The following is a 72089-nucleotide window of genomic DNA, read 5'->3' as shown; positions in this document are numbered from 1 at the left end:
CCCCCTTTGCCCGGGAGGGAGGTTTTGAGCCACGGAACAGCTGGTGCCTGCTGTTCTCTGCGGTTCTAACGCTTTCCCAGGAGGACGGCTACAAAGTAGCCGCCATCACCGACGCTAAACCACCGGAAGTCCGAACAAGAGACATTATTGTTAATGGCACACTGGATGACTGAGAAAGCCAAATAATTCCAAAAAGAAATCAGTATGTCTTCATCATAGAAAGGTCTTCAGTAGTGTAGTTTATATTGGACTTCTGGTTTTGCATAGTGGCTAGACGGACACAGGAAGGCTCCGCCTTCCACACCGATTTTGCCTTGCTGGGGGCCCTGAAAAGGGCCTAAAGCCTCCCCAAGAGGCGATAAAGAAGGAGGGGTGCCTTGTTGATCACTGAGAGATGGCAGTCTTTCTGTTTGATCCAAGGAAAGGCCTTTAAATCAACAGGGGAAAGACCGGCCACACCTTTGCAGCCAGCCATTAGCTGCTGACAATCAAAGAACAAAAGCTTCAATTAGCATATCGTAAACAGCATGTTTGGAACTGGGTGAGAATATTGATCCTTTCTTTACTATTTTACAACTGAATTTCCTGGGAAAGGCTCCCAAGAAGCTAAAAATCTCCAAATGTGATCAGAAGGGGTATTTTAATTTTTTTTATGTGGGACAGAAATACACAGTACTGAAATACTGAAGTGAAAGTTATACAAAGCTACAGTTTTGATAAATTTGAGAACTGAGATAATTGTTAAGATTTTCTCTTTGGAAAAACCCACTGAGGTGAAATATAAGAAATCAACCCTTTAAGAGTGGAAAATGGACTTTGAATGACATCTAGTGGTAGATTTGAGTATAGCAATATAACTAGCCCCTTGGCTGCTTGGTGACTTTCAGCTGAAGGGAGAACAGCTGGCAATAAAGGAAAATATTTTGGCATATTTATCATCCTGACCTTCTTGGACTATAAATACCTACTGAGCTTCAACTTTTAATCTCATGAGCTAGTGGGAGAGAAATAAAAATTTGACTTTTGAATTCATCTGGCTTCAGAAAGGTTGAACATTTTGAGCACTTGGAACATTGTGGATTACAACATTGCCTGACTGATAATTTTCAAGATACTTAAGACAAAGGATTACTATAAAATACTGCCGTTAGGACTGGATTATAAAGGCTACATATAAAGACTAGAAAACTAGAGGAAACTTTGTTCCATTCTTACTGAGACTGGTGACACTAGAGGATTTCTAGGAATGATGCCTCAAGAAATAACAAATACCTTTCAGAAGGAAATATTCTCTATGCTATAGCTAATTCATCAAACAATTGCTGCACACAAAGAGGACATAAAAAGAAACCATAATGAGACTAAAAATAACCTAGATGGTATAAATGACCAAATCTCCAAATTGAAGCTACAGCTGGAAAGTTCCCAGATAATGACTACAAAGTATGAACAAATAAACCAGAAACCAGAGGATGAAGCAGAAGAGATGGATCTAAAGATGGAGGAGATAGGAGATGGGAAATATGGACTGCCATATACAAATAAAATACTGCAAGACCTACCTATAACAATGAAATTACAAAAGACCCCTTACTGCTTTCTCCAAAATACACCTGATGACAAGGAAGAAGATTCTAGAAAATGGAACATAGAGCGGGCAGGGGAAATGTTTAGGGAATGTGGATGGGTAGAGTTTCCCCTCTGAAAATACTCTACCTAAATTGTCTTCCTCATGCCAAGCAGCTTTCACAAAAATAGAAAGAGAATTTTTGGACAATTTAATTGTCTTGGACTGGAAAGCTACTTGCAAAGAAAGAAAGAAAGAGTTTGATTTAAAACACAGAGGATTTGATCTATCAGAGGAGACTCTATCTGTTTAATATACCTGTTTGAATATGATTAAAAGAATGGATGACCTTAGATATAACTAGATTTTTATAATGGAAGATATGATTTAGAATTAAAATAGCATTTTTTGGTTCTACTTTTGATATGGGAAATTTGAAAATAAGAGAAGGATTGGTATGAATAATTTTTTTAGCTATATAAATGTAAATAATATTGAGAAAATCATAAATGATAAAAATACTTTAAATATTGATGGGAAATCAAACTTTAATAAGAGCACGAAAAACAGATTATTGACTTTTGAATTGATATTATTGCTATTTGTATAATATTAGTAAAATATTATGATGTCTATATCTAATTTTGTATACATCAATAGTACCAAGAATCGTAATTGTCTAATGAGGGTAAAATGGAAAAAATATGGGGAAGAAAGGAGGATCAAGGAAAAAATACTGGATTGTGCTGTACTGAATAAATTAATATTATATATTTATAATGACACATTTTTCTTTCTTCTTCTATCAGTTGAAGAACTGAATCAAAGCTTTCCATAGTCCAAGCATATGTTCTAGCTCAGGGGTAGGCAACCTTGGCTCTTTTATGACTCATGGACTTCAACTCCCAGAATTCCTGAGCCAGCATGGCTGAGCTTGGAAACCTCTCCCTTTCCCCTCAGCATGGCTGGCTCAGGAATTCTGGGAGTTGAAGTCCACGAGTCATAAAAGAGCCAAGATTGCCTACCCCTGCTCTAGCCTTTAATTTAACCGTTGCAATTACTTTATTAAACAAAGAACTAACATCCATGAAGACAAGTTTTAGTGATTTGCCACTACTTTTTGTAAAAGATTGGAGATTAGAATTGTGCATGTTTCAGAAATGATTTGGAAGAGGATGTATGGAAGCATCAGGCTAGCATCTTTCTGAAGCAGCTGTGTCTCACAGAATGAGTCAACTTCTTTAAGCCTTCTGTTTCAGGCTTAGCTTAAAATAAAGATGTAGATACTTTAAAGAGATGATGTGTTAATGCAGTTATATATTCCAAAATTCTTATTCCAATATTTTTAATGTATGGCTAGCTCTCTAAAATTTCTTAAAATATCTGGAGGCTAGAATACGTAGATCATATTTAAATTGTTTAAATACTATCTGTGGCTAGTGACTAGGTTTGACTTTAGGGCATAAAAGTAAATGCAGTATTGTTCCCTGTCATATACCGTAAATGCCGGCGTATAAGGTGACTTCCGCGAGCGCTGAAATGGGTGCCAAAGACGGGGGTCGTCTTATACGCCGAGTCGTCTTATACGCCGGAAATACTGGTAGTTTCCGGCGTATAAGACGACATTCTAGGAATGCGGCCCGGCTATAAAGACGGGGGTTGTCTTATACGCCGGGTCGCCTTGTACACCGGCATTTACGGTAGCTTAAATTAAATCTAGGATACTTGGGGTCAAGTCCCATGTGATAAGGTGACCAACCATTCTCCTTTAGGGAGGACTGTCCTCCTTTTGTAAGTTCTGTCCTCCCTTAAAAAGTGTCCTTCTTCATGTCCTCCTTTTCGATATTTGAAGACTAATTTTCAGGGCTTTTTTTCCCCTCATAGAACGCTCAGAACGGTGTTCTGGCACCTTTTTTTGATGTTTTTTTTTTCAACTTTTGCATGAACTGTGCTACTCCCACTATTGGCTTTTGAAAGCCAATAGGAATTGCTGCTGAGCGTGCCAAAACACACGGCTGGCAAACTTTGCACATGCAAGTTGTCTGTATTATTGTTGCAATGAATAAAATGTTTCTTTTATTTACGATATTTTTTTCTTCAATTTATTTGTGTCTTCCTTTTCATTGTAAAAAAGTTGGTCACCTTACATGTGATCAAATAATTCTTGGTTTTTCTTTTTTAAAGAAGATTGGTTTCTAATTTATTATTGGGGCAAGAGCAATCAAAAAGCCACACCATGCTTTTCCAAGCTTTAAAAACACATGTTCTGCCTATATTAATCTATAGCAGTGCAATTAATTATGACAATTATATAATCCAACATAGCTATTCTATAAAAAGACATACATTGCTGATAGAATATAATCAGGCTTTGTGAAATGATCCTTTGAATGCTTGTATTTGAGCTACTTAAATAAGAGTCACAAATTACAATTCCTATTTAGTAAAAAATGCAAACTTTATTCTAAGAACAATTCAGGGGTCTTGGAGCCCTGACAAATCTTCAGCTCTTAGAATATAAACAAGAAGCAAACAATCCATTGTCCTTCAATGTGACAGATAGAATATTTATCAAACAGTTTAATAGGAGATAGAGACCACTTGACAAATGAATCAATATATTTGCCTGGGTTTCATATCCAGAGCAAAGCATGTTGAAGCACTGTCTGGAGGTTCAATTAGAGTTTTCTACCCTGCTGTTATTTTCTCTTGGTTAAATCTGTTTGCTTTTCTAATTGAATGTATGTGTAATAGAAGATTGTCTTTATATTAGAGAAAAGTGCTGGTGCTTTGCTGAGCACTTAGAATTGGAATACTGTTATTAATTATCCCCATCCATAGTTCTTGCAAAACAATTGCTTTGCAATGATGGAGAAACTGGAGGTAACATATGAAAGATGTAGGAAGACTTTTCAACATCTTTACATAGAAACTTTGGGAAATTATGAGTGCCTTAGTTATAAAGATGCATTCACCCAGAAGCTGGATATTATTTTATTTTATTTTATTATTTTATTTTATTTTATTTTATTTGGATGCACAGTCCTTTGGATACAGAGGTAAAAAAGTGCTTTGGAGAGTATGGGAGCCCTCACATAGCCTCTGCTTGTAACTTCTTAAAAAGTTGTGACTTTCCCTGGAATCACATGGCTACCTTCTGCAGCTGCAGCTGAATTCTGAGAAAAAATGCATTTCATTCAACAAATTGCAGACATATGCCCTATTGTATTGTAACCCAAACCCTAACCCTCTTTTTGCTTCTGAATCTACTATGCAGCCCAGTCCTATTATTTAAAAAGTATTTTTTTTAAAAAAACCCTAGAATTTATTCAAAATTTATAATTTCTTTTATTATTTATTTATAGCCTGCTTTTTCTCTGTAACAATAATATTATTGGCTAATATTTTTAAAAAGTTTTATAATACAACATATTTTAAAACGAATCATATACCTATATACCAAGAAAGGTATAAAGGTATAAAGAGCAGAAAGTAAAAAAAAAATCAGTTCTTTGAGCTTTATTTCAAATTGTACAAGTCACTCACTTTACAAATTTCATATTTACTATATGTAAAGTGGGTGATAGAAATCCAACTAGACCTATGTTGCTTTCTGTGCTGCAAATGGTCATGTTGTGGCAGCAGTATCAACATTTTTAGAAGGGTTTTTTTTGGCCCTTGTTTGCATGAAGTGTTTTGATCAGAAATGGGTGAGAACAAGCGATTAATGTCTGTGTACAGATCCCTTGCAATTGTTTTCACTTCATTTGCAACTGATGGCAAGAACAAGGAGTGAGAAAAAGTTCACTATTTGCTTTTTCAACTGTTTTCTGCTTTGTTGCCACAGGTAGTTCTATGGTGTGCCATTCCTGCAAATTGACTGACTGACTGCTCTGTTCTGTGCCCCAGGGCTCTGTTCTGGGCCCAGTGCTCTTCAACATCTTTATCAACGATTTGGACGAGGGGATAGAAGGGGAACTCATCAAATTTGCAGACGACACCAAGCTGGCAGGAATAGCCAACACTCCAGAAGACAGGCTTTAAGATACAGAAGGATCTGGACAGACTTGAACACTGGGTGCTATCTAACACAATGAAATTCAATGGTGAAAAAAGCAGGGTTCTACATTTAGGGAAGAAAAACCAAATGCACAGATATAGTATAGGGGGTACCTTGCTTAATAGTAGTAACTGTGAGAGGGACCTTGGAGTTCTAGTGGACAATCACCTAAATATGAGCCAGCAGTGTGCTGCAACTGCCAAAAAGGCCAATACAGTGCTAGACTGCATTAACAGAGGAATAGAATCAAGATCACGTGAAGTGTTAATACTACTTTACAATGCCTTGGTAAGACCACACTTGGAATACTGCATCCAGTTTTGGTCACCGCGATGTAAAAAAGATGTTGAGACTCTAGAAAGAGTACAGAGAAGAGCAACAAAGATGATTAGGGGATTGGAGGCTAAAGCATATAAGGAACGGCTGCTGGAATTGGTTATGTCTAGTTTAATGAAGAGAAGGACAAGGGGGGACATGATAGCAGTGTTCCAATATCTTAGGAGCTGCCACAAAGAAGAGGGTGTCAAGCTATTTTCCAAGGTGCCTGAAGGCAGGACAAGAAGCAACGGGTGGAAACTAAGCAAGGAGAGAAGCAACCTAGAACTAAGGAGAAACTTCCTGACAGTTAGAACAATTAACCAGTGGAACAACCTGCCTCCAGAAGCAGTGAATGCTCCAACACTGGAGGTTTTTAAGAATAGACTGGACAGCCATTTGTCTGAAATGGTATAGGGTTTCCTGCCTGAGCAAGGGGTTGGACTAGATGACCTCCAAGGTCCCTTCCAACTTTACTATTATTATTATTATTATTATTATTTATTGATTGCCCTTTTATTGCTAGACTTTCCCCTTATTGCGTGATCTTGCATTACTTTCTTCCAAAATTACATTTCTCTCATTTTGCATCTCTCCCTATCTTCTCTTCCATATAGTGAAGGTCTAAGTCTTCTTTTAAGGGATGGTGGGCTTTCCAGATGGGAGGAGGGAAGAGAGGGAAGAAGTAAGTAAGTAAGTCTGTTTTTTTTCCCCACTGATGAATCTGCCTAGGGTTCCCAGGGGGGATTCATAGTCCTGAGCTGGGACTGAGCCTGTGCAAATCTCCCCTAGAGAATGGACTATTTTCACAGTCCTGGAACTTGTCCACATAGTGTTAATAGCAATTCTGAAGTCATTCAATGAATTTGAATAGAAATTTAAGACAGACAAAAAGAAATATTTCTCCACAGTGCAATTAATTCACTTGCAGAAATTACTACTACTAAGTATACTTTTGGTAAGGGCTTTGAAGTGGCTTTTAGGACTCAGCCCAAGTGAATACAAAATAATAAAGAGATGTCACCAAGAGGGGATTTCTTGAAAATAATTTTACTGCTGTAGAAAAAAAATACTGGTTTACTTGAATATTTTGTCTGATTCAGTAAAGCTTTTTCTAATTTCTGATGGTATTACAAGTTTGTTTGTTTGTTTTTATGAAAAATCAATTGAAAGATGCCATAATATTAGACTTTCAGTTCTCTGTTGAATCTTAAGCTACAAAATCTGTACTATTTGTCTCTGTATGGATATATGTATGTGAATATGTTCATACCCAGAGATAAATAATGGCATAAAGTATGTGTGTGTTGTAATGCAGCCCTGACATGTAAAAGATGTGAGACAATTTAAACTTAAGATTAATAAAGGACCTCTATGAGCAACATGTTCCACAAATATTGCAGTAGATCCTTTCCCAGAACAGAAACATTAACATGTCTTTTTTATGCAATACAGGTTTACCGTGAAGCCCAGTTGGGTATAGCAGTTAAAGGTACGGGGCTAAAAACCAGAAGAGTGTGAGTTTGGGGGGGGGGGCAATTATTTTCTCTCTGCCTTAGGAAGGAGGCAATGGCAAACCACTTCCAAAAAACCTTTTCAAAAAAACTTCAGGGATTTGTTGCATGGGGTCAAGACTAACTTGAAGGCACCTCTCCCCCCAAAATTCTACATCCTTCCACCTCTCTGTTTCTGAGAAAAAGTGAACTTTTCACATACCTTACAAGACTTTCTCAGGTTCAATTTTTCTAATTCTCTTTTTTAAAATCACTCTTTCTAAAAATCCTCCTCCCTTTTTAAAATCACAGACAAAGTAGTTGAAATGCAGAGAAACAGGAAGGCAGAATTTATTTTCTACTCATATTCCCCATCTTCTCCCTGACCATGTGCTCCCATTCAGCATATAAGCCATTGTTTGCACAAGGGCATAAGATGGCTGGTTGCTGAGCTGGTGTACGTTGACCAATGTGTACACTCTCTGGTTACAAAGGTCAGAAGTGCAGAAAATGCCAAGCCTGAAGGGACAGCTTATAAAGAAAGGAAAGCATGTCTGATGAAACAGCTTCTGCCACTGACACCTCAGGGGTTGTGTCAGCTGTGCTGAAAGAGACATGGATCAGGGGCAATCTGATGGGGGGGGGGAGAAGGGGCAGGGAGATAGTAGCAGTGGGAAATTGCCTGAAGCTTGTTGTTCCTAAAACAGGGTGCAAGGGCGGGCGAGCACGTTGAAGCTTTGTGCTGTTCCACATCATTGTCTGGTGACATATTCCAGGGTCCCAGGTGGATGTAACAGAAGCAGATGGAGAAAGGCAGGTCCTCACATTGTTCGGTTTTATAGTGAACAGCCTTGGGCCAAAACAGGATCCAAATTAAATGGAAAGGGAGTATATTGTCATTAGCAGAAAAAAGCCAAAGAGGCCTTTCTTAGCTTGATCTGCTGACTTTCATCAGCATCCAATTACAGACTTCATTTCAGGTAATTTTATTGAGCAAATGATGCAGCTTTAAACAAGCTATACAAATTCTACCCCCCTCCTTTAGCATTTACTGAAAGAACCTGCTACCAGTTCCTTACTGCTCCAGGAAGTCCTGGTGCTCTGAAGGTTTTAGAAATTATATTCTCTTCAATATGTTTCTAATGATGAAACTACTGCCGTACATTTGTTAAACGTTACCCAAGGGTGACAGTCTCCCCATAGTGGCAAAAATCAGCTTGGTGAATATGACTCAGCGGATTGGGCCTGTGACTGGCATTTAAGCATCAGTAAAATCTTTTTTAAAAATATACATTTGTGCACAGTTTATTTCTTTTCTACTGTGAGAAGCAGCAAGGGAGTTGAAGAACACTTTCCTATAGCTCAACTCAGGAGAGAAGAAGAGAGGTATAGCATAAGTATTAGGAAGATTCCAGAAATAAGAGACTATTCTGCATGTGGTATAAGGAAGATCTGCAATCTCTCTTCTCTCATACTCCTTTCCTGGGATGGAGCCGGTCCTGGATTTGTGTTAGAGGACTGAAAAGTACAGTTTGATATTTGGGGGCTGAAACAATTGGGAAAAGGGGTTTCCGTCTGGTGCTGAATATTTTTTGCCCTTGTATGGAAGTTAAAAAAATGAATTTCCTGAATTTTCAAGACAACTGGATCACCTTGGTTTTTCATGTTATAATTTGCTTGAGTCATACCTCAGTGATTGGAAGTGGCCATTTTCATAGCAGCCAGCAAATGAGAGGTAGAAGTATAGCCTTCAGATGGTGACTGTAAACTGATAAGATCAGGAAAAGTCTCTCAACTAGCTGGAATGGTGAACACCATATGAGAAGCCAGGGCTTGGTTCTCTAATTGAGATATAAGCCTCAAGTAGAAGGGAGTTTCTATCAGCTCTTCAGGGTAAGAAAGCTCAGGGGTTTGAGAAATAGTATCTACTGTTATAGGGCAGGGAAGCGTCATGACAAAATCGCGCCCACCCCATTGCCGGCAGTGGAAAAAAGGTCACAATACGTCACGACACGTCACGTGACATTGCAAGTTTGACACCCCTGTTATAGGGTATAATAACAGAAAGTTGAAACGGAGTCAGAGATTCTCTGTGCTACATCTTATAACAAATTAAACCAAAGCAGATTATTTTAAGTGTCTTGTTTTCCATCTCAAGATGAAATATCTTTTCTGAACCTCCTTCTCTCTTAATGTTTTATTCATCCTCACAAGATTTCCAGGACTAGATTTACATTCCAACATGGCTCCCAAAGAAAGAAAGAAAGAAAGAAAGAAAGAAAGAAAGAAAGAAAGAAAGAAAGAAAGAAAGAAAGAAAAAGAAAGAAAGAAAGAAGGGAGCCAACTTGCTAATATAGGTAGATTATTCTAAGATAAAGTAACCCCTAACAGAAATGAAATAGAAAGCCCTGTTTTAATTGACTATTTACATGCTGAAGAACTATATATATGATTTAAAGTTCAAAGAATGTATTACAGCTACCATTTCTTCACTTGCTCTTTTCTGGCCAACTGTCAGCATAGTCATTTCTACAGGCAATCAGTAGGCATTTTATGTCACGGAAGCAGATGTGTGACAGGGCTCCAAATTACAGGGCCCAACTAACAAGAACACATTTCTGGAAAGCCATAATTGGCATGATGATGTTGAGCCATTAAAGGGCTTGGTGACTAATGCCAATTAAAAAAAGAGCAGAAGAAGAAGAGAGAAGGGGAAAGACAAACACTGGGTCTTTGATCAAAAAATGACTAAAACCTTTGCAAAAATCTATTGGCAGGGAGGAAATTATGGACATTGTTTTCCTCTGTTGATATTTTCTATTTGCATCAATATTGTCATTTAGCTTTAGAAACTCAATCTGCACTTTGTAGAAAATGTACATCAGAAATGGAGGCTAACATTTCTGTGTATCTGTGTTTACATTGTATTGTTCTTTGGGACTGTGTTTTAGAACTGTGCATATTTTGAAAATATGCCCGCTTGAAGAGCTGACTCATTAAAGTTACTTTGACTCTTAAATTAATTACTGCTTTTTTAGTCTCACACAGAAACCTGAAAAAAGTTGGACTACTTTAATTAATAAGGGAGACACTCATACTTGTGAGAGTTCTTCCGAAACATTTCTTCTGATTTTTTTTGTTTTGCTTTTCTAATATTATTTTAATTGAAACTTTTAAAAAGGTTATATACAAATATAAACTAATACCAAGTAAAGAAGAAAAAAGAAAAATAAATCAAAGATAAATCAAAAAGTGCAAAGAAAAGCAAAAAAGTTAAAAATAGAAAAGATAAAAATAAAATACAAAAAAGGACCTCCAATATTTTTCATAGCATATTTATATTCTAACCCCTCACTCCAAAGTTATAATACTCTTCTTTTTATAATTTATCCTGTCTAACCATCAATCACAACTTCATTTTTTTCATTTTGCACAAAAAAATCCATAATAGGTTTCCAGTCACCAATAAATGCAGGTGGTGTACTTTCAAAGAAATTAATTTATCCATCTCAATAAGACTTGTCAATTTCACCAATCTTTCCTTCACAGTAAGGAGTAAAATCTTTCCATCTTAATGCATATTACCACAGTGATCATATATTGAAACAACCTTCCATAACTTTTTTTCTAACTGTTTAAAAAGAAGCATTCACTGCTACTTGGATCCAGTTAAGTGTCATATCCCAGGAGCCCTTCACCAACCCGGAAGAATACATACATGAAAGGACCCCAGGGATCCTATCCACTTCCTCCAGATTAACAGGTTCAAACTGTCTCCAGATAAGATAAGCAAGACTAAGCCTCGGTCAATTACATAGCACCTATACAGCTAGAATCCAACCCCAGATTGATTTGAGAGAGGTTTTGGGTGTTACATGGTTGATAGCATTGAAAGAAAAATCAGGTCCAATTCCAATCTGGGAGTAAATAAAATGGGGAGGCTAAGACGCTAGAAATAAAATGGAAGCTAGCTGCTTAGGAAAGAAGGTTTAATAAGGAGCAGAACCAGCAACAGCATGCAGTTCTGGGACAGCTGAGAAAATGAAGTTGAGAGTGGATGGGTTTTTATACCTTTCGGCTTTGCATTTGAGATGCCTGTTGTGAAATGTACTTTGATCTGTGCTTGAGTGTGCTCTTTTGGTATTTTAAATATTGTTGCCTGACTCCCATTGTGGCTTTGGAGGTCATGTCCTGTCCTTGGTGCTGGGTGGGGAATGTAGATTTTAGGAATCTTTGTTTTTCTAATCTCATCAGCTCCAGTCTTCTGTGAGAGCTGTAGCTGAAAGCATTTTGCTTATGAATAGTGTGGCCCTAGCCTTTCTGAATGGATTTAAAAAATCTCCATATCTAAAGATTGGCCTCCTCAGGTTTCCTGTAGCAGAAAGACTGGGACAGCTTTCTGTCTTTGTTAAGATTTTTCTCCATTTCTCTTTTAGGGAAAATATTCTATCCTGCCTTTTTAAATATTTCCCTAAATATTTCATTCTCAAGGAGGGAGGGGTGCTGATTTTCTACAACAGTAAAATATCAGGAGCAAATGAACCATCCCATCATGAACTGATCTCTTTTCATTTTATTTATCTGTCCACATCTCTGGAGGTATATTTTTGCCCTTTCATCTGACACTGAGATTTTAGCAACTAGCTGAAGTCATGCTGCTGTAGTTCCAGTGGTCGGATTCAGCCGGTTCGCACCAGTTCGGCAGAACCAGTAGCTAATTTTTTGTTGCCCAGGCCCAGAATGGACTTTCAGAAGTGGCATCTACATAGAGAACCAGTTGTTCACATATCTGAATCCTACCACTGTGTAGTTCCTTTTATTTTCTAGAGAGTTTCCCTAAGGAGTTGTGGCAACTCCTTTTGCCTATTCCCTAACTACTAAGAAATCAGATACACTCTAAAGGGGGAAAATTTTCTTAATGCCATCTTATAAAACAGGAGTAGAAAAACAAAGGTTTGGATAAGACCAAATGATTCCACCATAATTGTGAAACATTGAAGCATAGTTCATATAATGTCTCCTGCCTTGAGCAGAAGGTTGGACTAGAGGACCTTGGAGGTCCATTCCAGCCCTATGATTCTATGTTCTATGCTCATTTTGGTGGTGTGTATTTTATTTCTGCCAATGATTCAGTCCAAATTTGTACTGAATAAATAGGGATAGGGACTCAGTGTGCTTGCTGTAAGCAGGAATTGCGTCACCGGTGGAGGAATCAGCAGGAAGGCCTTTTTGCATTTCCCTGATCCTGTTTAACAAATATGCCTGCTCAAGTTTTTTTTCATTGAAAGTGATGTTTGTTTAGACTGAATGTGGCAATGTGATAGGAGCTATGATGAGATACGTTATGCTTTCTTCCACTTTTATATATGATGTGACGTAAGTGCTTGGGCCCTCTAGTACTCATTGTTTTATTTATTTATTTGATGTATTTGACTTAATGCAGCCTCTGCCAGCCTGATTTTGTATTGAAATTTATTTTTCATTAGATATATTACATTAAGGCTGCAATCTGCAGGCTGTTTTTATTTCTGAATTTCTCTTTCTCCTTTAGGTTCATTCTTCAGAAGTTTATCTTATGGAAAAGAAATGGGCTGAGAAACGAATTCACCCCATCTCTGTGAATCTACAACTACATTTCTCACTTGGTGGCATAGTCCAGGGAACATAAAGGATCCAAATGATCTTGAATTTCAACATAATTCATCATTATCATTATGGAAAAATAAATGGCCAGGTACCAAGGGCCATTAATATCATAGTCTATGGATGTGTATAAACTTTCTTTAATTTACTTTGATAAGAAAGCATGATAATTTGGGACAGAAACAGCATTGGCACTCTAAAGGTGACTTTCTTTAGGATCTAGACAGAACAGAACAGAACAGAACAGAATAGAATAGAGTAGAGCTGGAGGGCTTCTAGTCCAGCCCTCTGCTCAAGCAGGAGAACCTATACAAGTGACTGTCCAGTCTCTTCTTAAAAACCTCCAGTGATGGAGCACCCACAATTTCTGAGGGCAACTATTCCACTGGTTGATTGTCCTCATTGTTAGGAACTTTCTATTTAGTTCCAGGTTGCTTCTCTCTTTGATCAGTTTCCAACCATTGTTTCTTGTCCTGCCCTCTGGTGCTTTGGAGAATAATTTGACCCCCTCTTTGTGGCAGCCTCTCAAATACTGGAATACTGTTATCATGTCACCCCTATTTCTTCTTTTCTTTAGACTAGCCAAACCCAAGTCCTGCAGTCATTCTTCATATGTTTTAGTCTCCAGGCCTTGGATCATCTTAGTTGCTCTTCTCTGAACTTTTTCCAAGGTCTCAACATCTTTTTTGTAGTATAATGACCAAAATTGGTTGCAGTATTCCAGGTGTGGTCTCACTAGGGTTTTATAAAGTGGTACTAATACTTCACGTGATCTTGATTCTATGCCTCTGTTTATGCAACCCAGGATTATATAGCTTTTTTGGCTGCTGCTGCACATTGCTGGCTCATAGTCAAGTGATCATCCACTAGGACTCCAAGGTCTCTCTGACAGTTACGGTTTTTGAGCCAGGTCTCACCTAATCTGTACTTATATCTTTGATTTTTCCTGCCTAAATGTAAAACTTTGCTTTTATCCACATTAAAACTAATTTTGTTGGATAGGGTCCATTGTTCAAGTTTGTCGAGATCTTTCTGAATCAGGAGCTTGTCTTCTGGGGTGTTGGATATTCCTGCCAGTTTAGTGTCATCTGCAAATCTGATGAGTTCCCCTTCTATTCCCTCATCTAAGTCATTGATGAAGATATTGAAGAATACTGAGCCTAAGATGGACCTTGAGGTACCCACTGCTTACTTCTCTCCATGTGGAAGTAGTACCACTGAGGACTACTGGTTGAGTACGGTTTGTCAGCCAGCTACAAATCCATCTAGTGGTGATATTGTCTATTCCACCTTTTTCTAGCTTACCCTGCAGTAGATTGTGGTCTACTTTGTTGAATGCCTTACTGAAATCTAAGTATACTATGTCCACAGCGTTTTGCTGGTCTACTAATTTAGTGACTTTATCAAAGAATGAAATAAGACTGGTTTGGCGTGATCTGTTTTTAACAAACCTGTGCTCGCTACCAATTATTACTTTGCTTGCTTCTAGTTGTTCGCAGATCTGTTTTTTGATTATCTTTTCCAAGATCTTCCTAGGTATTGATGTTAGACTGATTGGTCTGTAGTTTCCTGGGTATGTTTTTTTTCCCTTTCTTGAAAATGGGAACCACATCAGCCCTTTTCCAATCTTGAGGTACTTCCCCAGTGCTCCGGGATTTTTGAAAGACATGGTGCAATGGTTCTGAGATAACATCTGCCAGCTCTTTCAGAACTCTGAGATGTAATCTGTTGGGTCCTAGTGATTTATATTCATCAAGATCGGATAGGTGGTCTCTTACCATTTTCTTGCTTATTTTAATTTTTGTCTCTAGTTTGTCTTTTGCGATATTTTTTTGGTATGTTGTACTATAATTTTTTTGTGTGTGACGACTGATGCAAAGAAGGAGTTAAGCAGCTCTGCTTTCTCCCTATTGGTTGTAACTTCCTTGCCATCTTCTCTCTTTAGTGGACTTACAGTTTCCTTGACTTTTTTCTTGTTATTAATATGTTGAAAAAAAACTTTTATTATCCTTGATTTCTGTTGCAAGTCTTTTTCATTCTGAGCTTTTGCTTTCCTGACTTCGTCTTTGCATGTTCTGGCTGTCTGCTAATAATCACGCTTAGTTATGTGTCCCTCTTCCCATAAAATTTGGGAAGTCCAGTATAGTTTTTATGCTGAATCAGAGATGTCTAGATCTGATGAAAGAAAATATTTTAGGATTGAATTTTCATGGACAAAACTTAACTAATATTTAAAATTCAGCCCTTCACTCACTATCTGTTCTCCCTCCACATCTTTTTCATGATACCACTATTGATATGCTTTTTCTTCAGGGATCGTCCTCCCTGAATCTCTGTGACAGAAATTGGAGAATTTCCTTTGTGCATACCTATCTCTTAATTTTCTTTTGAAATCAAAAACTGGAGACACTTATACTGGAACAATTACACCTAACACATACTATCATTTTACATTTCAGTAGATGCTACAATATTATTTCTTTGATCATTTCAGAAATAGATCTTTCATAAGTAACCACTACTAATGATTGTTTTCAATGCATAGGAAGAACTCTATACTGAGCACTTTGTAATTTTACATTGTGAGGCAGAAATGGCTACTTTTGCATCATTATTTTTGCTGCCTTCCAAACTTGCTGTAATTTCCTTATCAGAATATGTGTTTAGCCATTTGGTCGCCAACTGTTAAGAACATTTGCCTTTATTCAAGTCTATTTATCTTCCCTGAACATTTCATTAATTCAATACTATTTATTTTTATATTTGTTCATACAATCAAATCATAGGCTGTTCATTAAAGGAAAATTTCTCTAAATCTCTTCCAGATCAAGATGAGATATCAGATAGATTCAGATATCCATGCTTCAAAAAGTCAGATTATGCATCGTATGTTAAGTTGTTCATTTGATCAGGACTATTTGTAAAGATATGGATCCAAACAAGCCAGATGGCATTTATGGCCTCATAATCCTGATCCCTCCCCTTGTAAGTTGTTGCAGATACAAAAAAGAGCACCTTCGATTGCAAATCTTGCCTATTTTGATCAAATCCACCTCTGAGATGGCTTGGTATTTAGCCATATTATGATAGATGTACAATGAAGGCTAAAAGAATATTAACCCTACCATTCTGGCCATTGTACCTAAAAATGTTTCACATATATTTAAGCAAATAAAATAAATATTCCATTATATAAAAAGTTAACATTTTAGGAACCAGGTTTATAAATAAATGTATAAATAAGTCATTGCCAAGAGAGATTTAGCTAAATAACCCAGAGATGTCCTGCTGAATCCTTACAACACAACAGAGAGCAATTCTGCTACAAATAAGCTAAAATGAACACTGTATGTGATCTGCAAAGACAAAGGCCACCTGCCACTGGACATCAGCTGTTGGGAAATAGGAGTGGGGATAGGGCTTATTTTTCTCTTACCTGACTGGTGAACTCCCAAAGAGGTATTTACTTGGCCACCAAGGAAGACAGGTCCACACACTGTCTGGTCCTCTGATCTGATCTAAAGATTCTTCTTATGTTCTTAAACACTTGATACCAAAAACTTATATTATTATATCTTATGTATGTTCCAAAACATATATTCAAACATGCTATTATTTAATATATGATTACATAAATACATCTAGAGAACTAATGGAAGATCTTATCATGTATTTTTGTTCTGCCAGAGAATCCAAATATAATCAACACTGAGGTTTAACCTCATGAGTCACTCAGATCTTTCTTAAGTTGTCTCTCTCTCTGTGTGTGTTTCCTTTTTTCCACTTTCAATTTATATTAGTTTTAGTGATATTTAGGATCTGGCTGAAGTGACATTTGCCATGTTTCTACAAAAAGTATGAAACAATAATATTCTACTAAACCTTTTGCTAGCCTCATCTAATCCTCATGCTTTGCTAGTTCTCTCAAGGATTAAAAAAAATCATTTTATGTTTAAGATAAGTCCATTGTCCTTTTTATAAAAATGATAAAAGCCAACCCTATAGGCATTCAGTTCAGTTTCTCACCTAGACTAGACAAACATTTAAAGATATCATGCAACTCATTGTGCCAGGTAAAAATATATTCCCTCTATGGAGTTGTGGATTAGCTTGCTCTCTGATGCCATTGCTTTTTTATTTTTCAATTCTAAGCAAAGAGTATTTTTAGACTATTTTTTTTCAAGAGCTCTAAATTGTCAAAGATATTTAACACTGCTTTTCATAAAATTCAGAGAGCCATTTTGCTCCTGAAAAAGAGAGGAAATTATTCACAAAAGGGTGAGATCCGTAAAAAACAATAACACCTGGATACCTCATTCTGGAATTCCAGTGTTTGAAAAATAATACCATATTATAACATATAATAGCATTACAACAATATTTTCAAGTTACAGTATGATTTAAAGCTGTCTTCTCAATTACCATATTTACAATTGTTCCCAAATTATAATTCTATAATATCTGAGACACAGTATTAGCATCAGTTATACTCCAAGCTTGGTCTTTCTCTAAGAATTTCATATTTTGATTATTGGAGGCTAACAGTCTAGAAGTACAAGATTTTAGTGGGAAATCTCTCTTCAGACGTGTACTTTAGAATGTCAGAAGGGGGGGGGGCATAAGAGCCAGCTTTCCCAGAAATCCTCCTGATCATTAAGAGAATCAATCCTTTATTATAAATCTTTTGCATTGAATCTCTCATGCATTGGCTCAAGAATGCTGCCAGAACACCAAGTCTCGTCAAGAAATGGAAGCCACTCTGCATATTTCTGCAGACCTTTTATTTGCTAAAAGAATAATTTAAATTAGTTCAACATTTCACCTATTGCTAACATGCACCAGGCAGATGATGAAATGAGCCTCTGAAGATAAATTCTATAATCTGGGTCCCAAGAACATGTTTGGTGTATCTGCTAACCACACTTTCAACTCTAACAGAAATTTGTGCAGGAAAACAAGTACCTTGGGAATATACTCTGGAGAATCCAAACCTAATTAAGAAATAAACTAACTAAAGTGGTAAGAAGACAAATATGCTTATTTTCCTCTCTACAGCATGGGTGTCAAACTCACCGTGTCATGTGATGTGTTGTGACATATTGTGACTTTTTTTGCATTGCCGGAGCTGGGGTGGGCGTGGCCTCCGCATAATGCAACTAGCCTGCGGGTCAGCAGTTTGATACCCCTGCCTTACAGAATGGTCTGTATTTAGTGGCAACACATAAAAATAGGAATGGGAGTAAACATGCTTAACTTGAGTTAAATCTTTGTATATAAAAACAGGTTATCTACTTCTAAATAAATACACTAAATCCCATCTTAGCCATGAAAGCCAGCTGGGCCAGTCACTCTTTCTCAGCCCAACACATCTCATAGGGTTAGTATTGTGGGAAAAATAGGTGGAGGAAAGTGTGTTGGATATTTATGTCCACCTTGAGTTATTTGTAAAAAATAATAAAGGTGAGACACAAACCAACAAACAAATAAGATGTAATATTTACTTACCATGAATTCCAGGTAGGATATAAATTTGTGATCAAATTCTGTGTCTGACTGTAATTTGGAAGGTTAAGATTAGATGGCAGCAACTCATCTGATCTTCATTTAGGCAAACATCTCCTGAGCATGTTGACTCGATGCACCAAATGCTCTGCAGCAGAGGTGGGGAACGATGGCCCTTTTATGACTTGTGACTTCAACTCCCAGAATTCCTGAGCCAGTCATAAAAGGGTTTTAGTTACCCACCTCTGCTCTACAGGAAGTCAACTGCTGGTGGCTTTATTGGGGCAGTATGAATAAGTCTTTGAGGTGGGATGGCTTTGGCCACGTGATGCTAAGTGATTGGAGATTAGATATTTGGCAGGGATTGGGTCACATAAGTGTCCAAAATCAATGGCAAGAGCATAGGAAAGCGTTAAAAGAACTTTCCCTTAGTCCCCGTTCCTATCTAAAGAAAAAAGATAACAAACAAGGTAATCCTTCTTTAAATATCAAAATCAGCAGCTGAGTCAGTGGGAGCCTGAGACTGGAAATGTCACAGAGGAATTTAGATTCTCTGAGAGATTGCGAGTCTGAAATTATTGTTAAATCACTTGTGTGGACCCTTTTGACCTTCTTTGCTCAGAACATGCATCCCTAGGTGGTGGAGAGAGAAAGCAAAGGCAAGTGAAACAAAATGAAAAAGCTGGTGAAAGAAGTCCTATGGGAGCTGTCTAAAGGATGAAATGGCAATTCCCCTCAGGCAAAGGAGAACTGCAGGAGAACAGAATCTAGTCAGGTAAGTATGAGATTATCAAGAGGAATCGAAGGGGATAGGAAGAATCCCAAGTACTACAGATGTCCAGGCATGCAGCCTGGGGCCGATGGAAACTGGAATCAAACAAATCTGGATAGAATGATATTGGTGAGGCTGAAATAAGAATTATAATGATGCCATTTGCATATGGACTGGAAAATAAATCCCCATATTTCAAGAATGAACAATGGATCAGGAATTATACTTTATAACATGTAGTAGTTACATTTGTGCTAACTTTAAATTAAACCATCTTATCCATCTCATGAAGTATCCCTAGATGTATCTCACCATCCTCCGCTTGCAATAATAAGATGGAAGCACCAGTGGCAGAAGGCTAATAAAAGAATGACTGAAGCAAAAACAGCTACACTAGGAAGACTTCTCCAATAACTTTCTCAAAGAAAGTAAGACCAGACTGTGGTGAGTCCTGTACACTGCCTTCATTTATACAAAATCCCAAGTTCCTGAAATGTTTGGGATTTCCTATTTCAAGCTTTCCCAATCTGGGTCCTTCCAGATATTTTAAAGAGTTTCTTCTATGTAGTTGATAATTTTTCATGGAGGTTGGAACCACATTAGGTTAGAAAATCTTCAGAAGTTGGGTTGATTCTCCCATATGTTCCAGGGAGCATGGATATTATTGAGGGCTTACAGGAAATGCGGTTCATCTACTCAAAATTATATTAGTCTGTCTTTTTTTTCTGGACTTCTTATCTAGCTACTAATTTAACTATTACAGTTCTCCTTTTTTCTGAAGAAAGTGTTATGGCCAAGGTAAGGCTAGCAGGGCAGGGGCGGGCGCAGGGAGGGTTGCTGGTGCACATGGGGCCCAGTGGGTGGCTTACCTCCCTTGGGCTGGGCCAGCTGGTGGCCCAGCCAGTGGTCAGCCTGTGCCGTCACTGCCGCTTGCCAGCTACGCCTCAGCCGGCATGGGGCAGCACCACGCATGCGCGGCACTCCCGGGCCGAGGCGGTTGCTGGGCGACGGCCCACGTGCAGCTGCAGGAGAGGAGGTGGAGCGTGTGCGCCTCCTCCTGCCCCGCCCACAGGGAAATACAGATAGTTCTCAACTTACGACCACATGGTTGGGGTCGCGGCATTGGGAAGGTTGAGAACCACTGGTTTAAAGGGTGGTATCTGGTCCCCTTATTATAAATTCTTGGGATATGACAGGTGTTCTCCAGACTTATTTCAATCACTGAATCCCTTGTTTCCATATAGCAAATGTCATTTGACTAGCTAGCAAGAAGGGAGCACACTGAGTTCAGTAAGACCTTTATGGAATGAAGTAATGAATATAGAAGATCGGGTAGATGTGTGCTTATTATATTATTAGAAATCAGATGATCACCTATACTGCTTAACACAGCATTTGCTGTAACCTATAGTATTATTTAAAAGAAATCTGGAAATTATAACCTTAAAAAATGCAAGGGTTTTTTTAAGACCAGTCTGCTCAGTCAAAAATTAGAAGGCAGCAAAAGCAATTAAAAGAGGAAGTAGGATGGAACAAGAGAAAAGAGAGAATGAACATGCCAGCTATAATCACCCATGCTTCCTTGTCACAATACAGCTGCTAATAGGCTTGCTTGATAAATTAGTCTGTAACAAAGTTGGAACATTATTTAATGTCGGACACATTGCTGATTTGTTCAGAAGTGGTCATTTTGTGTGTACCCTGGAGCAGAGAAAATAAATTCTGTATAGAATTTTACCAATTGAAAAATTGTGTAACTCCTCTGCAAAATAACTTATCTACTTGAATCTTGGAAATATCTGATTTCCAAAAGATTACATAATCAGTTCATCATATATAAGCAATTGGTTATAAGGTGTTGGATATAATTCAGCTATTTGGCTTGGGGATGTAATTTTGAGTGTGCAAGTGCATACATTGTAGAAGTTTGAAACTATAGTTTGTAAGTTACTAGAATTCCATATAGGACCCATTCTCTAGTTCTGGAGACCATATTAGCATCAGAATCCTGAATATCCCCAGAACAAATATGTTTGTTATGCTAATGAATGAACCTTAAACTTCTTAGAAAATGAACAATATCCGTAGGAGCATCACACCAAACCCTGCTGCTCTGAAGCAGTCACAAACTGTCTTGAAAAGAAAGGAATAGACTTTAAAATAGTTGGGTACAGCAGTAAACAGTAGCCTTTTAATCTTGGATTTCCAGATTAGACTACAAAGTTCTATTCTTCAAGCCAGTGTCGACACAATTTTATTTTCTATCTCAGTTGCAGAATTACTGCCTTTAGTCTAGTCCTAGGTTTATTTATTTATTTATTTATTTAATTTATTTATATGCTGCCCAATCCCAAAGGACTCAGGGCGGCGTACAAAATTAAATAATTTAATCTTTTTCAAGGCACCAAAGGTCTGTTTTGGCCACTGCAGCAATTTAGCAATGGTGATTCTAATAGAGCACAGTGTACATGTTGAAGAAGCACCGCATATAATGCTAAAAATTGGATGCTGCTCTTTCAAAAGGGTTTTATGACTTCCCAATCTGATTTGGGATTACAATATATAGGAAGAGATTTGATCTCTCCTTTCTCGTTTATAGTCCTGAAAAAAAGTCATGCACATTTTATGGAGCATATCTGTAAGAGAGAGAAAAGAATTATTGGTGCTGAAGTAAATTTGTTTGTATTCAAGTTCCTTGTTATACTTGACAAGGGAGTGTCCTTAAGTGCTATCAAAACCAAGGAATGACTCTAGGACAGTGGTTTTCAACCTGTGGGTCGGGACCCCATTTGGGGTCAAACAACCATTTCACGGGGGTCGCCAAACAACACAGTCCACCATTTTTCCCCCTTTTCCTTAGCTGTGCTACTCCCTTTTATTCTATTGGCTTTTGAAAGCCAATAGAATAGACTCTCTTGAATAGAGTCTAATTCTATTGGCTTTCCAAAGCCAATAGGAATTGTCCAGGCTGTCTCTGCCCTGCTGAGCCCGCCAAAAGTCCCATTCTGCAAACGGTGCTGCACCCGTTGAGTAGTCCTCGACTTACGACCGGTTGAGTAGTCCTTGACTTATGACCGGTTGGGGGGTCACGGCATTAAAAAGGTTGAGAACCACTGCTCTAGGATTACAAGCCCATTACTCTTGAAACTTCATCAAATTTGGGGATACAAGATTTGGGGATACAACAGAAGATTCATAGGACAAAAGCAGAGAAATGATCCTGGGAGTTTCAATGGATAAAAGAGAAATAATACCTTAAATAGTTGGTGAATTTTATTATAGAAAGTCTGTAAAGAGCAAAGGGAATGTAGCAGGAGGACAGGAGGAAGAGCTGCTACTATAAAAATAATGTGAGAAAATGGTCACAAGAAGCATTTTCCCTAGTTCACGCAAAGACAAAATAAGGAAAGGGGAAGTACATTCCCAGTTGCAAGATTCTGTTATTGTATATTAAAAATAGTCCTGATTGTATAATATTTTAAATTTTATATTTCATATTTTACATTTTTATCTCATGTATTTTTTTATGGAAATGTGATGTGAATGTGCCATACAATAAATAACATAAATAAATACTGGTTTCTACTGTACCTTGTTGGATTGATAAAATCCAAGAAAGTTCAGTTTGAACCCAAGACATATAGAGCCTCATAGCCACTACTGAGTAAGTATAGACCATGGAAAGGTAGCTATCACATCCCACAGGCTCATCACATCTCTGGGGCAGATGGCTCAACTTTGGAGCTGATTAAGTTTATACAATGATTGATTATCCATCTATTTTGAAAATACATAGTGTTAGTTCCAAATATAGCCAAGAAGAGTTTTTACATCATTACTTTATTATAACTACTGTCCTACTTTCTTGCTGTCAGTGTTTTAAATGTCTGTTTTATTCTTAAAGGTTTCTGTATTGATTGAAGACAACTGCTGTATTTAGCTCCATTGTTGAGTCATTAATATCCTTTTTTCAATGTTTTGTTTACTTCCTGCTTTTTTTCTGGGCCTTGTCAATTTTAATTGTTACAACAGCATTTCCATGTAAAAAGTAAGATATGCTTTCTTTCTTATTTTGGAACTAAGTAACAACAACAACAAAATCACTTCCCAATAATCTAACAACGCCAAAACATTGTCTGCATTTTTTTAAAAAAGGAAATGCCACCCAGCACTTCCCATCAGTAGACATCACATTTTCAGGAAACTAAGAATAGTTTGAAATAAAAAACTCTTAATAACATTCAATCATATAATATTTGGGGGGGAAAACAACTGTCACATGTTCCGACTAAAGAAGCACTTCAAAGAGCTTTCAGGCATGTTTCCTAAAGTCTTTATTTGCAGAGCTACAATTTATGCCGGTCACCATAGGACTAGTTAATGCCAGAATCTGAACTTCCGGTCGCTGGCATCAAGCTTTCCTTGCTCAACCCCTCCCTTCTCATGCAGTCACAGGTCACATTATCCAATTAGTGAGAAGGTCAAAAGTTTACTTCCTCTTTCTTTCCCGGGCTTTTCCCCCCCTCCCAGTCTAAGCTAAGTATTTACCCAATAAATGCCAAACAGTTTTGCATATTGTCAAAGCAAGAATATACAGTATTTGCAGCATTGACAACAACATTCAGTGCTCTTATTAGAATGTTTATATTTTTTTTCATTCAGTTTTATATTAATATTATGTACCTGCCTGAAGAATCCTCATAATGTATTTACCTTTATAAAACATAATTTTGTGTGTGAAAAAGAGGCAGAAGATTACGCTTGGTAGAGACATTTTTTATGTCTCTGTGTAAAAGGTGGTGGCTGATTCCAGGTGAAATTATCAACAAAAGACCTTCAGAACAGAGGGAGACTCTTGTAAGAGTAAAAAAAAAGTGTCACATTGAACAATTTGGATTTTAATGAATAAAATATGGAAATTTTAATGAAATTTACCATATTTTACCATTAAATGCTCTTTTCTGTGTTCATATCTGGGTATAGAATATGCAGTGGTACCTTGGTACTTGATTGCTTCAAAACATGTTGAATTTGGTACTGGATGCATTTTGACATGAAAATGTCCCAAGATTCGTTGTCTGCTTAGTACTCGACACACTGTGATAGGAAAAGGGGATGGCTGTGGAGAATGCGCAGGAAGTCAGCCATGCTGGGAAGGTCACTGCAAAAAGAAGAGGGAAACATCCACAGAGGACAAACAGGAAGTTGGCCAGGCTGGGAAGGTTGCTGACATAGGAAAAAGGACAGACAGAAAGTCCTTCCTGGCCAAAACAAAGGGTCATATGGCTTGTTTGACATTAGTTGTTTTCAGTACTCATTGTGCCTCCCAGAACCAATTAACCAATTAACGATGAATACTGAGGTATCACTGTTTAGGAAATGGGCTTCTGGTAAGCTTGAAACATGAACTTATGACTTTAAGATGAGTGTGTATGGTGGTTTTCTACTTGGCTAGAAGCCTTCTGCATTAGAAGGACTGAAGGCAGAAAACTTGCTTGAAGCCATAACATTTCTCTTCTCTTCTTTGTTTTGTTTTGGATTCTCTCAGAGGAATTATGTTTGGGGATAGATATGCTGGTTAACCCCCACTTTTCTTACATTCTGTGACTCCATATTACACAGGTCACTAATGTTTTTCTCATGGTTGGACAGTAGAAAGGGCACACTATCCTCTATGATGTTAGATACTTTCAAAATTAATGTTCGAGTCCATAGTTTAGAAATGTCCATAAAAACCACTGTTAAAGTGTTTGGTTCCATTCTGTAGTAACATAATAATAATAATAATAATAATAATAATAATAATAATAATAATAATAATAATAATAATAATAATAATAATAATAATAATAGTAAAGTTGGAAGGGACCTTGGAGGTCATCTAGTCCAACCCCCTGCTCGGGCAGGAAACCCTACACCATTTCGGACAAATGGCTGTCCAGTCTCTTCTTAAAAACTTCCAGTGTTGGAGCATTTACTGCTTCTGGAGGCAAGCTGTTCCACTGATTAATTGTTCTCACTGTCAGGAAGTTTCTCCTTAGTTCTAGGTTGCTTCTCTCCTTGATTAGTTTCCACCCGTTGCTTCTTGTCCTGCCTTCAGGTGCTTTGGAAAATAGCTTAATTCCCTCTTCTTTATGGCAGCCCCTGAGATATTGGAATACTGCTATCATGTCGCCCCTTGTCCTTCTCTTCGTTAAACTAGACATACCCAATTCTCGCAACCGTTCCTTATATGTTTTAGCCTCCAGTCCCTAATCATCTTTGTTGCTCTTCTCTGTACTCTTTCTAGAGTCTCAACATCTTTTTTACATCGTGGTGACCAAAACTGGATGCAGTATTCCAAGTGTGGCCTTACCAAGGCATTGAAGAGTGGTATTAATACTTCGCGTGATCTTGATTCTATCCCTCTGTTAATGCAGCCTAGCACTGTGTTGGCCTTTTTGGCAGCTGCCGCACACTGCTGGCTCATATTTAAGTGATTGTCTACTAGGACTCCGAGGTCCCTCTCACAGTTACTACTATTGAGCATGGTGCCACCTATGCTGTACTTGTGCATTTGGTTTTTCTTGCCTAAATGTAGAACCTTGCTTTTTTCACCATTGAATTTCATTTTGTTAGTTAGTGCCCAGTGTTCAAGTCTGTCAGATCCTTCTGTACCTGAAGCCTGTCTTCTGGAGTGTTGGCTATTCCTGCCAGCTTGGTGTCGTCTGCAAATTTGATGAGTTCCCCATCTATCCCTTCATCCAAATCGTTGATGAAGATGTTGAAGAGTACTGGGCCCAGAACAGAGCCCTGGGGCACCCCACTACACACTTCCCTCCATATAGATGCAGTTCCATTGAGGACCACTCGCTGAGTACGGCCGGTCAGCCAGCTACGGATCCATCTGGTGGTGGTTCTGTCTACCCCACATTTTTCTATCTTGTCAAGTAGTAGGTTGTGATCTACTTTATCAAATGCCTTACTGAAGTCCAAGTAAATTATGTCCACAGCATTCCTCTGATCCACTAATTTTGTCACTTGGTCAAAGAATGCAATAAGATTTGTCTGGCATGATCTATTTTTGACAAACCCATGTTGGCTTTTAGTAATGACTTTGTTTGCCTCTAGGTGTTCGTTGATTCGTTGTTTGATTATCTTTTCCAGGATCTTCCCAGGTATTGAGGTCAGGCTGATAGGTCTGTAATTTCCTGGATCCATTTTTTTTTCCTTTTTTGAGGATGGGAACTACATCAGCTCTTTTCCAGTCCTCTGGTAGTTCCCCTGTGTTCCAGGATCTTTGAAAAATATAGTTCAGTGGACTCCGATATCACATCTGCCAGTTCCTTGAGAACTCTGGGGTGTAATCCATCTGGTCCTGGCGATTTGAACTCATCTAGGCTGGACAGGTGCTCACTAACCATTTTCTTGCCTATCTTAACTTGTGTTTCTGTTTTGTTTTTTATGGCACTATTTTTGATAGGTTGGTCTGTTTTTTCCCTTTGTGTAAAGACAGATGCAAAAAATGAGTTAAATAGTTCTGCTTTCTCCCTGTTGCTTGTCACCTTCTTGCCACTTCCACCCACTAATGGACCAATCATTTCCTTCACTTTTTTCTTGTTTTTTACATGTTGAAAGAAGCTTTTTTTGTTATTTTTGACTTTGGTCGCAAGCCTTAGTTCATTTTGAGCCTTGGCTTTCTTCACTTCATCTTTGCAGGCTCGGGCTATTTGCTGATATTCTGACTTAGTTATGTTCCCCTCTTTCCACTTTCTATACTTGTCCTTTTTATCTTTCAATTTGTCAGAGAGTTCTTTATGCAGCCATGCTGGTTTCTTTTGAGAGCTGTTATTTTTCCTCTTTGTTGGTATTGTGCTAGACTGTGCTTTTATTATCTCATTTTTCAAAATTTCCCAAGCTTCTTGAGTTGTTTTCCCCTTGAGGATTCTCATCCATAGAATCCTTCCCAAGCCCTCTCTAAGTTTATTGAAATTAGCTCTCTTGAAGTCCAAGACTCTAGTTTGACTGTGTTCTATTGGTTGTGCTTCTATAATGTTGAATTCTAATATTGCATGATCACTTCCTCCCAGGGTCAAATTAGAGTATACTTGTCAAATTAGAGTATACTTCTCCTTTATTTGTAATCTTTAGTTTCTTTTGGTTCCCTTTATTGTCCACAATTCAAAGACTCATCATGTTTTTCCCAAAACAATAAAACTAGCTATAGTTTCTCATAGGAAGGATTCTTATAATTAAAATCAAATTCTTAATTCAAATCCATCTAGACTCTTAGTTTGGTTTTAGCTTTCCAAAATCAATATTCTAAATACCCTTTTGCTATTTCTTGCAAAAATTTAATATTTTTAATTTTTAAATTCATGTTTAAAACTTCTTTTGTGAAGGAAATTTACTTAGTGTATGCAATACTAACTTCCAAAGTTCTAAATATTGTTCCAGAGGTTTTTAAAAAGCTGTAAAAATTAATTCCAAAGGTGATTAATAAATGAGGCTCCATTGAGCTTTTTGATCACAAAGGTTGCAACATAGAGTTTAATCCCTCAATTTACAGCCACTCAACTCATAAACTGACCACAAAACATCAGTTTCTACGGTCTAATCACAATGAATGGCTATCTGGGGAGCACGTGGGCAATCTCATATGCTCTCCTTTTTCCAGAGAAATTTTGCTGGATAGGATTCCACATCCAGCCATCAATCTTGACTGTATGGCTGTCCTGCTTTGGCAGGATAACTAGCTTGCTATGGTCTCACCAGAAATCCCTAACAGAATTTGTCCTGACTAGTATTGAATCACTTCCATAAGTCACAGCAATGTTACTTTACCTGGAGTGACTGAAACTTTTTGTCTTGTTTTCATTTTGCTGTGTTTTTTTTAAAATCACCCTTAATAAAAGTTTTGCTCCTTCTTGTTTTTTTCCCCCTTATAGGAATTTCTGAATTACTGATTATGCAATGCGATATATATATATATATATATATATATATATATATATATATATATATATATATATATTTTCTGAGGTTTTCGCGGGTGTTTGTATGTAGGTCTTTGGTTGTTCGGGTTTTTTCCCGCGTAAAATTGGAAGTGTCTTGGCGACGTTTCGACGAAGTCCCATTCGTCATCTTCAGGCTGGTGTTTTCAGCTTCATGCTTCGAGGAGCAATGTGTGGTCTTAGCTGTTTCTTCCTTTTAACTGCCAGTGGGGGTATGAACTGATTGGGTGGGAGCTTGGCTGTGTTCTGATTGGGTGGAGGTGTGTTCTGATTGGTTAGGGGCTTGGCTGTGCTCTGATTGGCTGGGGGATTGGCTGTGCTCTGATTGGCTGGGGGAGTGTTCTGTTTGGTTGTGCTCAGGTTAGTCTGAGTTGCAGGGGGGTTTAAGATTTTGGGCTGCCTTGCTATTTTTTGGCTTCGCGTTCGTGGTCGTGCCTCATCTTCACGGAGGGTGTCAGTTTGCTTCATGTATGGATTGGAGGGGTTTAAAGTGGCTAATGATGCAGCTGTGGTCTACCACAAACCAGAAGCCACACACACACATATACATACACACATACGCAATTAAAAACAACAAGGTTTAATTAGCAGGCAACCAGAATCCTACAGTCAACCTCCTCTCAATATTTGAAAATATCATGTTTTTAGAATGTTGCAAAATGTCAGAAGGGTTAGGGGCAATTGTATATTGGAGACTCTTTGCAAAAGGCAGGTGCTTCTGCTCTACCATTGAATTCTGTTCCTGTGTTTGTAAATCTCCTCTAACAAATGGAGGAAAAAACAACTCCAAGGAGTTGTATGATAGAGAGGTATGAGTAGAACCTTCTTGAAAGGGAAACAACTAAAGAAGAGTCTGATTATTTCTCCATTCATTTCAATCGACGGGCTCTTAATTCTGTTTTTGGTTTTGAAGCACTTTTTAAAATCAAAGCAGCCTATATTTATTTGCAGGGGAAAACAGATACCAAAGGGGCCTGTTTTTAGAGCCCTCCTTCTGGAGTGGGACCATTCATTTTATTGGGATAGCACAAAGAATTTGCCATTTTCAGACTGCAATCAGCAGCCGAGTTGCTATATAATGAAGGGGTCTGAAGTTCATGTAACCATGCAGGATTTTAATTCTATTTTCCTGTTGTCTCTCAAGTCCGAGAAAGGTTGCTGCTGGTGGTGCTAAACCATGAAGAATCATTATGGGTTATTAAACTCTATTGCTTTTGCTTTTCTTGATTGGAGCTGTAAAGGGAAAATGGCAGAGTTTTCAGTGAATGCCAAACTGTGCTGTAATTGCCTCAAGTGACAGACTGTAATTATTCAAGATTATAGGAGAGAGGGTGGGGGGTAGAGATGCATATTGGGCTTCACAAATAAATCTGTATGAACTTTTCTGTTAGTTGTTTCCTCTCTCCATCATCTCTAAGTAATTGTCCTCTATGCATTTTTTTTTTGCAGAAGATATATTAAACATTTTAAAGAATGTACATATACACAGGATGGGACAATCCTGACTCTTCATATTATGCCACCTGACTCTCAAAATGGAAAATACAATTCAGCCTCTCTACTCTGTGTCAAGCAACTTTGGCCAGAAATATTTTGCTGCTTGGACCAAAGCTGTCAATCAAAGAAATTTTCTTCTCTAAAGGCTTTTGTTCTCCAAAGCACCAGAAGGCAGGACAAGAAACAATGGTTGGAAACTGATCAAAGAGAGAAGCAACCTGGAACTAAGGAGAAATTTCCTAACAGTGAGGACAATTAACCAGTGGAACAGCTTGCCCTCAGAAATTGTGGGTGCTCCATCACTGGAGGTTTTTAAGAAGAGACTGGACAGTCACATGTCTGAGATGGTATAGGTTCTCCTGCTTGAGCAGGGGGTTGGACTAGAAGACCTCCAAGATTCTACTCTACTCTACTCTACTCTACTCTACTCTACTCTACTCTACTCTACTCTACTCTACTCTACTCTACTCTACTCTATTCTATTCTATTCTATTCTATTCTATTCTATTCTATTCTATTCTATTCTTTGCAATAGGCAGTTTCCTCTGTTGCACTTGACGGTGAAGGAGATACCATCCAATATACAGCATATTTTGCAACCCAGCATCTAATATCAAGGCAGCTGTTTCATTACATTAAATGACAAGCTTCTTTCCTGAGCCAATGGATAAGACCATCCCTGTCCACATGTTGTTACTGAAATGAAAAACAACTTCATGGTTGCATAAGGAATAGTCTCTCTTTTCTATATAAGGTTCTAATAGGATCAGAGCTAGCAGTGACTGATGGGGAAAGTGATCTTAGAAGAACGATAAACAGTTCATGAAGGTGTGAATGCAGTATACATCTACTGTAAAAAAAAAAAAAACCCAACAGCATGTTATGGATAATAAGAAGTGGTATTTAAAATAGAGATACCAATATGGTAATGCCCTTATATGTAAATCAATGGTCTGATAGCATCTGCAATATTTAGGTCCACTGCACCTAGAAAGGATACAGGAGATCTACAGAAGATTCAGAGGAGGGCATTTAAGATGATCAGAGGAGTGGAGCAGCTTTGCTGAGAGGAAAGTTGTGACATTTGGCACTTTTTAGTCTTCAAAGAAGATAAATGAGACAGGGCAGGACTGAAGTGTACCAGGTTATGCAGAGTGTGGATAAAGTGGATGAGAAGAAACCATTTCCTCCTTTCCCAAATGCTAGAACTAAAGATCCCCAGGGAAACTGAATCTTGGAAAAATCAGGGCAAATTTAAAATGCAGTCTGAGAAAGGAAAAGCCATTTTATACAAGAATGCATGGCAAAAAATCAAGGAAATAATATATGCCTCTTTGCCATTGCATTTGTCTTCCACAATAATCCAACACTTGTGGGACAATCAATCAATCAATCAATCAATCAATCAGAATAGAGCTGGATGGGACCTTGGAGGTCTTCTAGTCCAGTGTTTCCCAAACTTGACAATTTTAAGGCATGAGGACTTCAACTCCCAGAATTCCACAGCCAGCAACGCTGGCTGTGGAATTCTGGGAGTTGAAGTCCACATGCCTTAAAATTGTCAAGTTTGGGAAACACTGTTCTAGTCCAACTCTCTGCTCAAGGTGGAGACCCCATACCATGCTAGAACTCCTTAGAAGAACATCTGCAAAAAGATAATGATGGCAGTGCCTGAACTAGGCAGGCAGCTCTTATTACATTCTTGGAAAATAATTATTCACTTTCCAAGAATGTATACAAAACCCAAAGGAAAGGATTTGAGTGACGGGCACATTTCATACAGAACATTAAGGTTATAATGTTCATATGCCTGGAAGGTATATTTTCCCTTCTTTATATCTCCAAAACAATGCTCAGAAGTCAAAGCAAGCATCCCAGGGATTCACATTGTTGCCCTTGATCATGCCATTTCTTTCATCTCCTTTGGAGATGAACAGCCTGAACTGTTTCTCTCCCATTTGATTGGTTCCACTAAGCCAACCCCCAGGGCAGTTTTTCATTTTTCTGCTTGTTATACTTAGGAACCACATCACACAACTTCCTTGATGCATTGTACTCTAATCATCTTTTCAGATAGAATCAGTTGTGAGAGCAAAGTGACATTCATAACTCTCTTCAGGTTCTCTCTGTCAACTTGCCTCTCAACTATTATCACATTTGACTACAAAGTCCCAAATGCCAAGATAGGCATAGATACCCATTAGTATTATGTGACACAAAAGCAAAGAAATTAATAGCTACATTGAGGGAGGATTGTAAATATCAGCTGGACATTATCCTATTTTAGTAAAGCAATTCTTGACCCCAAAATGCTGAAGATTATGTAATAGGAAAGATGAGGAGGCCAGATTGGTAGTTCACTTCAATTATGCTTTCTTCTAAGAAACTGCTACTATATATCCATTTCTGTTGCCATTCCAAAGAAGATATAGATCAGCCTCTCTAGCAATTTCACCCAATCTGCTAGTTTTTTCTACCTTATGGAAACAAAACAATTAAGTTTCACTCTACAAAACTTTTCCTGCCCATGAAGAGGCACTGGAAAAGAGAAAGAACGAAGGAAGAAAAGGAAAATTGATAAACCTGGCCAATAGATTCTAATTCAACCAATTGACCAATCAGTGAATCCGAGAAGTTTGCTAAATCTTCTGTCTCTGAACAGTAAACTATCATCCTACTGCTGGGTAAAAACTAACTGGTAGAATCTTCATGCCAGTCTTTCCTTCATAATAATCAGACTTTAAAGTATTTAGGTCAGTGTTTCTCAACCTTAGCAACTTTAGGAAGTGTGTGGACTTCAACTCCCAGAATTCCCCAGCCAGGTGTTGAAATCCACATATCTTCAAATTGCTAATGTTGGGAAACACTGATCGAGATTCACTGTCAATTTGTCCACCCTTGACTTAGACTTGACAAAAAACTTCTTCCCACTTATTTGCTATGCCTCTGGCCCTTCTTGTTCTCTGAGCTGAGATGAGAGAAAAACCAGCACATTGGATCACAGTGACAGCCACCCATTTTATCTCTATTTTACTGCCTAGAAAAGGTGCAATCCATCTGGTTATTGCTGAGGGGCCTTTGTAGGATTTTTTTTTTCAGTCTCAAACATTGGACAGAAATGTTAACCTTCAGAGAAAATTCACTTAGTTCACATGTTAATGTGAGTTTATTTAATTTTCACGTCTCAAAGCTTTGCACAAACTAGAACATAATTAAACAGTGATATCTGCAGCTTTTCATTTTTTTTACAATATAACCTATCAAGAATACCTAAGAAAATGTGTATATTGGAATAGAAATATATACAGAAATATGGGGGGGGGAATGAACATTAGAAACAGCTGCTTGTCATATTAGAAATGCACAAAACATTGGTTAGCAGTGCCCACTAAAATGAGTGTTGGGCTTTATAGGAAGGTTTATATTGGTCTTGAAAGAAAAAAAGTCAACTTCACTTAAAAAGGTAACAATACCAACATAATACTGGAAAAATGTGAAACCAGATAGAATCAAACTTGACAAATTTGGCTATCTATTATTAATGTGATTTTTAGCCGTTACTTTATGAAAGAATATAGATAATAATAACTTTATTCTTGGTCCAGTAACTGTGATTACACAATAAAAAAGCCAACAATAGCATCAAAGGGGTCCGCATATATTTATTTTTTCTGTGTATGAAATATACCATATTTTTCCATCTATAAGATGCACCCTTGTATAAGATGCCCCCCAATTACTGGTATTTCTCGGCACCATCAAACAAGGGACGCAACTTCCTCCAATCAGATGATGCTCTGTGGGCTTAGTCCCACCCACCCCCTCGGTCGTCAATCATTGTACTGAGGTGGCTTCCTGGGGCCTCTTGTGGCTTCAGCCCAAGCTGTGCTGGTGAAAAATGGGTCATAGAAGGCAGCTTCAGTGGGACCGGCAGCATCTTTGGGGCAGGGCGATCCTCCAGCACCAAGTGGCATCTTGGAGGCTTTCTCCCCACCCAGGCAGCAACTCAGGCCAGCGATATCCTCCTGCACCAGGCGGCATGGCAGCGGCATGTAAAGAACCCACACAGGCATGCCCTGGGCTGCTGAGGTTACCATTATTTTTTTGTGTATAAGATGCTGCATTTGTATAAGATGCACCTGATTTTTGAACAGGGTGTTTGCAGGAAAAAATAGCATGGAAAAATATGGTATGTAGATTTGCCTTCTATAGGATTGAGCAACAGGCAGTAGATCAACCAGAGAATGAACACAGCATTTCTAAGCACAACTCAATATACAGCTTATGATGATCTAATTCTGAATTCTAGAATTCTCTCCACCTCATGAAGTTGTCTCTCCCTCTCCTTCTCTCTCTCCCTTTTCCTTGTTTTTGGATTACTGCTAGTAGAGAAAGTCATTGATTCAACAAACAAGCAACATGTCTAATGAGGGAAAGGGACTAGAAAGAAAGGCAAAAAGACTGCTTCCTCCCCATCACATTTTTTAAAAGTATACAGTTTATGTCAGGGAGTGAGAACACTCAGTATTCCTGGCTGTTAATCATGTTCATAGTAGTTGCTGGGAGTTATCTCCTATTCTTGATCTAAAGCAGATGCGGCCCGCGAAGTGGTTTCATGTGGCCCAGGAAGCCCAGGAAGCCATCCTGGAAACAGTGAGGGAATGGCCCCCGCTGCCTTGGCCCTGGCCCAGGCCGGCTGGGAGCCAATGTACAATTTTGTGGTGGCCATCTATGCTGAAATGCATTCAGTCTTAGGTCCACAAGACCATCTGGAAACAGCGAGGAACCAGCCCCTGCCGCATCAGCCCTGCCCCCTGGGTGCATGCTGGGGAGGTGTCACCCCTTGTGAAGAATGAAGAAATGCACTATTGCCTGCAAGTGGCCAGCAAATGGCCCTCACCTACTTTACATGTCCGGTTCGATGGGCTCCAGGAGAGGGCTTTCGGCAGGCAGCGAGGCACTCTCCTAACAGCGCCAAGAGCTGAGCCAGGTGGTGTGAAACTGATGAGAAGTGCAATGCTGCCTAGCCCCCAGCCTGCCCAGTTTCAGCAGGCAGCAAGGTGCAAAGGAGAGGAGAGCGCCCCACTGCTTGCCGAAACTGGGCAGGCTGGGGGCTGGGTGGCATCACGCTTCTTTTTGGATTCGTGCTACCTGGTTCAGCCTCTTGGCGCTGTGAGGAGAGCGCCCCGCTGCCTGCCGAGACTGGCCAGAATAGGGACTGGGTGACATCGTGCTTCTTTTCGGATTTGCGCCACCTGACTCAGCCTCTCGGCACTGTGAGGAGAGTGCCTCGCTGCCTGCTGAAACTGGGCAGGCTGGGGGCTGGGCGGCATTGCACAGGTAACATTGATTGTCACACTGCTCATGGCATCCCCTCTCCCAGAGCCCACCAAGCCGGATATGTGAAGTAGGTGAGGGCCATGTGCTGGCCATTTCCATGTGATGGTGCATTTCTTCATTCCTCACTAAGGGTGACACTTCCCCAGCTGCATTTCTTGCCTGTTTTTCTCCCTCCCTCATCTCAAATATTTTCCCATTACTCTGTACTTAGGAAGGAAAAAAGGAAAGAAGGAAAGAAGGAGAGGGAGGGTCTGAGAAAAGTCTTGCCTTTGTCCTGCACTGCTGCCCTTTTACCATCCCCTTGCCCCCTCCTCCTGGCCTATCCTGGGGGTCTCCCATCCTATTGCTAAGGAAGCTTTGGATACAAAGTCGGGTCTCCTCCCATGGAGAGAGGATGGGCCTCCCTCTAACTTTGCCCTCGTACCCATCATGAACAACCTGGCTAAGGAAAGCAAGCACAGCAGCAGCAGCCTTGAGGAGGAGGTAAGTGCAGCTGGGCACCCCTTTGGGGGAGTGGGACTGGGCTTGGTGCTGCGGGTGCTCAAGGGCCAGGCTGGGCATTTGACCTCTGCTGCCCAGGGCTCCGGGCAGCCCATACCACCATCCAGCCCCCCCCACATGACCTGAGAGGAACAGTCAGGCTCCTCCAGTGGACAATGCCTTGGCATTTGCCTTGGTCCCACCCCTTTCTGGCAGAGACCCTCAGATCTGTCCCACTCCTGCCCAGGCCCCCACAGGCACTCTTGATACGAATAATGTAGAGCTGGCCATGCCCACCCAATAGGCCACACCTATTCCATTCATGCCCACCCAGTAGGCCACACCCACCTTGCCCCCCCCGAGGGCAACCGCACTGCTGATGTGATCCTCAGTGAAATTGTAGTTTGACACCCCTGATCTAAAGTATATAGAACATTTTGTACTAGGTTACATTCTAGGAACCATTAAAAATTTCTGGGTTTCCAGAAATATTTGAATACATTAAGAATCATTAGGAAACTAAAGCAGAGGTGAACATTTTATTAATTTATTCTGGAGAATTTTAAGACTGCTTTGAAATGGTTGATCAGGAATGAATATAAATTACAAAACCAGACAGGCTTTTTGGGATGTAAAAGATCTATAAACACAGCTCCCAGTTAACCCTGCTGAGGATGTTGAGGATGGAAAGTAGTTTTATTAATGTTTGTTAACCTTGAAATTTAAGTCAAGCCTCGTTATTCTGATAGAACCTCACCCTCTGTATTTACATGATGCTTGAGTATCATGTAGGTGGGAGAGCAGAAGAACAGTTACAGAATAAAGCCATTATTTCTGTATTAGGTATAGGTTTAGGTAAGTCCCAAGTGTGTATCCCCAAAGGCTTGCCTTTTGTGGCTGTCTAGCATTTGCTGTTTGTAGCTGTTTAGCATTTGCTGTGGAAGATCAGAAACCTTTTGCTCCTTGTGTTTTAGACAAATGTTCCATTCTTCTGGACCTGACAATTTTCCCCCAAAGTTCTCCATCAAACTCTTAATAATAATTTCAGACCCAGGTCCCAAATCCTCTTTCTATCCTCTTTAACCACATGACTCAACTCACACAACCACCACATGTTGCTCTTATTTATTTTCACCTCTTTACATATACTGCTTGGCAAGGCTAATACAATCGTATTTATCAAAGGCAGATTGCAGACAATTGACTGAGAATGGTCAGCATGCATATGACTAGAGGAAGGGGGTAAACCGAGGGTAAATAACTGAGCAAATACTTTGGGTGCCAGGGAGCCTACTGTGAGTTTGCAGGAGCTGGGTGTTTTCTTCCTCTGCATCTCTTCCCTCCTCCTCTTTTCTCTCCCTGAGGCTGAAGGGAGGGAGGTGGACAGACGGGGGATCAGAGAGGGTCTTTGACGTCAGACATGCCCTATAAAAACCCAGAATAAGAAGGGGAAACAGTGCTGGAAGCTAAGCCAGTTCATCAGCAAGGATGCCAACTCCAAACGCCTCCAGTGCTTCAGCCAAAGGCTTCCGGCGGGCAGTGTCAGAGCTGGACTCTAAACAAGCTGAGGCCATCATGGTAAGCAAGGATGCTCTCAGCCATCCCTCGGATGAGATGTTGATTTGCAGAGAGAGACAGATGTAGGGAAGGAAGAGAAACCAACTTCGTATCATGAGCATCAACCTATTGTGGGAGAATGCCAAAGCTAGGCAGATCAGTCCTTAGAAATGTTGGCGCTAATGATTACTACCAAAGAGTAATGCAGTTGCCCAGAAATATGCCATTTATAGAAGAATAAGTGAAGAAATAGAAAAAAATATATTATAAAATGGCAAAAATGTGGAATCACATAAGAGCTAGGCTAAAACTAGAAAAATGACAACGAGCTTTCTTCTATTACTATATTGCTTGAATTGCTTTGCATGTCTTATTGTTGCCAAGCACTGGAATTTTACACTATTTTACTTTAGTAGAAATTTGGTGTGGTTATATACCTGGCTTTATTTGCTGCTTTTTGCCTGAGAGAATAATGATTCATATCCAATGGCAAATTGCTAATACCTTCTTTGTAACACTTGGACCTCACTTCAGTTCGGCATTTTTCCTTGCTGCAGTATCTGAGTTAAGTCTGCACTTTGCTGCTAGTAGATATGCACAGAGGGAAGGTTATAACTCCCCACAAGACTTGATGTAACTGTATCAGACTGTATTAATGTTTTATAGATATTGCTAACTGTAACTTTATGTATGTGGCCATTGCACTTCTAGCACCAAAGGTAATTTTCTTTACCTTTTTAATTTACTTATATTTTTGACTGCCTGTCATCAAGTACATTGGAATCAAATACTGCATGTATGTGTGTTAACCAACCTTCTGAGTATTCTAGTTCATTAACCTGGAATATTTATGAAGATGTCAGATAAACTATTCCAGCATAGCAGCTTGAGCATAAAACACCATTGATTACATTTCTCTTGCTTTCTTACATTTCCAGTGAGCGCATCAATCTATAGCAGAATATGCTTTGTTCCTATATTGCAGACCCATCTTCCAAGAAATTGCATTTCACCACAGGAAAGTATCTGTGTTTGATGCCAACAAAATCTTGCACTGTGCAGCAAATTACTGTGAGGATTATTTGTGTAGGAAGAAAGGATTAAGGCTCCGCCCTTCATGGTCCTGAAACAAAGTACTTATCATGGTTATTCTTTAGAAACAACCACAAAATATAATGTAATTAGGCAACCGATGTTAGTATCTGAAGGACAATCTGTTTGTTGAAATAATTCTGATTCTCTTTGGGTTAGCAGTTTCATATTTACTCTAGATGTACACTATTATTGGTTTTAAGTAGTAACGTCACTTCAATGAATAAAAGTTTGTTGATTGGCTCAATGTGTTAAGTTCTACAAGTGACAGTGCTTTATACAGTTTTCAGCAGAAATCATATATTCTCCTATAGTACATTTTTTGTAATTAATTAGCAAGAGACCTTAATCAAAATTGTCTATGAAACTAAATTAATGTGCCTGAGAAGGAGAAGTTTTTAAATTTGTTTTTGTTAAAAACAATGGAACGCTTGCCATAAAGTTATTTTTAAGTCCAAGAGACGTTTTCATAGCGGTTTTCAGTATAACAAAGATATTTTGGAGGAGCAGAAGGAGAGGCAGGGAGTCAACATTGGAAAACATCTAAAACCAGGTTAGCAGAAGTGATCTTAAAACAGCTCTTTGGATAACTTTTTAAAGGATTTTTTTTTTAACAAGAGAATGGTAGGAAAGAAACAGTAGACAACATTTTAGTTCCATTTAAATAAAAGATCATAGTTTCTCTACTGCCACTTCTCTGAAAAAGCATATTGCAGTTCTGATTTCATGCTATTTTTAAAAATATATAAAGAAGAATCATAATCAATTATTATTTTATATTTAGGGATGAGAAAGGAGTTAATATCAAGGTGGGAGAATCTGTTTCAGGGATGTTGCAGTAAAATATCGGTTGTATTAAACAATTCAGGTGAAATTCCAGCAGATGCATTTGCGCAACACTAATCTTGTTAACCTAGGTCAGGGATAGGCAACCTTGGCTCTTTTATGACTCGTGGACTTCAACTACCCCTGACCTAGGTTAACCTGGATCTTGCTTTTATTTCTTGTGGTATAACACATTTTATGAATCTAGCCCATTCAATTAGTTTATGGCTGACCATGCTGTGTAAATCCACAACATGGATTTAATTCAGTAGCCAGCTAAACATATTGTATAAATTGTATTGTATTTAGTTACATATCTAATTCATTCAACTTTCAGAAATTAGAAATTCTTGGTATTTTATACAACTTCTTAATTTTTTTCTTTTTTTATGTTATACTGAATGCTATTTATCTTTGACATCATTTTTTTTCTTTTTTATGATCACTGGCATAAAAAAATAGAAAAGGTAGAGAAATAGATAATCTGAAATAGAAACCAATAGATATTCCTCCGAGGAGATCAGTTGATGAACAAGGGTTATCTCTATGCAAGCCTCACAGCAACGCTTTGAAGCAGTAAAGCAAGTGGATTTGATTTTTAAAATCTCCCCACTTTGTGAACTGAAATTGTGGTACACTGTACCTGTTGAACTGATACAGCCATAGTCAGTTTCACTGAGCTTTGATTCAAAGTGTTTCTCTTTTGGGGGGTGTCCTTGAGTGAGTTTTGACTGCTGGAGACTGCCTGAATAAATCCCTGCAGTTTTTCTGCTTGCCTGCTTCCTAAGATTGAGAGAGAGGGAACAAACCCAGATCACCCAGATGGCACTGTATCTAAAGTAGGACTAGAACTCACAGGTCTCTCAATTTCTAGCCTGATGTCTTAACCACGACACCAAACTGGCTCTCTAGCCCTGCAAAACGTTTGCTCATTCTAACTGTGCACTGGTTTTGGCTAATGCACAGTCCTTACAATTTTGTTTAGAGCAGGAATAAGCAAGGTGGAACTGTCGGAGTGTTTTGGATCTCAGCTTCTGTTAACTTCAGCCAGTTAGGTCAGTCATAGACGATTGTAAAAATTCTGGTCCAAAACATCAGAAGGTTCCTAAATTGTTTTCTTCTGTTTTAGGGCAACAAAGGTGATACTGACTTTGGTTTGCTTTCTCTGTCTGCAGCCAGGAAATATATTTTGCGAGATCAGTCAAGTGCCAGGCAAATGCCACCCCGCCACCCCAACAGTGATGTTCACTGTTGCCTTTGTGCAAAGAATGGAGCTCAATTCTCCTGCACAAGCAAAGATATAAAATCCTGTTCCACCCTTCAGGAGAGGGCAGGTTCCAAGGTTTATTCATATGTAAAGATAACCAACCAACTCTTAGATGTAAGCAGGCTAGATTCACTGCTTTGTAAAACACAGGTGTTTTTTTTTAAACTGAGCAGATGCAAGGGCATTGCTTGAAATCATACTAAAAAAAAAAGGAGGCTTAAAGCTACCATATTTATCTTTAATTTCTTTTGCCTGAATAGGAATAGGGAAGTAATGCTACGCAATAAGGTAGAAAGGTCTTTTGGCCTCAGATGGCTATTGCATGACCCGTAATAAAACACCGGCTTGAAATCACGGCTTAAAAAAGCACTATTAGGAATAAAACCTGACACTTTCAGCTTTCATTATCCTGTCTTCTGTATTTAATGTAGCAGGTTGCATTTCAGATAAGGTTAACTTATGTCTGATAATCAGTGTAGTATGAAATTGTGGTTCCTCCCCCCCCCTTTTTTTTCTGGAAATAAAAGCTAACATCATCATCAATCTTCCTCAATAGAGAAAACATCTTCCGCTGAGTGTTGGTGAAAAATTTTTTAAAATGTAGTAACCGATACCTTCTGTTCAAAGAAGGTAGAAGATGAGTGTATCCTATTTCTCATAGATGAAAAAAGCAAGTTTTTAAGAGACTTAAATAGCACATCAAGTTAAATGACTAAAACAGCGTCACCATAAAATCAACCAAAAGTCCACAGTCCCATATAGGAGTTTTTCCTCAACCTAATATTGTCTAGACAATTTAGGGTTGCAATTTGTAGAACAACCAATCATTTGGAGCCAATAGGAGTCTAGGAATTTGAAGGATACTAGGTTGGGAATAGCAGGCATCAGTTGTAATATTATACAAAGGGATATTATACAAAGAAATCAACAGGTTTTTTTTAATACATTGATATAATTTGGATTAGACAACGTCACCACAATTAAGAGTATATGCTTATAAATGTTCATTCAAAAGTAAATTCTACAAATAGCATTAATTCTAGGTAAGTACATATATACTGTGTTCACGTTGTTTCCATGTCTTATTTCACCGATTCCCTTGAACGCCTTCTACATCAATTTCAGATGTTGGTGTGAGGTTAGTGAGGAGCATTCCTATTTTATGTGCCCCATCACATTGACCTTCCATAACTTCATACTTTCTAGCTGAGTAGTTCTACAATATCAACTACAACTATCAACTATCAAGCTCAGACAGTTCACCCACCAATAGTGAAGCTGGTTGAGGATGTTAGGGATTAAAATCAGTCCAATATATAGACCATGAGATTGGGGAGGAAGATATTATACGATAGAAAAGAAGCAAATCAGCATGGGAGTAAGTCATGAACCTCTAAAATCACTGTTTAATACTATCATTACATATGGAAATGCATTCAAATGCTTTATGTCTGCCTTTTGATCTTTTTTTTCTTCCATTCAATGGTGTCTGATTCTCAAAGACTGTCTGGATATGTCCCTGCAGTTTTCTTTACAAGGTTTTTCAGAAGTGGTTTGCTATTGCGTACTTCCTAGGGCTGAGATACAGTAGATCGGCGGGCCAAAGGTCATCCAGCTGTCTTTGCCTAAGGCAGGACTCACAATCTCTCCAGTTTCTAGCCAGGTTGGAAACTGGGTCTCATTTTTATCTCCATCTGTTTTTTTTAACACATCTCATAGTTACTCAGTTGGCATGCTTTCTAATTAATACCCCCAGTTTGCCAATAACATCGTATTAGTGGTAAGCTTGGCAAAAGTATTTTTCTGGAAAACTGACAATCATGGGTTGGATATGCTTTTGAACAGACAAAGCTGCTATTTATGCATTTGTGCTCTCATTTCACTATTATTATTGCTCCCAGATGTGCAAAAATTCTTTCTAATGTTTTGAAAACAATGAGAGATGGGAGTGGGAAGCAAACAATTGAGCATGCTTACAGGCAATTCTCTCAAAATCCCACTCTGTCCTTTTTTCCATAAAACTCTCGAAAGCAAAGACATAAACCAAGAAAATCTCAACTTACCAGGGGGAGTCGAATGGACCATTGTCCACCCTAAAAGGACCAATGCAAAGTTCCCTCTTTCAAAAGGCAGCCTTTGGAGTCACATTGATGCGTTGAGTCCTTTCTTCTAACTCGGCTCTTCCTCTGCAAGCTGCTTGATGTCAGCGGTGGCTGATTAAATGTGAGATTAAAGGTTTTTGCTCTTTATGCCTCCCTGAACCAGGGCAATGCAGAGATTTACTACTAGGAAAAATACTTGCTTCATTAAAAGGAAATATTTTATTAATGCCCACCTCTTCATTTGGGGCAAACTCTTATAAAGCTGCTGCTTTATAATTTGTAAACAAAAAGATTGAAAACAACAGCTTACTGCTTTCAACATTAATATCAGCATGCTAAGTAAATTGATTGCCATTGTCAATTTTACAACCTAAAATAATTTAACATTCTGTATATTTCAGAAATATTTTTTAATGCATAGTATAGTCCAGGTATCAATTATTTATTTGTTATAACATTTGCATTCTGCCAACTCAATAAAGGGTTTTAACAGTTCACATCAATTCACAATAATAATAACAAAACATAAAAAAAGTTTGATACAGATATATTAAAGATATATTAAAGTTGTGATAAAAAATTATCCATTCTCCCTATCCAGCACCTAACTCAGCAATATTAAAAACTAAAAGCTCTTCAAAACAATTCAGTCTTTACTACCTTCTTAAAAAGCATAATAGACAATGCCATCCAAATAAAAAGTGGTCCTTTCCATTGTGATGGAGCATATATTGAAAATATAGTTTTCTGCTCCCCATCCCTCAATATTGTATAGGGGGGAATCTTCAGAATCCCTCTTGGGGAAGTACACATGAGATGAATTGGCATCACTCAAAAGAGACAGTCCTATTGATTCCTATACATATATATATATATTTGACTTTATAAGTGATTATATAGGATTTGAATGATACTTAGAAGCCCATTGACTACTGAGACAGTACCTGCAACATTAATTTATGATTCAGCCGAACATGAGCTGCTAGACTTTGAGTCAATTGTGGCTTCTTAGTTATCTCCAAAAGCAGACCTATATACTATACTAGCCTGGAGATAATGGAAATCTGAGCAATTGTTGCTAGGGCTTCCTCCTCCAGATAGGATGACAACTAGCACACTAACCAAAGTTGGACAATCTTTCCAGTAGTGGCCTCTATTTGTCCATCTTGTAGCAGATGTGAGCCTAGAATGACTCCTAAGATATCAAATTGCTCCTTCAGAGAGAATAACATCCCATCTAGTGTGATAATTGTAATCAGTCAAGAATCTGATGGCTTCCTGATAAACAATATCTCTGTTTTGCCAGAATTTAAGTTCATTTTATTCCCCCATCCTCAATCCCTTACTGCCTCCAGACACTGTCAGGATATCAACAGCTTCTCTGACCCAACCTCAGGTAATGACTCATACTTGGATATTTGTCATCTCAAGCTCCCTCATATAGATATTAAACAGTAACAATGGGAATATGACTGAGAAGGGTTCTTCTCCCCCATATCATGATTGAAACATCATGTCTATAGGAATGAAATTGCTGAAACAAGTGTTCAACTCCTAACGTAGCATATTATCCAGGAGCATACCAGAAGAACAATTAATAGTTACATTTGGGCTAGATGAAGCATCACTTGGCTGATTATTCGTAGATTGCATAGAGACGAGAACTGTTTTCCATGGTTGTGTTGAATTTTCTCTCCTTATGCTCTTTGCCCAGTCTCCACAATTCATAGGTAGACGTCAGAGTCTTATTGAAGATGCCAGAAAGGAGAGAGAAGCTGCTGCAGCTGCTGCGTCTGAAGCTGCTGAATTAACTGAGACTATCGTCTTTGATGAGAAGGATGGGCTAGCCGTGTTGAATCTTCTGTTCACACTTAAAGGAGGGAAGACTTCACTCCCATCGCGTGCCCTTAAAGTCTTTGAGGTGAGGAGACAGGATTGACTTTTATGCTCAGTTGGGGTAGGCAAATGTTTGCAGTAAGTCAGGAGGCACAATGGTCCATATGAAACACTTTGAAGATACAGAAGGAGGCAGAGACAGAGCTATTACTTGAAGGACAAAGACATTTCCCTCACAAAGTGGTTGCAGTTAGTGTGTGTGTGTGTGTGTGTGTGTGTGTGTGTGTGTGTGTGTGAGTGAAAGAGAGATAAAGATGAGAGGGGAAAAGAAATGAGAAAGAAAGGGTATATTATTCCAGTTTAAGATTCTGAGAGTGACTTTTAAGAGGAGAATTGAAATTAGAAAACTTTCATGGATTGCATGTTCTATTTTAAGTAGTCAGAAAAAGCTCTGGTGGAATTTTTCAACATTTCCTAGATTAGACTTCTGAATGGATACATCCAGGGATACCAGTTCCTTAGTAGGATGTATTGGATGCTTTTTCTCAATATTTACTTGCTTTCCTGTTCAGCCAGAATTGGGTTTGCAAACAGATTCTCTCTAATATTGATCAGGTTAGAAGCCAACGTTATAATAACAAATAATAGTAATGCCAGGAACCCAGAAATTACCTTCTGTCTTTTTTTAACAGGCTATTCCAAAAGCAAAAATAATTACAGAGCACAAGATTAAATGGGGAGATATTTAAACAAACTGAAAAGAAAATTGAAGTACTAAAATGTGAGCTCAGTATCTTTAAGGCAAACCAAACTAATCCAGAGATGGAGAGAATTTAGTTACTCTTTCCATAATTCCTATGAAAGCTCAGAAATGTTGCAGGAAGTATGCAGGATAAGGCCCAAAGGTAATTTGTTATGTCTCTCAGTATTCTTTTTTTTTAAATAAATGATATATTTGTGTGTATATATGTATACACAAATGTGCATGAAAATTATTTTGCAGTCAGTTGAATAAGATTAATAATAACAATACAAAAGAGTGCAAAGATTTGTGAGACTAAAGGACATTTCTCTGAAGAGCATTAAGATCCTTCAAGAGAGATTTTCAGGACTGCAAAGTGCTTTTGGTTAGAAAGTAAACACCAATGCACACCAGGCTTCCACAGGGAAAGATTCATTTCTCTGACCCCTCCGGCACTGCATGTAGAAGATATGAAAACAGATGGGTGTAATGACATTTGCCTGTTGATGAAAAAGGCAGTGGGCAGCCTCGTTTCCCTCTGCTGTTTTACATTATATACAACTAAAGCAAGTGTAATGCAATCAGATCTGTCAGATTAATGCTGAGGTATTGATTGTTCTACATCCCACGTTCAAACAATGCATCTACAAAACATGGAACTAAATTGAATTTATTTGTGACATTGCTGTCTCTTCCCTTGGTCTATCTCTGATTAAGTAAAAATGGCAGCCTTTCCCTTATTCTATCTCAGAGAAGGAGCTAATTTAACTCTTGAAGAAATAGAAGCAAAAGCCTTGTTATTAGGATTAGATAGGGAAGTATGAGCAGGAATTTTGCACAGATGAGAATGTGTGGCATGACTGAAATGTAATATCTATGGCAGAAGCAGGCAGACTTCAGATTTTGATACACCAATTAGAGATGAATTCCAGATGGAGGATCCTGTAGGAAGACATATTCTAAGAATTAAGGAAAGTTGTGAGATATACTCAATCCAGGAATTTTCAGCCAATAAACAGAAGCAAGTTCATAAATCTTTTCATACAAATCAATCCTTGTTTTACCCTAAGTATCTTTTTTCAACAACCTGATGGTTATTTTGGGTGTGTGGAGGTTAAATCATGGGATGTTAGAAATTCTTGCCATTCTATCCCAAGATATACCAATAAATCACACTCTGCCTGTAGATCTTTCAGGGGTGAAAATGTGGAAAGCTTTCTTATTTCCTTATCCATTTCACCCAGAGATTAATTTTAGTCTTAATGAAGCACTTTTTTTTAAAATGAGAGGACTGTAGAACAGCATGTAGGGCTGTTTAACCATTTCCCCTCCTTCCAGTGTGCTTTTCCTGGAAAAAGACACTTATACAGGAGTTGTGCCAATCAAGGGGTTCAAACCAGAATTTCCAGAATGAATTTGTCTTAAAAATCAAAGCACTTCTCTTGATATTTTACATTCAGCACCTTGGCCAGAGCATAGTGCTTGAGCTATTCAAAACCTATATGGAAAATGTTTCAGCTGTCTTAAAAATACCCAGGCTTCAGTTTATCTTGACATGCTTGTAATGATGTAATATAATTGAATTAATAGTGTATTAATAAAAGTAGCATCATTACACTATGTCATTCATCCTTCTCTAATAGCTTTAGCTATTCTCAAGCTGCGTCACCAGTGTTACAAGAATCCTTTGTCTAGCACAGCGGTTCTCAACCTGTGGGTCGGGACCCCATTTGGGGTCGAATGACCATTTCACAGGGGTCACCAAACAACGCAGTCCGCCATTTCCCCCCCCCTTTTCCTTAGCTGCGCTACTCCCTCTTATTGTATTGGCTTTTGAAAGCCCATAGAATAGACTCTCTTGAATAGAGTCTAATTCTATTGGCTTTTAAAAGCCAATAGGAATTGTCCAGGCTGTCTCTGCCCTGCTGAGCCCACCAAAAGTCCCATTCTGCAAACGGTGCTGCACCAGTTGAATAGTCCTCGACTTACGACCGGTTGAGTAGTCCTCGACTTACGACCGGTTGGGGGTCACGGCATTAAAAAGGTTGAGAACCACTGGTCTAGCACATCTTTATTCTTATAGTGCAACTAGGATAGCGGTAGGCTAAAACTATTATGTTCATAATGGTAATGCATTTTGTACTGGACCTTTCTAGCTATAGCTTCTAGTTGTTATGAAATAATAGTTTCCACAAATGATGTATCTGTTGACTTGGAAATTCTTCAGAAGTGATCTTACTGAGTCTAAGTGCAGTATTTCAGACAGTTGACTGGCCAGTATTTATTTATTTGTGTGTATAGGTAATCCTTACTTATCAATTATGACTGACAATTCCATTGCTAAGTGAAATAGTTGTAAAGTGAAATGTGTCTCTGTGCCCAACTTATGAGTTCCAGCTATGATTGTTAGTGAATCCTATGTGGTCATTAAGTGCAATGATACTTGACCTCAACTTGCAACTTCCTGCTGCCTTCCCCATTGACTTTTCTTGTTGGAAATCAACTGTGAAGCTTGCAAATGGTGATCATGTGATTTGCAATTGTTGCGATTGTTTAAATGTATGCTGGCTGCCAAGAGCCTAAATTGTAATCATGTGACTTCAGGGAAGTTGCAGTGGCAACTTTGAGGATCAATTGTAAATCTCTTTTTTTCAGCACTATTATAACTTTGAACAGTCACTGAATGATTGGTTGGTAAGCAAGGACTATTTTAATGAAGGAATGCCTCCCTACAATTGTCTATTCCACTGTATTCCGAAGTTTCTCTAAATATTTAGCCAAAATATACTTTTGTGATATTCCCACCCATTGGATATAGCCCTGTTTTATAGACTAAGAAGAAGCAGGTCTTCCTTATTTGTCCTAAATAAGACAGATTTAATAATAATATATATTGAAGAAACAATGGACCATATATTTAGGCACTGCAAGATCACACAGTTTGGCCACAAACAACAATGTGACAAAGTAGCAACAATGATGCATTGGCATATCTGTAAGAAATAAAATTAGTCTGCAAGCAAAAATTGGTGAGACCTGAAATTAGATGAATAACAAAAAAATGAAATCAAGATTCTATTACCATCTTCCCTCACTTCTTTCCTTTTTCCTTTTATATTCTTTCATTTTTAATACTTCGATTGTATTGAAAAATTCTAATAAAAATAGTTTAAAAAGATGAATAGCAGTTTACTTAAAGTTTTTTTTTTAAATGTAATATTTATTCCTTGCTTTATCTGGGAGGAACCTCCTTTTTGTTTTTTCTCAGTCACTGTTTCCCTTCTTTCTGTCTCTAAAGACCTTTGAAGCCAAAATTCATCATTTGGAAACAAGGCCCTGTAAGAAAGTGCAAGAAGGTTCTCCTGACCTGGAATACTTTGTGAGATGTGAACTCCATTGCTCTGCGCTGAGCACATTCATCAGTTCCCTTAAAAGGGTGTCAGAAGATGTAAGGAGCACCAAAGAAGACAAGTGTAAGAAGACTTTGTAGCTTATATAATATATTAGGAGCAGGAGTTATTGAAGTAGTGGAATCACTGATAAAGGAGAGGGGACCCCTCTTGGGGGAGTAAAAAGGCATTCCAGGTTAGAGTTGAAATCAAACCCCTAGGCCAGGGATAGGCAACCTTGGCTCTTTTATGACTCATGGACTTCAACTCCCAGAATGCCTGAGCCAGTATGGCTGGCTCAGGAATTCTGGGAGTTGAAGTCCACGAGTCATAAAAGAGCCAAGGTTGCCTACCCCTGCCCTAGGCCTATATTTGCTATTTCCCAAGGGAAAGCAGACCACCTGACAAGATTCTTGTAATATAGGTGATCAACAATCAAAGTTTTTTTTTACTTGGGCCTATTCATGAAGTGGTTCTGGTTTGCTTACGCCTGACAATTTCATAAATCACTTTTCAGGTGCCTTTCATTGCAATCGTCTGATTGTTCAACAAAACTTTAAGAAATATATACATCTGTTTTCTTCAAAGTGTAGCGTTACCTCCTCAGAGGCCACCAAAAACCAGGACCTCCCAGCCCCGTCCCCCTTTGTCAAGCCCCGCAGTAGTGTTCTCTAGGGGTTGATAAGATGTCTCTTCCTGCAGGAGCTCATGCAGAATTAATATGTAGCAGGCTCTTGTCATCAAGGAGGGGCTTCCAGGAACAAAAATAACCAGCCACAATAGTCAATGCTATGATGATATCCAACAGCCCAAGGCCGGTATAGCAGCAGGAATAAAAGATTCCTCAGTGATCGTTCAGAGTCAAGTGGGATGAAGGAAAACCGCGGCTCCAGACGGTAGTAGAAACAACAACAGTCAGTGTGCTGTGGCAATAGCTCGTCTCCCAGGGCAACTCCCTCACAATGTCTAAAACCTGTACCAGCAGCAATAGTCACAGTCCAAATAGCCTCCAGGCTTCACAGCAACAATAGCCACCACCAGTCTCTCTCTCCTTCTGTTGCTTCTTCTTCAGTCAGGTTTCAGCGTCAAAACCCTCCACCCCTTTATCTTTATTGTTAAAATCTGAGGCTAGGAGCCTCAGCCAAGTCCTCTCTACACACTCTCTCTCTTGCCTCCGTTTGAGATATCCTCCTTAGGAAGGAAGCAATAAAACTCCACTCTCTCCCTCCCTCTAGCCTCTGTTTAAAATATCCTCGTTATGAAGAAAAGCAAATAAAACTTCCAGTCCCTTTACCTTCACCTGAGGAACTGCAGCAGCCACCCCAGCCCTTTCCTTTTCTCTCTTTTCCTTCCCAAAGCCAGCAGCAGCTGTCCCAATCTCTCCCTTCCCAACCAAGCTCCTGCAAACACTCTCAGACAGCCCTGCTACACAAGGGCTATCTAACTTTCCACATATGTTTCTAGATGTGCGAATCTAACTAGTAAATCTTGTTAATTTCACTGAGATCCAGAGGACTACATCCGTGATCTCACAGAACTTCCTGAATGAAGACAACTCCATTAACTCCCCCCTCCCCAGAGATAAGGTTGTCCTCATCACTCTTGAGCTTCCCTCAAGTTCCCTCATGACTTGTTATGCCAGCAGGGGACAAGTGAACCTGTGAAATGGCTCCCTTCCTATTCATATCACCCCATCTCTTATTCTCTTTCCCTGTTTGAGGTTGCTTTTCTCATTTTTAATTCATTTTTAATCATTCATTATAGAATGGTTTTAGTTAGTGGTTTATTTACTGTTTTTACTGGATTGTTGTTCACCACCCAGAGTCACTTTCTGTGAAATGGTAGCCAGAGAAATCTGATAGATAAATAAATAACCTCAAAAACTGCATGGTGATGGCTATGCTGGCTGTGATTATGAGATCTGAAGTCAAATGCATATGGCAGGGGTTTTCAAACTTGGCCTTTTTATGACTTGTGGACTTCAACTCCCAGAATTCCTCAGCCAGAGTGCCTGGCTGAGGAATTCTGGGAGTTGAAGTCCACAAGTCATAAAAGGGCCAGGTTTGAAGACCTCTGCCATAGGGATAAGATTAAGTTAGGAAAGGCTATTTTAGATTGTCCAGTAGTAACTAGTGCTGATGGATTGGAATGGTTAGAGCCCACCCATCCCCAGTCTGCTTTCTGGTGAGCAGATGACAAACACCCAAATCAGAGCTTCTGTTTGATCATTTTTCCCAGTTCTACTGTGTCTAAGAATGCCTACCCTAATCTTAGACTTATTCTGTTGGAATTCTCCATATTATTCAACAAAAATTTGGTCCTTTCAGCTAGAGATTTGCATTCTGTCTCTGATTTACATTCCAATAAAAGAATGGGGGTAAAAAAATGATTATAGAATTACACAGTTATTATGTGTTGCTAGAGAAGGTACTACCAGATATTAGCAGATAAATCCAGTTCATGGGTTACTAATATTAATAAAAACAACTATTTTATGTTTCTGCTTTGATCTTCTTAGATAAAATTCAACATTCCTACCATCACCAACTCCATCATATCACTTTGTGTGCTTTCACCTAACCTCCTCTTTCTTATTTTGGATTTCAGTTCATTGGTTTCCAAGAAAAATTTCGGAGTTAGATCTATGTCACCATTTAGTTACCAAATTTGACCCTGATTTGGATCTGGATCACCCAGTAAGTAAACAATTTTTCATTATTTCTTTAGGAGGATAACCTAAATGTTCCATTTTATGAGATAAGAAATTGTCATTCTTATTGATCTCAGCAGTTCAACTATAAAGTGATTTAAATTGAGGGAAAATCCCAATTTCACATATACACTGATGAAATCTGAACTGTCTGCCCTGAGGTCATTACATGCTTGTAACAAATGTAAAAAGGCAGATTCTGTGCTAGGGAGTACTAGCAAAAAGATTTAAAATAAAACTGCCAGGATTGTATTGTATTGTATTGTAAGGCAGCATGGTACCTTAACTGCTATAAGCGATACTTTCAGATTCCTTTGTAGCAGCTCTTGCTTCTTTTTGAAACTTCAATAAGAATTTGGCATCTCATAAATAATACTGTTAAGTGCAAAACTGAGATGGCCTTTTCTTTTCTCCAAGGGATTCTCTGACCAAGTATATCGTGAACGAAGGAAAATGATTGCAGAAATTGCTTTCCACTATAAGCAGTAAGACTTGCCATCTTTCCTACTGTTATCTCTATGTTTATTTCTCTAAACATAGTTTTACTTTTCTCCCTTGCCTGCTCCATCACTCCTTCTCTTTCGCAGTCTTCCACCTTGCTTCCAGTGTTCCATGTTTGCCAGTTGTGTGTGACACGATCTCCTTCAATCCATTCACACATTCAAACTTGAATCAAATAACTGTAACCTAATTCTAAATTAGAGTATTGGTTACTTACTCTCTTCTTAGAGCTGAAAGATACTCAGATTTGTGGCCACTTTTAATTAAAAAAAAGAAGGGGCAGCAAGCCAATTGTAAAACAAAGCACCATCCACAAGCACCATCCTTGTGTTTTATCAGTGCCACTTAAAAAAGGGTGCAGCTTACAGATCCCAAATCAGAAAGATGCTTTCAGTCTGGTATGGGTGTACTCACTATAGCCCTTAGTGGGTGCTTTGGAAAACCTGCATAATTGTGTAGCTATGCAGTGCCAGGAAAATACACATTTTTTTTAAAAAAAAAAATGAGACAACATATTACCAAGAGAGCCTCCCACCCAATGATGGCAGCTTCTTTAATGAACTTTTGACAGATGAAGCAAGCATCTCCATGCTGGCTTTGACATGGTTTTTTCATTTGGATCCAAATTCTAAACACCTTCACTCAGAGGCAGTCTTAGAAAAATGATAAATGATAGGTAACTGCAACCGGGTGTTTTGTTTTCCTTCTGGTGCATGAGTAACTTGGCAGCAGCTATGCCCACTATGGCTGCCCCAATCTCAAAATTCCAAGTGGCCCCTTGATTGATCTAGCATATAAATGAGTGCTTCTATTCACAGTGACCATATTTTTCTTGGAAAAAGGTAAACCTGAAAAAGGGGCAAATCTGAAAGAGGTTCATAGGGATTAAAAAAAAACCTGTTGTTTATAATTTTGCTTTATAATGTAAAATTCAATGATAAAAACCAAGAAATTTAATAATTAAATAAATCTAAAGGGTAATTTTCTGAAACAAAGGGCTGTCCTTTATAATAAAATACATAGGTCATGTAATATATATACCCATATTAGAACTAGGTATTTTTATTGAATGATTAGTTTTGTGACTCTAACTATCATCTCTTTTGTTTCAATCAATTGATGCCATTTAGTTTATGGTACTCTATAATCTAGAACAGTAGTGGCGAACCTATGGCACGGGTGCCAAAGGCATCACTCAGAGCCCTCTCTGTGGGCATGCGCACCGTTGCCCCAGTCTTAGGCCTTCAGCTGGGTTTTATAAAACCTTTTCGCTTTAGGCCTCCATCACCACGTGCAAAAAAAAAAAAAGTTTCAGTCCATTTCAACTTCTCGCAGGGAAAAAAAAAGATCTTGCAAAGTTGGAACTGGTTGATTGGACTTTTTAGTCCCACCCAGTCTGCTGTTACCACCACAGCCATGCCCACCCAATGAGCCATGCCCACTCAATGGGCCACACCCACCCAATGGGCCACCACCACCCCTGGCACGCTATGATGCGTAAGTGGGTTTTGGGTTGCAGTTTGGGCACTCAGTGTCTAAAAGGTTCGCCATCACTGATCTAGAATATGGTACTCTGTGACAGATTTCAGACATGACTGGATAATACTTAGTTAAATATTGCAGGACTGGTCTATACTATTTGCTACATTGTTATTTTTATGTACCCGCTCCTTGTATTTTTCTAACAGTGGAGACCCAATTCCTCGAGTTGAATACACAGAAGAGGAAATTACCACTTGGTAAGTGTGAAGGAACCTTTTCTAGATCTTTTCTTAGAGCCTTTCAGAAAAGTCAAATTACTTTTTCTAGTAAAACAGCTGTCTCATCATTTTCATCTGAATTCTTAAGATATCATTTGACCTGTCATCACTCTAGGTCTGAAGAAGATTCTTGCCCAGACATTTGCACTGTATTTTGATATACGTTTTTATATGATTTAAACATCTCATGGTCTTCCACTTTAGTGTAGTGGTTAAGGTACCAAGCTAGAAATAAGATGCCTGTGAATTCTAGTTCTAACTTAGGTACAAAGCCAGCTGAGTGACCTTGGGCCAGTCACTCTCTCAGAACCCAAGGAAGGAGGCAATAGCAAACCACTTCTGAAAATTGCAGTCATTTCCAGGCAGTCTCTAAGTGTCAAGATGGATTCAAAGACATAATGGTAATAAAATAATAAAATAAAAAAGTAAAATAAAATAATGTTTCAATCAACAATCCTAAACAGATTGCCAGAATTCTAAGGTAACTATCCTTTTTGATGCAAATATACTGGAAAAAGATGAATAATACCTTTTTTTTTTAAAGGAGGGAAGTGTATAGTACTTTGAAGAGTCTTTATCCCTCTCATGCCTGCAAAGAACACCTGGATGCCTTTCATTTACTGGAGAGGTATAGTGGCTATAGTGAAAACAACATCCCTCAGCTGGAAGATGTCTCTTGCTTTCTGAAAGGTAAATATGTGGTCATGTTTAGAGAACTGTACATTTTTATGGCATTAACTCTGCTTGAAGCCTTGTACCTCTATGGTTTAATAGATTTGCTACCCAATTTCAGCAGTACTTCTGGGACCTCTAGGGCAGGGCTTTTCAACCTTTTCACCCACTGTACCACTTTTAGGATATGGCAATATCCGAGTACCACCAGTCGCCTATCAAGGTCTCAAAAACTTGATGACCCCCCAAAAAAGGAAAAAAAATGAAGTACAGGTAGTCCTCGACTTACAACAGTTCGCTTAGTGACTGTTCAAAGTTACAATGGCACTGAAAAAAGTGCCCAAGCCACAGCCAAGCAAGACACCTGCCTGCCTACCCAGCGGCACTCTTCCTCCTGTCTGAGGTTTTCATTGTTGTGAGCATTTCTGTTGAGGATTGGCAGTGGGGGTGGGGTGGGGTGGTATTTGGTTTTTATTCCCCCTGTCTGCTGGGTGGTTGCAGCAGATTTTGGTCACTTCACATGACTCTGGGACACTGTGACCATCATAAATATGAATCAGTTGCCAAGTATCTGAATGTAAATCACAAGATGATTGGTGCTTCTTCTGGGCTCGGCAGCTAGAGTCTGGAGCTGATCCTGGCGCTTCTGCCGAGCCCTGACAGCCCTGCACTCCAGCCTTCTCTCGTTCAGGCTTGTGCGGTGCTGCCACCATTCAGCTCATTCCCCTCCTCCACTACCACTTTTCTAGGATGGTCATGTACCACCTGCTAGGTGCCAATGTACCACAGGTGGTACCCGAACCACTGGTTGAAAAGCCTTGTTCTGGGGGGGGGTGAAGGGCAGCAAAAGAGAGTGACCATTCCTGATCTAAATATATAGGACCATGTTTAAAACTCAGAAGTACTGTCCCCTGAATCACAGAGGTAGTGCCTGGAAAACATCATTGCAAAACCATCCTGGGAATTTTCTGCAAATGAAAATACCTATGTAAAGTATATATATATTAAATTTTACTCTTTATCCAGGACAAAATCTATGAGACAGTATAAAACTCTGTTCTCCAATCTCCATCCTGTATATTCATTTGTTATGCAAAATGAGCATTCAATTTAAGTTTTGCTGTCAGAAGAAAATGCTCTATAATATTCTAGGTCATACCTCCTTGGTCAGGTACAGAAAACTGTCTGCCAAGGTTTGGCAAAGTACACTGTTCATAAAAACATCAAAAGATAATTATGGTTTCTTCAAGAGGGAGTTCAAGAGGAAGCATCCAAACTGCTCTGTAAAAAAGCTCAGTAGAGGTGGACATCCATATGGCTATTGTCCTTCCAAAGAAAAAGGATGCTTGAGGAATCCATTCTTTGCTAATCTTGAGAAGAAGGAATCTGCTCCACCTTTTCTGGATTAATGTGTAGATCCAAAGAATTTGTGGTGACTCAACTCAAATTGCATTTGACAGTTGATTTCCCAACAATGAATCATTCCAATAATGATATAGATCTGGAATGAATAGACTTCCAAAAGAATATGTACAAAATTAATAAAGACTAGAAAAAGACCAGAGCAGCCATCCCCAGTAAAGAGATCTTCTAAATAATAACCAAAAGGATCTCACTTCAAAATTGATGCCTGCAGGAAATCATTGGTTTCTGCAGATCACAGTGATTTCAAGAGATTTCTGGGTTGAAGAGATTATTTATAGAAAGTTTCACATTTTTCCAAAAACTTTTGTTCAAAAATCAGAAACCTGTAGTTAACAATATAACTTGGATCATTTGGCAAGACAGCAAATATTCAGACTATTTTACAGAAAAAAACTTAAAAATACACTCACAGAAAATACGTACGATAAATGCAAGTATTCTTTTGTACGACAAAATAATCCTAATTCTTAAAAAAGGAGAAATATATGATACATGAGAATGTATTTATAAGTACATTGATTTATGTAAAATTGTATTATTTGTATTATATTTCTAAAAATGGACAAGCTAGAGTTTATGCTTGTTCATGTCTACGGCAGTTGAGATATTTAAATTTATTTATCACCAAACTACTTATGAATAGTTGGTTGTTTTGTTTTTAAGATACAGCTAGCTCCATAAAACTCAGCACTGGATGTACCAGTGTAACACAAAGTGGAGAACTAAACAGTAGGGCTGTTCATGCTTTGATAATGATTAAGAATAAATGTTTCCATTACCGTGAACATGACTGTTTTCAGACTTACTCGAAAGCCTGCACCCCCACCTTCACCCCAAAAAAGTTGTGGCTGTTTTAAAAGAAATCAAATCATTGAAGTTAATGTGATCTTTAAAGCACCCACAATTTTTGTTAGGCCTTGTGCAAGATCCAGAGCACTTCTCCCAAGTCACATTTGAAGCACATAGAGCCTTACTTTGATAAGACCCAGTTAAGCTCTTAATGTTTGTCATTTCTTAAATGATACAAGTAAATATAAAAGGTGGTTTGGATTGTTTCAGAGAGAACTGGGTTCCAACTCCGACCAGTAGCTGGCCTTCTCTCAGCTCGGGATTTCTTAGCCAGTTTAGCCTTCAGGGTGTTTCAGTGCACACAGTACATCCGCCATGCTTCTTCTCCCATGCACTCTCCAGAGCCGTGAGTACCACCTCATAGAATTGGCTTCTTTAGTGCTTGGCTTGCTGTTTCAGAGTCAGAGGAGACAAAAAAACAATGGCTGTTTTTCTTTCCAAAGGGACTGCTGTCACGAACTTCTGGGGCATGTACCAATGTTGGCTGATAGGACATTTGCACAGTTCTCTCAGGTGAGCAAAAGGTGTGCTGAAGGTACAAACTTTACTTTGCCACTAGAGCAGCCATTGGCCATGCTGACTGGGATGATGGCAGTTGAAAAATAACTCAATCAGAAGGTGCTCCCAGATCAAAGAAGCACCCTTTTAAAAAATGACATTTTCAGCTGCCAAAATACATAAGGGACATGATGATATTATGCATTCAGTCATGTTTGACTCTTGGGAAATCTATGGGCCAAGTCTCTCCACATCTTCAGCGCTTGCACTACTTCTTTGAGTTATTCTATGCTCTGACTGATGTCCAGTCAGTTTGATAGTGTCCAGCCACCATGTTCTTTGGCAGCCTGGTTTCCTTTTACCACTAACTCTTTCAAACATAATTGCTTTCTCCAGTGAATTCCTCCACATGACATTGCCAAAGTAAATGAGATGCAGTTTTGTGATTTTGCCTTCACATAAGGGATCATAGCATTGTCAAAGGTGGATTATATATATTTGTATGTAGGTCTTTGGTTGTTCGGGTTGTTCGGGTATTTGTATGTAGGTCTTTGGTTGTTCGGGTTTTCTCGCGCGTAAAATTGGAAGTGTCTTGGCGACGTGTCGAAACGTCGCCAAGACACTTCCAATTTTACGCGGGAGAAAACCCGAACAACCAAAGATATATATATATATATATATATATATATATATATATATATATATATATATATATTATAAATAAAGAGAGGGCGGGGCAACTAAGGCAGTTACAGGCAATCAGGAAGAGTGGCCCTGTCACGCGAGCAATGAGCAAGCAGTTAGATCGGCAAGGGGATAAAAAGAACTTCCCCACCCCTTGAGCCTCACTCTGAGGATGCTGGCAGAGGACCAGCAAAAGCTAAGTTGTTTTTAACTTTGTATATAACTGTTTTTATTGTTTTAAATATTGTTTTAACAATAAATAACTAGGTTATACTCTTCCCGGAGATCGAAGATTGCATTTTTGAACAAATATGCCCGGGATTTGCATTTTTACAACCATTAAGGAATCCCGGGCATGGATATATATATCCATTGTGAGATTGGCTTAAGGGGGTTAAGACTGGGTGAACTTTAATGCACCTAGTACCTTTTACTTCTCATACTGAAAGGTTTTTTTTTTTTTTTTTTAAAAATGCCAACTCCTTTTCAGATTGCTTATTTAGGTGCCTACCAAAAGTGGGCAACCCATAGGCCACATATATCCCCTGACACTTAATATGTGCCCTCCTCATGCTTGGCAGCTTATTGTTGAATGACAGTGTTCAAATAACCAAATATTGTTATGGTTTAAGTTTCGCCTATCATACTTTTAGCATTATAGTCATTCAGTCACTTAGTTGATTTCAGCTAAAAGGAAGCCCTGGTGGTGCAGTGGTTAGAATGCAATATTGCAAGCTAACTCTGCCCACAGTCTGGAGTTCAATCCAGATACTGTATATTGCTCAGAGACGGTTCAGATAGAGCTATAAAGCACTATGGGGCATTATATAAGTCTAAGTGCTATTGTTAAAAAGGAATAATACTTTGCCAAACATTGGTGCAACATCAACTTCTAAAATAATGATTTGGGGCATGGATAAGATTGAGAGTGGAGATGGGAGTAGTTTCTATTTCCATTTCTACTAAACCCCTCTTTGCTTCCCCCCTCCAAGAGTGCTAATAGTCATCACCATTGTAGGTAATATCACTGTAACACCTAATGGCATCATAGACTTTCTGGAAACTTAAAAGGTAGAATTGTGGCCCAACCCTTCAAATGTTGCCTACTTCTGTCCTAGACGTTCTTAAATAGAATTTTTCCCCTTTATGTTTAATCAAAATCTCATTTCTTATCATTTTCCCCATTTGTTCTTGTTCAACAACAGAAAATGAATCTAATCTATCTGCTGCAAAGTTTCCCTCATTGGATGGTTTTCCTTTTGCTTCTAGGACATTGGACTTGCATCTTTGGGTGCAACTGATGAGGAGATTGAAAAACTTGCAACAGTAAGTTCTTAATTCTAGGATACAAAGATAGAGCGTAATTATCTCTGTGAAATTCTGCTCTCTCTATATATCTTGATTGTAAATGTTGATATGAAATGCCAATATTGGCTATGCTAATCAGGAATTCTAGGAATTGTAGATAATACAGCTGGCAGGGCCCAAATTCGGGTAGAATGATCCGGTATAGGTTTTCAATAAAGGATCAGAAAATAATATTATTAGTAGACACTCTAAAACTCCAGCATAAACATAACAAAGAGAAAACAAACACTGACTTCTAAGAACAAAGAAAAATGGCTTTTTCCCCCCTCAGAAGAGCTTCTAGTTAACTTCCCAAATGCAATGCAAAAAAGGAACAGATGCAATATAAAAATCCCAAATTTATCTGTCTAATATGGAAAAGAAAATTGTTGTGTCCTGGGCCTGATGAGGAAACTCAGCAGGCCCAGAAATGTTGCAAATGGTCCCGGGCAATCTAAAAGTTGCCCAGGACCAGACTGGCTGGCGCCGGACTACTGCACATGCGCAAGGTGCGAAGAAAGGAGGATTATTATTGGCTGGATTGCCTGGGGGTTGGAAAAACTATAAAAGGCCTGCATGCCTGTTTGCTTTTTGCTTAAGGCGTTAAGGAGAAATAAAGAAGTTTGTTTTACGATGTGTTGTGTTTCAATGCCTCAAATCCCGAAACACACACAAAAAATGCTAACCATTTTGAATCACCATTTTTGTTTTCCATCCCATTTTTCTCTGTAGCTTTATTGGTTCACGGTGGAGTTTGGGCTCTGCAAGCAAAATGGAATCATTAAAGCCTATGGAGCTGGCCTCCTCTCTTCTTATGGAGAGCTCATAGTAAGTGTTGCCCCATCTATCTTTATCCAGCTAAACTGAAGCAGCTGCTTCTGAGCTTGGGTGTCCATCAGTTATTCTTGCTACAGTAATTGCCTTATGGGGTTCTCCTGCCTCTCCCTCCTTTCCTTCATTTAGCATTCTTTGTCCGAGGAACCAGAACTACGGGACTTTGACCCTGATGTTACGGCCATGCAACCCTATCAAGACCAGACCTATCAGCCTGTTTATTTCGTATCAGAGAGTTTTAATGATGCCAAAGCTAAACTCAGGTAAGAATTATAATTGGACATATCATTGGAGAGTGGGGACTATATGTCTAGTTACATCAATGCAGAGTTTTGATTGCTACAGATTATGAATGATTTCTTTTTTAACCAAGTTATCAGATGGGAGCTTTTCCTCACAACAAAGATTTTTTTAAAAGAAACTTTTTTACTGTTGCTTTTTAAATGAAATCTAAATTACAACATTGCTAAAGGTGGAATAAATGAAATTTATTCTGATTATATATGTGTATGTATTTACGACTGACTTGTTGATTTACTTCTTTGTTTATTTTTTACTATCGTTCACTGTTCTTCAGCAGGATAGCAAACATAAAGGACTGAGAACATTAAAGCATAAAATATATACAACATTTTAAAATATTTTATATGCAGTGGTGGGATTCAAATATGTGAACAACTGGTTCTCTGTGTGGATGCCGCTTCTGGAAGTCCATTCTGGGCCTGGGCAACAAAAAATTAGCTACCGGTTCTGCCGAACTGGTGTGAACTGGCCGAATCCCACCACTGATTACATGACTATTCCATTCAATAGCACTTATAGATATGTATGCATAAGACTGTAACTGACCACTTCCAAAGAGACATGCTCTTTCCAGAATAACTCCTGCATCCATATAGAGCAGGGGTGTCAAACCTGCAACGTCACGTGATGTGTTGCAACATATGGCGACTTTTTTTCCCCATTGCTGGCAATGGGGTGGGTGTGGTTTCGGCATGATGCGTCTGGTCCACAGGCAGAAATTTTGACACCCCTGATTTAGAGACATCTGATGAGACATCTAGAAAGATCTAACTAGTGAGTGAAGACTTGAATAGCCTTGATAGTGAAATAGATGCTTAAGAAATTATGGAAATTCTAAAATAGATGCTTAAGAAATTATGAAAATACAGGTAACTATATTATAAATCACTATAATGATATGATCTTTTAGATATTCAAACATTTGCAGCATGGATCTCACATTTCATCAGGAATAAATGCTGGTTGCATTATAATGGGTTATGGAATTGGACTGCAATAATGCGAATGACCACTGGATCACAGCAAACTCTTGGTTGTCATTTAATTAACAACTGTTTTTTTCTCTGATACCCCCATTAACCAGGGTATCTACAGGAGTGCATCTCTCCAAATACTGTAGTGTTCTCAGCGAAACTTGTTTTTCAGTAATTATACAGTACATTGACTCATTAAAGATCCAAGGAAGTTTGTGTTAAGGAAAAAAGTAATATTCCATTTGTTTTCATTTCCACCAATATTTTTAAAGAGGGAGATAAGAAGTGTATATGAGTGAAATATATGTACAGGAAAGAACTTCAATGGGCTGATCCATACAGCTCTTCTCTTAACTTGTGAAGATACACTAACTGGAGCCAGATTTTTCAAAGACCATTCTCATCATTTCTTCTAAAGACAATATTTGTACACAGCAGCCAAAGATAAATCTAAATATCGGTATGAACTAGTGATCAAAGGCAAGTGACTCAGTAACACAAAAGGAGATTTGCCTGGCTGTTTTTTTAGGACGACTTAATATTATTTCCCAAAGCCACTAGATGGTGCCATAACATAAATAATCTGGAATTATTAGCTTCCGTTTAAAGTTCCTTCTTTGCCACAGAAGATTCTGTGGGCTACATCTGCAACAGATATATAGATAAAGCTTCATCAGAGGATGAGGGAAAAGGGCATACAATATCATCCCAGCCAAAAGGGTTTTTTTTTCCAAATAAGAGTGATTGTAACTATACATATATGTGCAATTAGCAGATAAATTTTCCAGCTCAACCTGGTCACTTAATTTTTAAAGTGTGTGACTTAAAATTCTGCACTTGCTGAGCTTCTAAGTTTCTAGCCTTTTTGCTATTTACAATTAGTTTCATATCCTTCATCAGTTCAGTGGCTTCCATCCTTGGTCACAAAGTGGCCAGCTATTTTCAATTGTAGCTTTTGGCTCTATTGAAATACATTGCCAATAGATCATCTTTGATATTAGCTGACCTTCGGCAAGCAAGGGACCTGTTGCTTGTTTAGTTCACCTAAGCGTAATGTCGGTTTTTTAAAAATCTCTGTAACATAATCAAAAGATTATAAAATGTAGTGAAATTTATTGAACGAAAAGTGAAAAATTTATTTCTATTTTATATGTAGCAAGGTAGAGATTCCAGCTTGCTTAAAATGAATTTATACTTAGGCAAAGGGCAGGGATAAGTTTAGTTAAATGTTGTATATTTTTAGAGTAAAAAAATGTATGGTTCAACTAAATTAAATGTAGTTGAACCTTATATAGTTAATGATTCTTGACAACATTTACCCTTTGCGCCCAGATTAATTCCCATAGTCCTAGAGAACATCAAACCGAGCTGCCATAATGCTAGATCAGGGGTCTGCAACCTTGACAACTTTAAGACTTGTGGACTTCAGCTATGCTGGCTGAGGAATTCTGGGAGCTGAAGTCCACATGTCTTAAAGTTGTCAAGGTTGCAGACCCCTGTCCTAGGCAATTAATGGCTGTGTTGTTCTCCAAGGTCCAGGCTAAGGAATGCTGCTTTATGCAATATGCCTTTCATTGCTTCCTTATCTCTTGACATTTTTAGTAGCTCTACCTACATTACCATCTTTGATGTCTACCCTCTTCTTTTCAGGGTCTATGCGGCACATATCAAGCGGCCTTTTTCTGTGAAATATGATCCTTATACCTACAGTATTGAGCTCTTGGATCGCCCACAGAAGATCTGCCACTCCTTGGCAAATGTGTGTGATGAGCTCCACTCATTAATTGACGCACTCAACATTATCAGCTAACACAAGATTTGGATGCCCCCCCCTTTTTCCCCCTCCAAGCCAATGTCTTTTTCTGTACCTGCAAATCTGGTTTCCTGCCACGGCTACTACAATCACTGCACAGTGTTTGGGCCAATAACGGCACTATGATTTCTTGTAGGGTTTTGTGTTGCTGTTTCTTGCCACAATAATACCTATGGTGTGAATTGTGCCACACATGCCGTGGTATGGATGCATTTTAGTGACAAGCTTGGTTGAAGAAAGGGAAGTAAATGAAGCTTAGGAGTTTAATCCTGGGTATTTTTTTTATTTATTAATAGAGAGGGATCTGGATTGGACAAATGCCATAAGAAATAATTGCACAGCACACTGTAAATTCCCCCTTTAAAGAAAAAGAAAAGCAATGTGTTCCCAAAACATCCCCCAAATTATATTTTTAAAATTATTTAAAATACGAGAGATAAGCACAGAAGAGACCAAATAGTTTCTTACACTACCAGGTTCAAAACAGTTTAACTCCACTTTCTGACACTCAGTTCTGCTCACTTCTTCCCCCCATGGAAATGAGAAGAACAGCACCCAAATCAAGAGACAGAAAAGTTTTAATTTTTGTATTTCTGAGGAAGGCTTCCATTAAATATCTTGGACAATTTACTAGTTTATTATATTCTCCATGTTTTTTTTCTCTCTCCCCTCCTCCCCCACTTTGTAATTTTGCAACATCTTCTATGGCTTTGTTTTTCCCAGAAAGACCAAACATTCCATTAGTAATTCTCTGTTATGAGCAGAATTCTCCCAGCTCTTTTGCTTAAATGATTTCAGACAGGTACAAGCCTCAGGGGCCTGTCCCACATGCAAAGATTCGACTAGTAACAGGAGCTCTGAAGAATTCCAAGGGATGACTCAGAATAAGGCCCAGTGAACTTTTCTCATCTGACTGGAACATCTTTCTCATCATCTCTAATCTTTCCATCTGGGAAAAATTCTTCCAGGATGAGCCAGGTTTTGACTAATGCACATTGGCTACAGTTCTCTGAAGGCTTGTTTTGTGGCCCCATGAATCTCAGTGGAATCTCTTGCCAAGCCTGTGATGAAGAGAAGCATCGGCTTCTCAAGTCAAAACAAGGTCCAGCACCAATCAACAAGCTGAGCTGACCCCGATCAGAGTCACATCTGCAGTGCTGCTGATGCTACCATGTCTCAGCAGCAATTTTTAACTCTGCAACCCATCATGCTGTGTTACCAGACAGGTCCTACCCAGAGCTTGGCAAATAGGGAGTGTGGATTAGAGTAAATCCAGGTTCAGGTCTGTCCCCATTAGTGCCACTTACAGTAAGAACGATGCTCCTTGGGAAACCTATATGAGATAAATGTTTTCTGCTACAAGCAGAAGAATCCACAGGATCGAGGATTAGGTCTTCTGAACTCTTAGACCCTTGGCAGCAACCATCTGTCCACAAACCTAGAGTGCTGTGTTGGGTAGAATGAATAGCAGGAAATGGCTAATGGATAATAATTCTCCATGTTAAAAGTGCTGATCTTGCTCAGCCGATTTCTAATATCTTTTCCTCCTCTGAGGATGAAAGTGAGTGATGAAATGTGTGGCATAATATCTTGGCACAATGTCTTTGACTTATGTACTTGCATCGGGGCTTTGGCTTGAGATGTCACGTTGCACATTTGGTCATTATTATTATTATTATTATTTTGGTTAATATGGCTTGCATTAGACACTTCTGTCTAAAAAAAACAGCCCTTGATTGCTTGAATGGTTTATAAGGTCCCAAAATGGCTCCTGGGTCTGACCTTAGCAGGCCTACCTGAAGTGAGAGAAGAACAAAGAGCATCACAATGGTGTGATGACTAACATATTCAGTCTGCAGTTTCCCTGTTCTGCTTAGTTCTTAGACTGTTGACTTCAGGGCTACAATGCCTAGCCTAATTGTAGGACATTTCTGTTCCTTACCCTTGCTCCTTGTGCCCTTCACCTGAACAACAACATAACAAAAAAATTGACCACACTTTATTGAAACTGTAGCTTGATTGTGAATAGTGCAACATGGCCAGCTGGTTTCCAGCCTCAGGCCTGAATGGGCATCTCAACATTGAAGTATGCTATTGTTCCAGTACTTTATAAACCTTCTGTCCCCCTATATAGACTTTAACAATGCTGAAATGCACTGACAGCACCCTGCTTAGGGAGCAAGAAATGCCCAGATGTGTCTTAGAACTAGTGACATAAAACTTTTCATTTTAAGACACTTCCTGTTCTAAAGTTCTGTCTATTAGAGTGGATGGAAAAAAAAAGAAGCTGGGTCACTTGAGAAACTAAATAGACATTATATTTTTTGAAAAAGAAAGAACATTTAAGCATGTAGCTTGTAGGATTTCTGTTTTCATTTTTCAGACAAGAAAATGTATAAATATATCCATTCAAAATGAACAGGGAATCATTTCTAACTATGATTGGTTAGGGATACGTACACCTAATTTAAAAAATTCTCTATGGCTAACTATTCAGGTCAGTTGAAATCTTCATTAAATGAAATGGATTTGGGTGTATTGTATACTTCCAAGGTAGTTCAGGTCTCATAAACATTCTATGGCATCTACAGCACCATATTGATGGAATACAAATTATGATTTCCCCCAAATCCTAGAATATTTTTTTACTTATGATAATAGCTAACTACACAAATGTGACAAAAATCTTGCTACCTATTCTATTTTTTTTCAACTTATTTGATCCAGATTGAATCATTCCCAACACCTCAAGCTAACAATTGCAATAGTGACTGATGATGATAGCAGTTTCAATCCACAAATCTGAAAATGCATATGTCTGAATATAGTCTCTATATTCTATGAAGCTATGTGGAACAAGGATGCCTTGAAATGTCCTGTAGAATGGCAAAAGTAGTCAAAACATTCTTCCTGGTGAGGAAAGTCACTGGTTGAATTTCTTCCTGTTGAAAGTGAGACTCAACAGAAGAATGAAGAGATGCTTCCTTTTTTTGTCTTGCTTGGGAATATTTCATGGTACTTTTGTATGTATCTGCCACACAGCTTGAAAGAACAGGTGCCAATACTATTGCTGCTGCTGCTGCTGCTATGTGAAGTTGATCTGTTTCTCTTGCTCCATAAATAATATATTTGTTTCTCATGCAGCTGCTGCTGATTTGTTATGAATAAAATCATATTTCTGGGTGTGCCACCTTTCATTTGTCTTCCTGAATTCACCTGCCATGATTGTCTTATTTTTAATGTACTGATTTCAGAATGGCTGTTTCTGTCATAGCCATACTTAGAGAAGCACCAAAATAACAAAGTATCTCATGAAAGTAAGCAGTTTATTATTGCATAAGGTTTCATAAATCACAGTAGCTTTAATTCAGTTTCTCTTGAGCCGTAGCAATTAGTTAATTAGTTTTTTTTTCAGCCATCCAGTGTTGAAAAGGGACTTTGGAGTTATGCATTCAGATGGACTGTGAAGACCGCAGTAGACTACATTCATCATACAGTTCATTAAGCTCCATATCCAATATGATCCATAAAAAAATATTTGCTGGGTAAACTCTCAGAGAACTTAAATTTCATTCAATTCAAAGATTAAGGCTCTTTGGTTCAGCTAGCCTTTGGTTTCTGTATGTCCAAAACTGCCTTCCAATAGTCATGCCAACCCTTCTGTTCTGAATACTTGATTGTCAAACACAACTGTGATATTGCTCACTAATTTATGTTCCAATGAAATGTATGTTGAATAGTGACCTATACCTTTTACATGTTGCCTAGAATATTCTATAGTAGTCATAAATCTTCCCCACATCACTATTATGAGACCAACAAATTTCTGTTTCCTGCATATTCATAGTAACAACAACAGTACATTCTTCTGAATTGTTTTATTGGCCAGTGTCTATTCCCCCAATACACTCCAACAGTAACTCATAGTGCAATTACTTGTATTCCCATTATTATCACAATTTGGATGAATTATCGTTTGTATTACTTCCTCAGCAGTAGAGCTAAATTGTAAAAGAGAGTCCTACAAATGGTATTGATCTATGGTTGCTGTTTCATGGCAAAGTGCCAAAAAGTCTGAATGGTCTAGTTGCACTTTGATTCATGCTTCATTTTCCTGTTCTACAAGATGTGCCAGTGCTTGTGGATTCAGAGAGAAGCAGAAGTTTATTGTGCAAGGTCAAATTCATTCCCAATGTAGATGGGGAAAAAAGTTGGCATAATCCTGGGGAACTTCAAGACCGAACAAGTAACCACACCACCCAAAGCCCATCCGTTAATATTAGCAATGGTACAAAAACACTGATTAATCAAGAAAGAGATGTACTGAAGCCGATTACTATTTATCCATATCAACCTGTAACAAGAATATCCCACAAAGTAGATAAGATAGAGGTAAGGTGAGAGAGAGGGGTGTGTGTGTGTGTGAAAAAAATCAATATCTCCGTTCTGCTCTATGCAGGTTCCTATGGATGTCCCTGTTTTCTTTGGCTTGTAAATAACCTCAGCCTTCAGCAGTTGAAGGCTATTGGTCTTTCCTGACTCTTCCTTCAAAGTAATCATTTGTGAAGATGCTAAGTTTGATTTCCCTGTGTCTATTATGGAAAATAAAAACTACTTCAGTTGCCCCGCTAGGTGGAGGTTACATGCCCTGTTGCAAGTCACAATCTAATCTCCTTGCAAGTGCCCCCATATTCTTGAATTTCTGTTTCTTCTCAATAATTGCTTTCTTAATTATGTGAAACTCCTTAACACAGTCCAAAGCTTATGCCACCAATCAATTGCTCCACCTTGAATATGAAATGGTTTTGGGTGATGTGAGTCTTTTTACTTCTCAAGCATATCTTTCAAGGATCAACCTGATCAGAAGACTCAACAGCTTCTCTCGCCCAAGGATTGGTTCCCACAGTTTCATGAATCACTAAGAAAGTTTTAGAAACTGAACTGATGAGATGTTCTCTTCCTGAACCCCTGTCATTTTCACCTTGCTTACACCATCACAACCTCCTTGAAATGTGCACATATTTTCCCCACACCAAGAACAAATACACATACTCTGAATCATGCTGGCAATACAAAAGCTCAGCGTTCTTTAAAGCTTTCAAAATTTCTTCAAAATTCAAAAACCTCCAGTATCTCTGAGTCCTAAAATTAATCTCAATTTCAAAAGAAAAATTTCCCAAAGTATAATGTTTGCTGTCCATTGTGTTCCTTGCTGATGATTGTCTGAATTTTCCATTGTTCTTGGGAAGGGGAAAATATCCTCTCAGGATTGTGTTCAAGTGGGCACAATCTCTATAGGAAACAACAGTATACAGTAGGTACTATACAAAAACTGCACTGGCTTGTTTAATCAAACCTTGAATATAATTGTTGCTTTAATATATTTTCTAGTGCTAGTGTGACTAATTGGAGATTCATAGTGCTGACCAACACAATTTTCTCAACCAATGTAAATAGAAAGGTTATCTGAATTACTAAACAGTTACTGAAGTTGTGTTGTAGCAGTCTGACTCTCTAATTCCATAAAGATTTCCCTGTATGAAAAGATAGCAGAAGAAATAGTAGGTGAAAAGAAGAACTAAAATGACAACTATGAAATGGAGAAGCATTTATACTCTACACACAGCCTTCACACATTTAGAATTTCTTTTTGTCTCCTATGGCAATTTGACCAACTTGTTTTCCTTAGTTTTGTCAGGGAACATATTGTAATAATGTAAAAGACAGGTCTGTTCTCAATCTTAGAAGTGTATTTCCTGACCCTTAGTAATGTCACTTCATCCATATTTTGATCTGCTCCTGATCTTTGTCGCATTATTGTTTTAGGCCACCATAGCATGCTATGGGACTTCCATGCACCTGTTTGCATGGAGTGGATATACTTCATAAGACTGAGTATCTAACTATATAATTCATCTAGATCAGAGGTCCCCAACCTTTTGGGCACCAGGGACCAGTTACATGAAGAGAGGTTTTTCCGTGGACCGGAGGGTGTGTGGTTTTGTGTGCTGCTGGCATCCTGCGGATGGCGCTTTCTTTGTTTGTGTTGACTGGTTGCTGGCGTGCTGCAGCCTGGTACTGGTCCACAGACCGGGGGTTGGGGACTTCTGATCCAGATCTTTAGAAAAAATTATTTGCTGAGCAAATAATTTGCAAAAAAGGTTAGATTCTTTTCAAACAAGGTTTATTTCTGGTTCACATAGCCTTCCATTATCTGGAGGACCAGCTTTTCCCCATTGTTTCTGTCTACCCAGTATATTCAGGCAGAGTTGGTGAGCTTCAGGTTCCTTCTATTAAACAGGGTCATCTTATGAACCTGCCTTTTTGTCTAGGCTCTCATCTTCTGGAACAGCATTCCCTAGAGATATGGAAGGCACTCGTTCTCCTGGAGTTCTGAAAACCCCCTAAAACCTGCTTTGATTCAAGATCTGGGGGTTAATGTGTTTCGTATGTCTGTGTCTGTGTGTCTGTCATACTTTGTTTTAATGCTTTTGTTCCAGGATGTTTTAGTTTTTGTGGGTGTTTATTCTAATTCAGTATTACATTTTGTAAGCTGCCCAGACTCCAATAAAGAGGATCGCTACACTAATAATAAGAAAGCAAAAATAGTGATAATAATAGGTGCCTTGTGTGCAATCACAAACAATCTGCAGCACCACTTCAATGCAACACCATTGACAAAATCACCATCAGTCAATTGCAAAACAGTTTATACCTGTAACACCATCAAACAACTTCTGGCTATCTTGGGAAGGACTTGATAGGTGAATAAAAATGCCAAATCCAGTCTAAACATCTGGCTGACTGGATGACCAACTATACAAAATGGATATGACTATTGGCTCACTCCCTATCTCAACACAACTATTGCCGGCATAAATGGGCCCTCAGGCCTTAAGCCTCTAAGGGAAAAAGTCGCAAGCTTCTGAAGAAAATATAACTAAGAAAATCAGCTCTCAGAGACAGATTTCCTGAGCAAAAGTTTATTTTCATGAATTCATTAATTATCTGCTGCACAAGTGACTCCTGTTACATAATAAGAGCTGGGATTCACTAAATAGTAATAATACTAATGAACCTTACCATCAGGCTCTAAAAGCTTTTCAGCTGCTTAAGTGCCTTGTCTTTGGTCATGCTTGGCATTTTAACACACTTCCTGTGAACTGTTTGTGGACACAAGATCTTGGCATTTACAGATGTTTACAAAAGTTATAAAGTTCAGGCTGCTTTTGTAAGTCTCTTGGAAGTGCCAGTCAGGTGTAAGAGAATGAACAGCATATTGGACACCCAACCCTATATGTGCTGATCTCATCAGCTCCTAGGGCATGTGACGTGGGGCAGGGGTCCCCAACCCCCAGTCCATGGACCAGTACTGGGCCGCAGTATGCCAGCAACTGGTCCACACAAACAAGCAAAGCCCCATCCATGGGATGCAGGCAGCACACAAAACCATGCACTCTCCAGTCTGTGGAAAAACCTTTCTCTATGGAACTGATCCCTGGTGCCCGAAAGGTTGGGGACCTCTGGCCTGGGGTGAGTAAGGAAAGGCAGAATAGGTGGGAAGCAAAGATGCTGTAAGTCTGGTGCCCGCCCACATGCAAGGTTTGCACAGATCTGGATCAGGTGGGGTGCAGTAGAAACCTGAACCAGTTCAACTTTCCCACCCTGCTTTAAAAGGATGTTAGAAGAAGCGCTCATTCTCATCACAGATCTCTGCTATATCGGCAGGTTGGTCAGCGATTCTGTGCACAAGTCTTTGGGAATAAGGACAATACTGTACTTAGGATCCATCACCACTGTCCTTTGCTAGCACTGATAAGCGTTGTTACAAAGATGTACAGAAAAAAGGTACTAGAAAGAAGAAGTGCCAATTATTTAGCAAATTAGGAAAGAATTATTTGCCAACTTTTGCCTTCTAATTTTGCCTTCAGGAAAAGCAGATTCTGTTGGTCTATCTCATTCTTAGAGTATTTGAGAATGTCTTCTAGTGGCATTTTTGAGCTTTCACCGCAAGGTGGTAGAGGGTATTAGTAATTTGCAATAGGTACTTCAGGGCATAGTTTTTGCACCACTTCCCACATGGCACTACCCTGTGTGATTCTATGCTATAATCTCTGCTAATTGATTGGATTTGTATCTCAAATCACAGCTGAAACAATTTCCCTTTCAGAACATTGAAGTTCTGGAGATCTTTTGGCTGACTGGGCTCCCATTGATAGGAACTCTTATGTCATCTTTTTCCTTTATTCCTCAACTGTGTTGGCTCAGCCATCAAAGGATTTTCCCAAGTATTATTTCACATGACTTTGAAATGCATCCATAGGATAAGGCTTTAGCTGCTTCACAACCATCTCCTATAGCAACTCAATGTGAAATTATAAGGTGGAGTGAGAGGGATGAGGTACTGATTCAATGCCATTTTTTGTATTCTCCAATTGACTAATTGCAACTGACTAGGGCAGTGATTGAATCACAACTGGTTCTGGCTTTATTAGCATTCAGATAACTATAAACTGCTTCTGAAGAATTGGGGAGGAAAACTGCGCACAGCACGGATTTGTCATCATTCTGCCATATCCCTGGAAGTTTGTGATTTACAATCTGAAAAATATCTATGACGGGGATTCCCTTGTGTTATTTTCCCTTGAAGATGTTACTATGGCATAAGAGGCCAGAAGAATGGCAGTAGAAATGATACCAAAGGACACTTAATTGATTACCTCATAACTAACTAAAAACAAACAAAAAATCTGGCAGAATATTAGTCTCCACTCTGAGAATTTCATGGACATTTTTTCCTAATTCCCCAATTATAGCAACTTTTAATGTCATCCAGCCATCACTTTGCCAATGTGAAATGTGTCCCCATTACTTTAAAGTCAGCACAAGAGTGATTGGAGAGCTGTCAGAGATACTAATGTTACTAGTGGGGATCCTGCTTATGTTAGAGCATATTTGTATTAACAGTTCATAGCATCAACCAGCCAGGGCCATAAGGCACTAATGAGATAGATGTTGTACCACTACTGCAATGACCAGATGAGTCTGTCAATCATTATTGGGAAAGACATGAACATGCTGCCCAAATACAAACCTAAATTCTGATGACTGATGTTCCTCTTCCTGTTCTGATGTGCAACTTTTTGGATTCTCTCAGCTTTGTCTCCACTCCCCAAACCAAGCATAATCTGTCAGTGGGAAAACAGCCACCAATCAATCTCCCTAAGATGGAGTGGGATGAGTATAT

The 72089-nt window shown here is 38.7% G+C and overlaps 1 protein-coding gene across 1 annotated transcript; it reads left to right on the top strand.

Annotated features, from left to right (window-relative positions):
• The first annotated feature begins 37061 nt into the window (after window positions 1-37061).
• Window positions 37062-66019, top strand: TH (tyrosine hydroxylase). The gene is made up of 13 exons (XM_039350717.1): window positions 37062-37240; window positions 44220-44426; window positions 48382-48556; window positions 51080-51168; window positions 51600-51667; window positions 53372-53422; window positions 53988-54133; window positions 56600-56735; window positions 56833-56902; window positions 58841-58897; window positions 59651-59746; window positions 59882-60015; window positions 62680-66019. The coding sequence occupies exons 1-13, from the start codon at window positions 37151-37153 to the stop codon at window positions 62837-62839; spliced, it is 1479 nt and encodes a 492-aa protein (XP_039206651.1). The 5' UTR covers window positions 37062-37150; the 3' UTR covers window positions 62840-66019.
• The last annotated feature ends 6070 nt before the right edge of the window (window positions 66020-72089 follow it).

Source organism: Crotalus tigris, unplaced genomic scaffold (genome assembly GCF_016545835.1).
Source record: "Crotalus tigris isolate CLP2741 ecotype Arizona unplaced genomic scaffold, ASM1654583v1 scf7180000018354.2857554, whole genome shotgun sequence".
Classification (NCBI taxonomy): domain Eukaryota; kingdom Metazoa; phylum Chordata; class Lepidosauria; order Squamata; family Viperidae; genus Crotalus; species Crotalus tigris.
This window is presented reverse-complemented; position numbering and strand designations above follow the sequence as displayed.

Coding starts and splice junctions, on each gene's coding strand:
- TH (XM_039350717.1), top strand. CDS start 37,151: ATGCCAACTCCAAACGCCTCCAGTGCTTCAGCCAAAGGCTTCCGGCGG. Junction 56,903..58,840: donor CATTTGCACAGTTCTCTCAG/GTGAGCAAAAGG, acceptor TTTTGCTTCTAG/GACATTGGACTTGCATCTTT. Junction 60,016..62,679: donor GATGCCAAAGCTAAACTCAG/GTAAGAATTATA, acceptor TCTTCTTTTCAG/GGTCTATGCGGCACATATCA.